This window comes from Anolis sagrei, chromosome 7 (genome assembly GCF_037176765.1).
Source record: "Anolis sagrei isolate rAnoSag1 chromosome 7, rAnoSag1.mat, whole genome shotgun sequence".
Classification (NCBI taxonomy): Eukaryota; Metazoa; Chordata; class Lepidosauria; order Squamata; family Dactyloidae; genus Anolis; species Anolis sagrei.
This window is the reverse complement of record NC_090027.1, coordinates 19,774,661-19,846,749: the sequence shown is the minus strand read 5'-3', so window position 1 is coordinate 19,846,749 and position 72,089 is coordinate 19,774,661. Positions and strand designations below refer to the sequence as shown.

The 72,089-nt window shown below is 43.0% G+C and overlaps 1 protein-coding gene across 1 annotated transcript; it reads left to right on the top strand.

Annotated features, from left to right (window-relative positions):
• Positions 1 to 31,670: 31,670 nt before the first annotated feature.
• LOC137097525 (BPTI/Kunitz domain-containing protein-like) lies at positions 31,671 to 43,530 on the top strand. Its single transcript, XM_067470853.1, has 5 exons — positions 31,671 to 31,734; positions 33,737 to 33,922; positions 37,451 to 37,630; positions 42,146 to 42,319; positions 43,514 to 43,530. The coding sequence occupies exons 1-5, from the start codon at positions 31,671 to 31,673 to the stop codon at positions 43,528 to 43,530; spliced, it is 621 nt and encodes a 206-aa protein (XP_067326954.1).
• The last annotated feature ends 28,559 nt before the right edge of the window (positions 43,531 to 72,089 follow it).

Below are 72,089 nucleotides of genomic sequence, written 5' to 3'. Positions count from 1 at the left end.
TAGGAGACAAATGTTGTATAGAATGTTAATCTATAAGGTTCATCTCAAAAAGGATTAATATGTAAAAGAAAACAATCCTCATGGTGGTGGGAAGATGGATGGATGGCATCCTTGAAGTGACTGGACTGACCTTGAAGGAGCTGGGGGTGGTGACGGCCGACAGGGAGCTCTGGCGTGGGCTGGTCCATGAGGTCACGAAGAGTCAGAGACGACTGAACGAATGAACAACAACAACATGTATTAAACTAAATATATATAATAAAAAAATAAGCAAAAAAAAATCTTCCAGTCTGAAGAAGGCCATTGCTGTTCATTCGTTCAGTCGCTTCCAACTGAACAAATGAACCAACCCACGCCAGAGCTCCCTGTCAGCCGTCACCAGCCCCAGCTCCTTCAGGGTCAATCCAGTCACTTCAAGGATGCCATCCATCCATCTTGCCCTTGGTCGGCCCCTCTTCCCTTTTCCTTCCATTTCCCCCAGCATCATTGTCTTCTCTAACCGTTCCTGTCTTTTCATGATGTGGCCAAAGTACTTCATCTTTGCTTCTAATATCCTTCCCTCCAATGAGCAGTAGTGCATGGTAATTTATTTGGAAAAAAATATATTTAGACTTGAAGGTGCCGTCCTATTCCTTTCCCCTTCCCTCTTCTCATGAGATGTACTTTTATAGTGCTGTAATCCACAGTTGAACTTGTACAAGTTGTTGCTTTCCTTTCTCTCCTTTCTAGACAAGTCCGCTGATTCTTTCATCTGCACACTTCCAGAAAAAGTTGGATTTTGTCGAGCAGCCCTTCGTCGTTTTTACTTTAACTTCGAAAGTGGCCAATGTGAGCATTTCATTTACAGTGGCTGCGGAGGCAATGCAAATAACTTTTTATCACTGGATGAATGCCTTTCAAAGTGTGGAGGTAAGGCAAAAAGAAATCATCCACAGGTTTCATTGTTAATGGCTAAAGGTCTTTATCATGGCCTACGTTGCATAATATTACTCTTCTTCTTCTTCTCAGGCTCTCCCTCGTTGTACGAATAAGATTGTCTTCCAAGATCAGTGTACTGGCGGTGGGTCCGTAGATGACTGTGGAGCCGTATTCTTGATCTGCATCTTCTCCCGCAGTGAGGGCATCGGTTTCCAGGTGGAAGGCGGTCCCGGTTTGGGTTGGCTTGACACGCCTTCCTCTTGGCACATTTCTCTCTTTCACCCTCCATTCATGCCTCTTCAAATTCAACAGCACTGCTGGTCACAGCTGACTTCCAGCTGGAGCACTAAAGGATCAGGGTTTCCCAGTTCTCAGTCTCTATGCCAGAGTTTTTAAGGTTGGCTTTGAGCCTATTTTTAAATCTCTTTTCCTGCCCATCAACATTCTGTTTTCTGTTCTTGAGTTCGGAGTAGAGCCACTGCTTTGGGAGACGGTGATTGGGCATCCAGACAGAGTTTAATAATAGTAATAAAACATATAAAAACATAGAAGAGAGTTTGTGTGGTGTCTGGTATAGACTCATGGAGAAGATGTTCTGGTACAGCGGTACCAGGGGTTCCAACTTTATTTGCCTTGTTTAAATGTTTGTTTGCAATCCCAGGCTTGGGATTTTGCAGCAGGGTGGCTTCCTGTTATAGTCTGCAGACATAGGGCAAGCCCCCTGTCCATCTTTATTTAGCTTTGGTTCCGCCCCTTAGTCTGGGCTTTGGAAAAATAGAGGAACCATTTTGGTCAGTCACGCACAAGGAAGCCAGTCTATAGGACGCAGATCAGCTTGTCCCATAGGAAAGGCTTCATTCCTCAAAGCCATCCGGGGATCATCCAGAGGTGATCGGGGGTCCATCCAGTGACCATCCAGTTCCAGGGAAACAGAAGGAAAAGGTCCCAGAGGCTCTGGCTGAGAGCTCACAGCCTCTCAGCCTCATAGCACCAGAGGGGAAAACATCCCTGAAGTTCCCACAAGACAGCACTACAGAACCACAGAATCTAGTACAGTGTTTCTCAACCTGGGGGTCGGGACCCCTGGAGGGGTCGTGAGGGGGTGTCAGAGGGGTCACTAAAGACCACCAGAAAACACAGTATTTTCTGTTGGTCATGGGGGTTCTGTGTGGGAAGTTTGGCCCAATTCAATCGTTGGTAGGTTTCAGAATGCTCTTTGATTGTAGGCGAACTATAAATCCCAGCAACTATAACTCCCAAATATCAAAGTCTATTTTCCCCAAACTCCACCAGTGTTTACATTTAGGCATATTGAGAATTCGTGCCAAGTTTGGTCCAGATCCATCATTGTTTGAGTCCACAATTCTCTCTTGATGTAGGTGAACTACAACTCCCAAAACTCAATGTCAATGCCCACCAAACCCTTCCAGTATTTTCTGTTGGTCATGGGAGAACTGTGTGCCAAGTCTGGTTGAATTCCATCGTTGGTGGAGTTCAGAATACTCTTTGATTGTAGGTGAACTATAAATCCCAGCAACTGCAACTCCCAAATGACAAATTTGGGTGTATTGGGTATTTGTGCCAAATTTGGTCCAGTGTATGAAAATACATCTTGCATATTCAATATTTACATTACTATTCATAACCACAGCAAAATGACAGTTACGAAGTAGCAATGGAACAAATTTTATGGTTGGGGGTCCCCATAACATGAGGAAGCATATTAAGGGGTCGTGGCATTAGGAAGGTTGAGAACCACTGATCTAGTAGGTTACTCGGTTTCCAGACGCATTTGGGGATCGGCAGTTATACCCAGACCAGCGAGGCCTAGGCGATGGACGGCTTGGGAGAGATTATAAAAGGTTCTTCCTAGGGCTGGTCAATTCGTTTCGTTAATTCGTAATTCGTTAAAAAATTCGTTAATTTTTGAATTACGAAACGATTACAAAACTTTTTTTTTAACCTGGAAGTGTTTTTAAATATCGAAACGGCAGGCGCCAAAAATTTTTGTATTTCCGTCCATTTCGGAAATACGTAAGATGGCCGCCTGCCGATGCTTGCTGGGAGCTCTCCTCTCTCGGCGCCGGCTGAGCAAGCGAGCGAGAGGGCGAGCGAGAGGGGCGAGCGAGCGGCGAGCGAGAGGGGCGAGCGAGGCATTCTCTCCTGACGTTTTGCCTGCATCTATGGCAAGCATCCTCAGAGGTAGTGAGGTCTGTTGGAAGTAGGAAAAAGGATTTATATTTATGTGGAATAATGACCAGGGTGGGACAAAGGACTCTTGTCTGCTGGAGCGAGGTGTGAATGTTTCAACTGACCACCTTGATTAGCGTTTGATGGCTTGGCAGTGCCTGGAGCAATCTTTTGTTGAGAGGTGATTAGATGTCCCTGATTGGGTTGTTGTAGGTTTTTTCAGGCTATATGGCCATGGCCTAGAGGCATTTTCTCCTGACTTTTTGCCTGCATCTATGGCGAGCGAGAGGGGCGAGCGAGCGGCGAGCGAGAGGGGCGAGCGAGGCATTCTCTCCTGACGTTTTGCCTGCACCTATGGCAAGCATCCTCAGAGGTAGTGAGGTCTGTTGGAAGTAGGAAAAAGGGTTTATATTTATGTGGAATAATGACCAGGGTGGGACAAAGGACTCTTGTCTGCTGGAGCGAGGTGTGAATGTTTCAACTGACCACCTTGATTAGCATTTGATGGCTTGGCAGTGCCTGGAGCAATCTTTTGTTGAGAGGTGATTAGATGTCCCTGATTGGGTTGTTGTAGGTTTTTTCAGGCTATATGGCCATGGCCTAGAGGCATTTTCTCCTGACTTTTCGCCTGCATCTATGGCGAGCGAGAGGGGCGAGCGAGCGGCGAGCGAGCGGCGAGCGAGAGGGCCCGCCAGAGTGAGTGCCTGCCTTCCCTCCTTAATAATAATTTTAATTTCTCCTCCCTATTCTACTAAATTAATAATTAAATTTAAAAAATATTTTAAAAATATTGAAAAAAAAGGCGCCATCTTTACAAAATGTTTTGTAAATATTTACAAAATTTCGTAAATACCGAACTTTTTTGGGGGAAAATTTTGTAATTATTTTAAATATCGAAACAAAAAAAACCCCCAATTACAAATTGATTTTAGAAACAAATTTTTGCGTTGTTACCCAGGCCTAGTTCTTCCTCATGTTGAGATAGTATAGTTAAACCAAGTCAGTGCCAGTCTCTTAAAGACTAGTATAAGAAAGCCGTGAAGCGTTGTTTGAAGATTTGTTCCTTAATAAAGACCTTTTTGTACCTTTAAAGAACTCTAAAGCCCATTACTTCTGGAAGTCTCTAATAATCTCTCTTCAGGCACCCCGGCTTCCCACTGGGTTTAAAGTGTGCGTTCTATAGAATAAAGACATTTTGTTTGGACCCAGTGGCGACAGAACAGAAGGGGGTGAATACATCGCAGCAACTACAACTCCCAAATGTCAAGTCTATTTTCCCCAAACTCCACCAGTGTTCAGATTTGGGGATATTGAGTATTTGTGCCAAGTTTGGTCCAGATCCATCATTGTTTGCGTCCACAGTACTCTTTGGCTATAGGTGAACTACAACTCCAAAACACAAGGTCAATGCCCACCAAACCCTTCCAGTATTTTCTATTGGTCATGGGAGTTCTGTGTGCCAAGCTTGGTCGAACTCCATCGTTGGTGGAGTTCAGAATTCTCTTTGAATTCTCTTTGAATTCTCTTTGATTGAAAGTGAACTATAAATCCCGGCAACTACAACTCCCAAATGACAAAATCAATCTCCTGCCCCAACCCTACCACATTGGGTTGTATCGGGTATTTGTGCCAAATTTGGTCCAGTGAATGAAAATACACCCTGCATTTCGGATATTTACATTATAATTCAGAACAGTACCAAAATTACAGTTATGAAGTAGAAACGAAAATCATTTTATGGTTGGGGGTCACCACAACATGAGGAACTGTATTAGGGGGTCGTGGCATTAGGAAGGTCGAGAAACTCTGATATACATGACACTGTATTGTCGAACGCTTTCATGGCCAGAATCACTGGGTTATTGTAAGTTTTTTCGAGCTATATGGCCATGTTCTAGAGGCATTCTCTCCTGACATTTCGCCTGCAGAATGCCTCTAGAACATGGCCATATAGCTCGAAAAAACCTACAAGAACCCAGCCACATGACACTATTTTTCAATGAGAGAGTTGCATATGAATATGAAAACATGGAAAAGTTTATTAAACTGCAAAAAAAGTTTTGCAGGACACCTTGCAGTACATTTTGCTATAGATTTTCAATGAATATATCATAGGACCTCTTCACACTACCCCCCCCCCCCCCAAGCTGTTTTGTTTCACCAGCAATTGCCAGCAAAATGGCAGGCACATGGGGCAACATCAGATGGGGAAAATGGGTAAAAAATGTAGGTAGCTCTGTTGGAACTGCCCAAAAAATACTCAATCATAGTGGCCGAGGAAGTGTCTTGTGACATTTCCTCAGCACTTTGGCCATCAATGAGGCGGGACCTGCCGAGTGTCATGGGATAACCCTGTCCACAAAGTGTTAAAAGTGGCAAAAAACCTGAGTGTAAATTCAACATAGTTTGTGGCAGCAACATCAACAAAGTTTCTGGCACATAAAAACTAGGTTCTTGTGGGTTTTTTCGGGCTATAGAGCCATGTTCTAGAGGCATTTCTCCTGACATTTCGCTTGCATCTATGGCAAGCATCCTCAGAGGTGTGAGGTCTGTTGGAATTAGGACAATGGGTTTATATATCTGTGGAATGGATGGGGTGGGGCAAAGAGCTCTTCTCTGCTGGAGCTAGGTGTGAATGTTTCAACTGACCACCTTCATTAGCATTTGAAGGCCTGCCTGAGCCTGGGAAAATCTCTTGTTGAGAGGTGTTAATATGTGCCTGGTTGTTTCCTCTCTGTTGTTTTGCTGTTGTAATTTTGGAGTTTTTTTAATACTGGTAGCCAGATTTTGTTCATTTTCATGGTCTCTTCCTTTCTGTTGAAATTGCCCGCATGCTTGTGGATTTCAATGGCTTCTCTGTGTAGTCTGACATGGTGGTTGTTGGAGTGGTCCAGCATTTCTGTGTTCTCAAATAATATGCTGTGTCCAGGCTGGTTCATCAGGTGCTCTGCTATGGCTGACTTCTCTGGTTGAAGTAGTCTGCAGTGCCTTTCATGTTCCTTGATGCCTTTCTGGGTGCTGCGTTTGGTGGTCCCAACTACTTTCAAAGTAACTACAAGAAAGGAGATTCCATCTGAACATTAGCAAGCTTGTTTTTCTGCTGCCCTGGAGACTAGGACGTGGAACAATGGCTTCAAACTACAAGAAAGGAGATTCCATCTGAACATGAGGAAGAACTTCCTGACTGTGAGAGCCGTTCAGCAGTGGAACTCTCTGCCCCAGAATGTGGTGGAGGTTCCTTATTTGGAGGCTTTTAAACAGAGGCTGGATGGCCATCTGTCGGGGGTGCTTTGAATGCGATTTTCCTGCTTCTTGGCAGGGGGTTGGACTGGATGGCCCATGAGGTCCCTTCCTATTCTATGATTCTATGATTTTACCGCACAGTTAAATGATAAATAATACTTTCAAATCAGGAACAGAAAATTATTCAAATTTTGTTACATAGCATAACAGGTACTAGGGCTGGGCAACCACAGAAAAATTTGTTTCTAAACTCGATTCGTTTTTAGGGGGCTTTTTCTTTAAAAAAGTTCGAAATTTACGAAATTTCGGAAATTACGAAACAATAACGAAACAATTACGAATCGATTCGTTAATGGCGGGCAGCAGCCAGGATGTTAACTGGGGCCCATTACAGAGGGAGGTCAACCCTCCTGTTTAAGGAGCTCCACTGGCTGCCGTTTATTTTCCGAGCCCAATTTAAGGTGCAGGTGCTTACCTACAAAGCCCTGAACGGTTTGGGACCACCCTACCTGCGTGACCGCATCGCTGTCTACGAACCCACACGCTCACTCCGGTCATCTGGAGAGGCCCTGCTCGTGATCCCGCCCGCGTCACAAGCGCGCTTGGTGGGGATGTGAGACAGGGCCTTCTCCGTGGTGGCCCCCCGCCTCTGGAACGCCCTCCCGAAAGATCTCAGACAAGCCCCTACACTGGCAGTCTTCAGAAAGAATTTGAAAACCTGGCTGTTCCAATGTGCCATTTCAGATTAGGAATCTCCCACTACTAAATCCCAGAAGCACTTTAGTACCAAATCACCTCACACTGCAAACCGCACTTATATCATAATCCCACACCCCTCTGATACATCAGCACTTTTAACCTTGTACCCCTACTCCGGCCGACTCAGTTTTTAATAATGTCTTGTCGTATTGCTATTGTTATTGTTTTTCTGCTTAACTGTTTTTATTTGCTAGATATTGTATTGTTGTATTGTGTTGGGCTTCGGCCTATTGTGAGCCGCATCGAATCCTTCGGGAGATGCTAGCGGGGTACAAATAAAGTAATAATAATAATAATAATAATAATAATAATAATAATATGATAAAAAAACCTCCAGGGGGAACTTCTGAAGCTTCCCTCTCCCTCTGTTGTTGACTGTTGGTGTGATAATTATATATTTTTTTTCACTGATAAGACAACCAACAACTATAAAACTTGCACCAGACATGTGGAAATAATAACGAAACAATTTTGAAACGATTTCAAAACAATTACAAAACAATTACGAAACAATTACGAAACGAATTGAAAAATTCGTTTCGATTTTTAGTTGCTCCTGAATGGTTCAATATCACTTCGTTATAAAAAAAATAATAACGAATTAATAACTAATTACGAAATTAACGAAAGAAACCGCCCAGCCCCAACAGGTACACACAATCCAATGAATACCTAACTAAGGGTACTATAGGATTGCATCATGTCATTATTCTGATTACCTGGAAGCCCTGTTCCATTTCCTCTTGTGCGTGTTATCTTGGAATGGTGCCCCAAGGCGCCTGCTGACCTGGGAAAGCCCCTTGTGTGTCGCCCCTGTGACCCAGGCCAGCATCAGCCAATTTGGCTGTTTTTATGAATTTGACTCTTTTTAAAATGATAACCACTTGACACAAATGACATTTTCCCAACCAAGAGGTAAAGGGGATTGTCACTGTTTTCCCCCACAAATTTATTTATTTATTTATTTACTTTGCTTATATACCGCTGTATCTCAAGCCCGAAGGCGACTCACAGCGGTTCACAAACAGTAAAAACAGTAGAAACAGCAGTGGTTCCATACAACATATAACAATTGACTTAACACATTATCCATAAATTACCAATAAGCAATTACAATGCACAATTATTACAAAAAACAACCGTACCCAATCTTCTCATCATCCAAGCGTAGTCCAGGTTCGTCGTCCATTGTTCCATTCCTATGTTCCATTACCAGATTGCACTAAATTACTCAAACGCCTGCACAAACATCCAGGTCTTCACCTTTTTGCGGAATACCATTAGAGATGGTGCTAGTCTAATGTCCGTAGGAAGGGCGTTCCACAGCCGAGGAGCCACCACCGAGAAGGCCCTATCTCTCGTCCCCGCCAACCGAGCTTGAGAAGCAGGCGGGATCGAGAGCAGGGTCTCCCCGGAAGATCTCAAAGTCCTGGTGGGTTCATAGGCAGAGATGCAATCAGATAGGTAGCTTGGGCCGGAACCGTTTAGGGCTTTAAAGGCCAACGCCAGCACTTTGAATTCAGCCCGGTAGCAGATCGGTAGCCAGTGGAGTTGGCGCTGCGCTCCGCTCCTGTTAAAATCATGGCTGCCGAGCGTTGGACTAGTTGGAGCTTCCGAGCTGTCTTCAAAGGCAACCCCACGTAGAGAGCGTTGCAGTAGTCTAAACGGGATGTAACCAGAGCGTGGACTACCGTGGCCAAGTCAGACTTCCCAAGGTACGGGCGCAGCTGGCGCACAAGCTTTAGCTGTGCAAATGCTCCCCTGGTCACCGCCGAAACCTGGGGTTCCAGGCTCAGCGATGAGTCCTGGGTGACACCCAAGCTGCGAACCTGCGTCTTCAGGGGGAGTGCGGCCCCATCCAACACAGGCTGTAACCCTATGCCCTGTTCGGCCTTGCGACTGACCAGGACAAAGCCATTTCTCTCATCCCAGGAAAAGGATTCAAGATCTTTTCAAAAAGTCAATATTGCTGGACTTTATGACAATGGGCTGGCTCTTTGGGGCCAGGCAGGAATGTTGTTTCAAACTCAGGACAATAGTCAGGATCGAGATTGGAAGGCTTAGAGACATCTAGCTTGATCACTTATCGTATTGTCGAAGGCTTTCATGGCCGGAATCACTGGGTTGTTGTAGGTTTTTCCGGGCTATATGGCCATGTTCTGGAGGCAATTTTTCTCCTGACGTTTCGCCTGCATCTATGGCAAGCATCCTCAGAGGTAGTGAGGTCTGTTGGAAGTAGGAAAAATGGGTTTATATATCTGTGGAATGACCAGGGTGAGACAAAGGACTTTTGTCTGCTTGGGCTAGCTGTGAATGTTTCAGCTGATCACCTTTATTAGCATTCAATGACTTGGAAGTGCCTGGGGGGAATCCTTTGAGAACACAGAAGTGCTGGACCACTCTCACAACCACCATGTCGGACTACGCAGAGAAGCCATTGAAATCCACAAGCATGTGGACAATTTCAACAGAAAGGAAGAAACCATGAAAATGAACAAAATCTGGCTACCAGTATTAAAAAACTCAAAAATTACAACAGCAAAACAACAGAGGGGAAACAAACAGGCACAAAAATCACTCTCAACAAAAGATTCCCCCCAGGCACTTCCAAACCATTGAATGCATATCATGGTGATCAGCTGAAACATTCACAGCTAGCCCCAGCAGACAAAAGTCCTTTGTCTCACTCTGGTCATTCCACAGATATGTAAACCCATTTTTCCTACTTCCAACAGACCTCACTACCTCTGAGGATGCTTGCCATAGATGCAGGCAAAACGTCAGGAGAAAAATTGCCTCCAGAACATGGCCATACAGCCCGGAAAAACCTACAACAACCCATTGATCACTTATCATCAGGGTCTGGGAAGGACCATTCAAAATCCAATCATTCACGTATTTCTTCATTCTTTCCTCTTCTGCCTTCCTCCCTCCTGCTCATTGGCTGAGCGGCCGAAGCAAGGCTTGCGCTGATTGGAAGAGGTGCATCCTCCCTCAGCCGCTCCTCCTGGCTCGCTGACGTCATGACCAATCATAACGAAGCTGGCTCTGGGGGTTGGCACGGGAAATTTGAATTTGACAGCTCTATGGAGCCCCCGGTGGCGCAGTGGGTTAAAGCACTGAGCTGCTGAGCTTGTTGATCGAAAGGTCGCAAGTTCGATTCCGGGGAGTGGCGTGAGCTTCCGCTGTCAGCCCTATCTTCTGCCAACCTAGCAGTTCAAAAACATGCAAATGTGAGTAGATCAATAGGTACCGCTCCGGTGGGGAGGTAACAGCGCTCCATGCAGTCATGCCAGCCACATGACCTTGGAGGTGTCTATGGACAACGCTGGCTCTTCGGCTTAGAAATGGAGATGAGCACCACACCCCAGAGTCAGACATGACTGGACTTAATGTCAGGGGACTACCTTTACCTTTACCTATATAAACTGTATTTATCTGCCTAGCAAGCATGTCAGCTTGTTGGGCAGGTTACTGCGTTCATCATCCTTTCCAGCTGGAATAGAAAATAAACTTCGGTGGCCTTGCTTCAACTTGGTGAGATTTATTGGGAAAAAGGGAAAATCTTTGCTGGTGCTTACTGTGTCGCCAGGTGTTTCGGATCCTCTTTTTTGGTCTCGCCGGCCTCTGCCTTGGCAGGGCCCCCTAAATTCGTGTTCGACATCAACCCCTTAGTTACTTCTGCAGAAAATAAACTACTGTAATCTCAATAATCTCCTTGATTTGTAGTTTTAATTGGAAACAGACTTGGAATATTAAAATCACAATACTCCAACAGAACAACATCAGAATTATTATTATTATTATTATTATTGTTAAACTTTATTTGTACCCCACTAGCATCTCCCGAAGGACTCGATGCGGCTTACAAAGGCCAAGGCCTCAACACACAATATAACAATACAAAACCTAAGGCAAATTAAAAACAATTAAAGCAATATAAACAACAAGCAATAAACAATACACCAAGACACAATAAAACTGGGCCGGGCCAGAGTAATGGGTACAGGATTAAAAGTGCTGATGTGACAGGTGGTATATAAGGCTTATAGGGCAAGTGCAGTGTGCGATGTGCAGCAATCTTAGTTCTAATAAAGTGCTTATGGGACTTGGTATTGGAGATTTCCTATTCTGGGAAGGCACATCGGAACAGCCAGGTCTTCAAGTTCTTTCTGAAGACTGCCAGGGTAGGGGCCTGTCTAAGATCTTTGGGGAGGGTGTTCCAGAGTCGGGGGGCCACCACAGAAAAGGCCCTGTCTCGTGTCCCCACCAACCGCGCTTGCGACGCAGGCGGGATCACGAGCAGGGCCTCTCCAGATGACCGAAGTGAATGCGTGGGTTCGTAGACAGAGATGCGGTCACGCAGGTAGGTTGGTCCCAAACCGAAGTCACTTTAGACCAGGCTAGACCATTGGCCTATCCTTTTTCTCAGTGTGGACTACTTTAGAGTGAGAAAATTTGAATATCCACATATTTTTTGCCTCATCTCTCCTCATCTTGCACAGTTGTTGTGTGGACTACAGATGATGGGATTTGTAGCACATCAAGATCCACAAGATTCCTATTGTCCATTTCTGATATTCATCAGCTATTACATGCAACCACCAAAAACAATAAGTTGGAACGTTGGGAGTTGCAGTCAGGCATAATTTCTGGAGGGCCCATGAATTCCATTACGGAATTACAAAAGAGAAGCCACAAATGGACATTTGGCCCACTAAATATTTGATTTAGTTTATGTCAGCAGAATAAACCTGCAACAGTAAAAGCATGAGATGACATTCAATGAGCAAAGTACACTAGTAGCTAAAGTTTAACATAGTCTTTATTAAGAGATCTGCATTAATTGGAGAAAAAAGGGATTGCTGATTCTAGATAGCCTAAATACTAGGCCTGTGGGATCAATTAAAAATTGTTTACTACTCATTACTAAATTGGGAGTGGGGGGAATCTTTTCTAAAGTGTTTCAAAAAGGAAGGGACTGTGGGTATGTCTATGAAAAACCAGCAGGTTTGTATCATCATCATAGTACCTGTCTATGCTGATCATATGCAGGGGCGGCTCATCCATTACGCGAAGTAAGCGGTCGCAGAACACTTTTTTTTGCCAGGGCGCAGAGGCGCCTCTGTAAATGCCCCTCGACCGCCACTTGAGGAGCGCCCCCTCAGCTCACAACAGCCCTAGCAGTCCGGAGGGAGCCTTGGCTTTCTTGCCTCGCTGCCAGGCGATCCTCTTCCCAAAGGGCCGGGCTCTTGAGCTTCGCCTAGCACCTCTCGTTCCTGCTCCACCCGGCCACCGGGTGTGCGGGCAGAGCCGGCGCTCAATCATTCTCCGCGTTCGATCCCTTCCCCATGACCGGCTCCCTTTCCCGATCCCCCGGCGCTCCACCCGCCTCCTCTCCTCTCCCCAATCCGCGGGTGGGCCAAGGGGCGGAGCTGCCACGCCTGGCCCAAAATACAAACAGTATTTTGCCCCCCCCCCCAACCAATCATTGATATATATTTTCTGTTTGTCGTGGGAGTTCTGTGTGCCATATTTGGTTCAATTCCATCATTGGTGGAGTTCAGAATGCTCTTTGATTGTAGGTGAACTATACATCCCAGTAACTACACTTGCCGCACTTGCTCCCTTGCCTGGCCCGCTTTGGGTCCGGAGGCGTGTCTGAAGACCCCAGCGTGCGCACCAAAAGTCGCCTCTTCTCCTGACTTTCTCTTCAGCCATTGGGACCAAGAGAGAGAGAGAGAGAGAGACCCTCCGTCTGGAGGTATCTCCCACCTCCACTTCCTCCTTTGTTTTTGTGCCTACCTTCAGGAAAGGTGGGCATCTCCACCTCTGTCTCTCTCTCTCGGTCCCAATGGCTGAGGAGAAAGTTAGGACAAGAGGTGACTTTTGGTGCACACGCCGGGGTCTTCAGGCATGCCTCCGGACCCAAAGCGGGCCAGGCAAGGGAGCAAGTGCGGCAAGTGTAGTTACTGGGATGTATAGTTCACCTACAATCAAAGAGCATTCTGAACTCCACCAATGATGGAATTGAACCAAATATGGCACACAGAACTCCCACGACAAACAGAAAATATATATCAATGATTGGTTGGGGGGGGGGGGGGGCAAAATACTGTTTGCTTACTGTTGAAAATTACCTAGGGCCGCCTAGGTAATTTTCATATGTCACTAAAAATAACATTCCAGCATTCAATGAGAAGCTTTAATAGGAACAGGAACCTCTTTCAAAGAACAAGAGTCCCAAAATGTTCCTGTTAATGGATTCATTGTTCATGCACCCCTCTTCCATTTCCTCCTAGAGCACCTCATAACATGGTTTTAGTGAAGTACAGGGCATACACATTAAGCATCCATGGGTGCACCATGGAAATAATATAGATCAGTGTTTCTCAACCTTCCTAATGCCACGGCCCCTTAATACAGTTCCTCAGGTTGTGGTGACACCCCAACCATAAAATTATTTTTGTTGCTACTTCATAACTGTAATTTTGCTACTGTTCTGAATTGTAATGTAAATATCTGATATGCAGGATGTATTTTCATTCACTGGACCAAATTTGGCATAAATATCCAATATGCCCAAATTTGAATACTGGCAGGATGTGTGTGTTTGGTGGGGGCGGGGTTGATTTTATCATTTGGGAGTTGTAGTTGCTGGGATTTATACTTCACCTACAATCAAAGAGCATTCTGAACTCCACCAATTATAGAATTGAACCAAACCTGGCACACAGAACTCCCACAGGCAACGGAAAATCCTGGAAGGGTTTGGTGGGCATTGACCTTAAGTTTTGAAGTTGTAGTTCACCTACATCCAGAGAGAACTGTGGACTCAAACAATGATGGATCTGGACCAAACTTGGCACAGACATTCAGTATGCCCAAACATGAACACTGGTGGAATTTGGGGAAAATAGACCTTGACATTTAGTTGTAGTTACTGGGATTTATAGTTCACCTACAATCAAAGAGAATTCTGAACCCCATCAACGATAGAATTGGGCCAAACTTATCACACAGAACCCCCATGACCAAAATACTGTGTTTTCTGATGGTCTTTGGCGATCCCTCTGACACCACCTCACGACCCCCCCAGGGGTCCCAACCCCCAGTTTGAGATATGCTGATATAGATTAACACCACTTTAAGTGCCTTGTCTAAATGCTATGGAATTCTAGGATTGGTAGGTTGGTGAGATATCAGCACTCTTTGGTAGAGCAGCTCATAAGACTATACCATTGATGCATGGCAGTGAGTGTCAAATTACATTCAGCTGCCCCTGCATTTCCCCAGCACAGTGTCCTGTTATTCCATGCCAATGCATGTGCTTTTCCCCAGGATAATGTATTAGGTTGAGCATTGGACTATGGCTCCAGAGTCTAGGGTTCAATTCCCTGTTCAGTCATGGAATATTGGGTGAACCACACATTCTTGGCCCCAGAAAACCAGGTTCTAGGGTTGCTATGAGTTGGAAATGATTGCATTTCATTGTAAAATTTGGGAAAACATATTCAAAACATTTATACCTGAAATGGAAATGTGAACACAATATTCAGTCACTTCAATTTAAAAAGGCTTTTCAAATCCACTTCATGGCTCTCCCAATGTTAGGCAATGTTGAAGAAGACAATTATTGTGTTTTATTAAATGTTTTGATCTGGATTGGTCTTGTAATGAGCCACCAGTCACATATGGCACAGTTGTATATGGCAACTGTGGCATTTGCATAAAAGACAGCAAGTTTGCATCAACTAATGCATTTGCTTCTCTTGATATTATGCTGCTAAGTATAAAGGTGATGGAGAAGAGTTCCATGAGTTCCATTAGTATTATACACTGACATAATAAACAATCCAAGAAGCAAAAGAAAACAAACAAGAAGTCCCAAAACCAGGCAAGAAACACCACCAAATCTGTGGTGACTACATTAGACAATATTGGTGAAGAAAGTTGAAGGAACGGGACGCCATCATACAAAAGGTGGATTGGTTCTGTAAAGGAAATCAAGGCCCCAAATGTCCAAGACCCAGAAGGAGGAGGAGAAATGATGTATTTATTTATTTATTGACTGCATTTGTATACCACCTGTGCAGAAGTAATTGTTATTATGTTTGTGTTTAACTGTTAGAGTATGTATTTGTGTTTTTAACAGTAGCTAAAACTGGAGTCACCTGGTTTGAATCCACAGTGAGCGTTGCCAAGGATACGAGGCTGGCTAGCTCATGAGAGGAAGAAGTGGGCAGAGCCAAGCAGGAAAAGTTATCTGCGTTTTTAAAAAGCAGGAGAGGAGGCTTGGAAAGGCCAGAGAGAGAGAGGCTTGTGTGTGAGCGGCTGGTGTTTTTTCAGTCTAGGAGGGCTGAAGAAAGAAACCTGGCCAGATTCTTTAGTCAAAGAAGACTAAAGGAAGCCTGGTTAAGATCCCTGGTTAAGGAAGGACTAGAGATCAGAGATTTGATCGAGGGAAGATCAAATTGAAAGGCTATTTATAGTAGTGAAACATTGTTCACTAGAGAGCTTTACCTCAGTGAAAGTTAGCCACAAGCTGTGTTATCTGGAAGAGTGGACTGTATTATAAACCACATGATATTCAAAGTTCCATAAGTTATTTAACAGCCTGCAACCATAAGCTTTGTACACAATAAACTTGTTATCTTTTGTTGAAAACTGTCTCATCTCAACTAATCTGCATCTGTAGAGCCAGATCGCATCGGTGGTACCTCAAATACCTCACGTTGGTGGCAGTTACCTTTATTTACAAATAATAATTGGCCTCCTCCATAATATTCACTTCTACACAATTGAGGCCTGAGGTAAATTCCCTCCATAACATCCACATCTGTACAATTGGTGGCAGCGGTGGGCTTAAAAAGTGCCTGAGGTAAAATACCTCCTTTATTAGGGCCTGCTGTTGCCAACCTCAGCAACACATTAACACCTCCTCACAATGGGTGATAGCGGTGGGGATCTTCAAAGATAAAATCCCTATACCCTGTCCATCGTTGCGTTGACCTTTATTTACAAATAATAATTGGCCTCCTCCATAATATTCTCTTCTACACAATTGAGGCCTGAGGTAAATTCCCTCCACCACCTTTCTCAGCCTATCAGCGACTCAAGGCAGTTTCCAATAAAACAGTACGCATAATATCATATTACAGATTAAAACATTAAAACAGTATAAAACACAACAAAAGCAATAAAAGCAACATCATTAGTGTCTCCTTATTATCAAGCATTGTCCTTTTCCATTGTCAAGTCATTTGATTTCCTACATCGGTTATTCTGCATTTGTAAATGCTTCTTTGGAGGTCCTAGCAGGGGAGTGCAGCTATCGTATACCTGGGATCAAAGACTGGAGACCTCAGTACACTCCTTCGATACCTGGGACGTCATCCTCTTCCATCGAGCGTGCAATTTCGGGAGGGTCGCACATGGAGCGGTGAGGGAGGAAGGGGACACCTGCCTAGCCAGCCAGATCAGCCGAATCAACCTTGGCAATCAATGGGGTAACAGGTGTCGCAGCCATCTAAGAGGACTAAATGTGTGTTGTATGTTGTGTCTGCACTGTCTGTTTTGATAAGGCCAACTGGCTAATCAATAATTGTTGTTGCATTTGTAAACGCTTGCTCAAACTGAAATGACAGGGAGAAGCTTTGAGGAAAAGAGACAAAGAGAGTTCCAGAGGTCTGAAAAAAAAAGCACGGATTTATTTCCAGCTGGGGCTCTGGAGTGGAGCTATGTCCAAAAGCATCCAGAGTCCATGATAAAGGCGTTGACTATGGCTTTTATACCCTTCAGTTGCAGGCAAACAAAGAACATCCCAAACAACTACCGTCCGGTCAGCCTCACGTCGATACCAGGCAAGATTCTGGAAAAGATTGTTAAGGAAGCGGTCTGCAAACACTTAGAAACAAATGCAGTCATCGCTAATAGTCAAGATGGATTTATCAAAAACAAGTCATGCCAGACTAATCTGATCTCTTTCTTCGATAGAGCTACAAGCTGGGTAGATGCTGGGAATGCTGTGGATGTAGCGTACCTGGATGTCAGTAAGGCCTTCGACAAGGTCCTCCATGACCTTCTGGCAAGGAAACTAGTCCAATGTGGGCTAGGCAAAACCATGGTGAGGTGGATCTGTAATTGGTTAAGTGGACGAACACAGAGAGTGCTCACTAATGCTTCCTCTTCATCTTGGAAAGAAGTGACAAGTGGAGTGCCGCAGGGTTCCGTCCTGGGCCCGGTCCTGTTCAACATCTTTATTAATGACTTAGATGAAGGGCTAGAAGGCATGATCATCAAGTTTGCAGACGACACCAAATTGGGAGGGATAGCCAATAGTCCAGAGAACAGGAGCAGAATTCAAAACGATCTTGACAGATTAGAGAGATGGGCCAAAACTAACAAAATGAAGTTCAACAGTGACAAATGCAAGATACTCCACTTTGGCAGAAAAAATGAAATGCAAAGATACAGAATGGGTGACGCCTGACTCGAGAGCAGTACGTGTGAAAAAGATCTTGGAGTTCTCGTGGACAACAAGTTAAACATGAGCCAACAATGTGATGTGGCGGCAAAAAAAGCCAATGGGAATTTGGCCTGCATCAATAGGAGCATAGTGTCTAGATCTAAGGAAGTAATGCTACCCCTCTATTCTGCTTTGGTTAGACCACATCTGGAATATTGTGTCCAATTCTGGGCACCACAATTCAAGAGAGATATTGACTCTAAGCTGGAATGTGTCCAGAGGAGGGCAACTAAAATGATGAAGGGTCTGGAGAACAAGCCCTATGAGGAGCGGCTTAGGGAACTGGGCATGTTTAGCCTGAAGAAGAGAAGGCTGAGAGGAGATATGATAGCCATGTATAAATATGTGAGAGGAAGCCACAGGGAGGAGGGAGCAAGCTTGTTTTCTGCTTCCTTGGAGACTAGGACGCGGAACAATGGCTTCAAACTACAAGAGAGGAGATTCCATCTGAACATTAGGAAGAACTTCCTGACTGTGAGAGCCGTTCAGCAGTAGAACTCTCTGCCCCGGAGTGTGGTGGAGGCTCCTTCTTTGGAAGCTTTTAAGCAGGGACTGGATGGCCATTTGTCAGGGGTGATTTGAATGCAATATTCCTGCTTCTTGGCAGAATGGGGTTGGACTGGATGGCCCATGAGGTCTCTTCCAACTCTTTGATTCTATAATTCTATGATTCTATAGGAATAACAAATTCTATCTTCCAACATACAACAGGCATGTTCTGTATTTCTTTCTAGGAGCAGCATACAGCTTACAGCTTACATTCATCAATCAAGTGGCCTACTTTGACCTGTCATGAGGCTCCTTACTTAGAAGTTAGACACTGGGCTCGGTACCAGTCTCTGTATAGATAACATGCCCCCTTCCTGGAATGTTCAGCCCCACTCTTGCTGTGCCTGGACAGCAGCTTGCTTGTCCTGTCAGCTTGGATTTCTGATACAGAGAGAGCCTGATTTTTCTATACATTTCAGTGCTTGTAAAGTACATACAATTTATACATAAATCAATATCTATATTTCCAATATCTCCTCATCAATCCAACCATGTTTTATAAGGCCAACTGGCTAATCAATAATTGTTGCATTTGTAAACACTTGCTCAAACAACCATGTTGTCTCTGAAACTTTAATAGGGAATGAGCTGATCTGATCTCCCTAGGGAGTTCAGATCGGGCGTTCTATAGCTGAGGGGGCACCACTGAGAAGGCCCTGTCTCTCGTCCCCGCCAGACGTATTTATTTATTACTTATTTCTGGTACTTTTACCCCGCCCTTCTCAACCCCAGAAGGGGGACTCAGGGCAGCTTACAGAAAAGGCAGAATTCAATGCCTATACAAATTACACATAATATACAAAAACATAATTAAAACAGTTATCACAATTAAAACAGTCAACAGCCAGTACATAACACATCATATAAAACATCATATAAAAGTCATTCTTATAATCAGCGTTTCGTTATTCCAGAGTTCCATAGATCCAATCCGTTAATCATTTCCTAGTCATCATCGAAGTTCTTTCTTTATCTGCCCGCTTGTCCAAATGCCTGGTCCCAGATCCATGTTTTTAGTTTTTTCCTAAAAGAAAGGAGCGATGTTGCAGATCTAATTTCCCTGGGGAGTGAATTCCACAGGTGGGGGGGCCACCACCGAGAAGGCCCTGCTCCTCGTCCCCGCCAATCTCACTTGTGATAGAGGTGGTGTCGAGAGCAGGACCTCCCCAGAGGATCTTAGGCTCCGGGGTGGGACGTAGAGGGAGATCCGTTCGGACAGATACACTGGGCCGGAACCGTATAGGGTTTTGTAGGTCAAAATCAGCACCTTGAATTGTGCTCGGAACTGGATCGGCAGCCAGTGGAGCTGACACAACAGGGGGGTGGTATGCTCCCTGTATGACGCCCCGGTGAGTAGTCTGGCTGCCTCCCGCTGGACTAGATGAAGTTTCCGAGCAGTCTTCAAAGGCAACCCCACGTAGAGTGCGTTGCAGTAATCTAATTGGGATGTAACAAGAGCATGAACCACCGTGGCCAGATCTGACTTCCCAAGGTACGGGCACAGCTGGCGCACTTGTGACGAAGGCGGGACCGAGAGTAGGGCTTCCCCAGATAATCTCAAAGTCCTCAATGGCTCATAAGGGGAGATACGTTCAGACAGGTAAGTTGGGCCATAACCGTTTAGGGCTTTATAGGCCATTTTGAATTGGGCCCGGTAGCAAACCAGCAGCCAGTGTTGCTGGCACAAAAAGGGGGGTGGTATGCTCCCTGAGAGCCACTCCTGTTAGCAACCTGGCTGCTGTTCATTGGACTAGTTGAAGCTTCCAGACCGTCTTCAAAGGCAACCCCACGTAGAGTGCGTTGCAGTAGTCTATACGGGATGTAACCAGAGTGTGGACTATCGTGGCCAAGTAAGGCTTCCCAAGGTATGGGCACAGCTGGCGCACAAGTTTTAACTGTGCAAATGCTCTCCAGGTCATAAGACATTTTATTAGCCACTGATAATGTAGGGCTGCATGTAAAAAAGGATGAACGTGATTTTCCTGCTTCTTGGTAGGAGTTGGACTGGATGGCCCACAAGGTCTCTTCCAACTCTATGATTCTATGATTCTAGGGTTGTTGTTGTTCATTCGTTCAGTTGTCTCCGACTCTTCGTGACCTCATGGACCAGCCCACACCAGAGCTTCCTGTTGGCCATCACCACCCCAGCTCCTTCAAGGTCAGTCCAGTCACTTCAAGGATGCCATCCATCCATCTTGCCCTTGGTCGCCCCCTCTTCCTTTTACCTTCCACTTTCCCCAGCATAATTGTCTTCTCTAGGCTTTGCTGTCTCCTCATGATGTGGCCAAAGTACTTCAGCTTTGCCTCTAGTATCCTTCCCTCCAATGAGCAGTCGGGCTTTATTTCCTGGAGGATGGACTGGTTGGATCTTCTTGCAGTCCAAGGCACTCTCAGAACTTTCCTCCAACACCACAGTTCAAAAGCATCTATCTTCCTTCGCTCAGCCTTCCCTAAGGTCCAGCTCTCACATCCGTAGGGTTGTCATACATCAATATTAACCCCAGGGCACCTAATAGGTACACAATCTAATGACATCTTTGAATAACTAACTTAGAGCAGGATGTTCAGTTGATTTATAGGATTCCAGTGTGTCTTTGCCAATGAACTCATTGTTCTGGTTTTCATTTCCTCTTGAAACAATTTATAAAGGGCTTAGGTTCGCACCAAGGACTCAAATCCAGCAACCATGGTGAAAGCTGGTTCCTTCGTCTTCTCCATCCTCATTGTAGGAGTCTTCCTCACATTATTGTCCGATCTGCTGGGCATTCCTGGACAGGCTGAGGGCGGTAAGAGCTTCATTCTTGATCCTTGTTTATAATTATGGGTTTTGTCATTGTGGTAGTAATTAATTAATTAATATCTCGCCAATAGGACGACCTTCGAAATGTTTACTCTCTAAGGATCCTGGAACTGGCAACAAAAAAATAAATGTCTTCTACTTCAATCCAAAGACCAATCACTGTGAGCCATTCATCTATCGTGGTTCTGGAGGCAATGGAAATAGATTCCTGAATAAAAAAGCTTGCAAAACTGAATGTCAAGTCAAAGTAAGTAGAAAGAAATTGTACTGATTGCCAAAACTTTTATATCTGCAGCCATATAATAGCTTATTTCCAATTGGGACGAGAGTTATCCTGTTGGCAGAAGTGAGATGCAATAATGTTGGAAGCCAACGTAGACCAACCTCGAACATTGATCTATCCTTCAGCTCAGTAGGGACTACCTTAGACTGAGAAACTGTAAATATCCAGATCCTTTTTGTTATCTCCCTATATGTTTCACAGTTGTCCATGATGGTTGCAGGATTTGTAGGCCCTAAACATTCTTGGAGCTCCTGTTGTCCATTGCGGAAATATGCTGGCTGACCTCTCAAGCCCTACTAGATGTAACCAGTAGAGACAAGGAGAAAGGGTTGCAGTCAGACACAATATTTGGAGGGATCATGAATTCCTTTGCTTTGATGGATAAATGATATTTCATTTCATTTGGAGGACTCATGGATTCCTTTGTTTCGATGGGTTAGATCAGGGGTCCTCAAACTTTATAAACAGAGGGCCAGGTCACAGTCCCTCAAACTGTTGGAGGGTCAGATTATAATTTGAAAAAAACATGAATGAATTCCTATGCACACTGCATATATCTTATTTGTAGTGCAAAAAACACTTAAAACATTACAATAATTAAAATGAAGAGCAATTTTAACAAATATAAAGTTATTAGTATTTCAATGGGAAGTGTGGGCCTGCTTTTGGCTGATGAGATGGGATTGTAGTTGTTGTTGTTGTTGTGTGCTTTCAAGTCATTTCAGACTTAGGTTGACCTGAGTGAGGGCCGGGTAAATAACCTCGGAGGGACGAGAGAGAGGGCCTTTTCGGTGGTGGCCCCTCGACTCTGGAACTCACTCCCTAAAGACATCAGACAGGCTCCAACTCTGGCAGTCTTCAGGAGGAGCTTGAAGACATGGCTGTTCCAGTGTGCCTTCCCGGAATAATGATCCCATAGCACTTTGTCCTCCAAAGCACTTTACATTTCTTTAGGTCTGCTCGTATGCCCTTCCACAAACACCAGTATCACCTTTTCGTCCATGTCCCAGCATTATTTCCAATTTTAACTCTACATTTGGCCTTCCCACTGTTTTTAATTATGTGTTGTTTTACTGATAATGTTGTATATTTTATTGTCTATGTTTTTATTTTAATTGATTGTACTGTTATTATTGCTTGTATTGTTGTGTTTGGGTTCGGCCTCATATAAGCCGCACCGAGTCCCTTGGGGAGATGGTAGCGGGGTACAAATAAAGTGTTGTTATTATTATTTATTATTATCTGTCCCCCGGGCCTTAGTTTGAGGACCCCTGGGTTAGATAATATTTCATTTCATTTGGAGGACTCATGAATTCCTTTGCTTTAATGGGTTAGATGATATTTCATTCCAGTAGCTAATATTCATTAAGAAAAATGAATATTAGCTACTGGAATGAAATATCATCTGACCCATGAAAGAATTGACTGAGGGCGCTTCCAGAATGCCCAGAAATGGAGGTGAAAATGAGTTAAAATAACGTGTTTTTGCCCGCATTGGAGTCTCCACCTCCCATCCCAAACCTCGGATTTTCCTCCTCAGTGGGCTAGATGTTATCCCAATTGTAATCCGGATAGCAGTCAGCCATCTCTCAGCCCCAAATTTGGCCCTAAAACTTACCTGAAGCAGCTGCCAGAAACGGAGTCTGCATGTAAAGTTATCCTGGCACGCGAATCCCTACCCCTCTTCTCCTCATGTGCCATTTTAGCATGCAAGCAAGCGGTGTTCCTGGCGGACACTTTCAGGTAAGTTTTAGGGCCTAAATTTGGAGTTTGAGGGGAGGGGTGGGATTGGGCCCATGAATCGTGTGACACGTTTCATGGGACCAATCCACATAGGACCCACACTTGGTAAGACCCGGATTTTACCCTAAAATCCAGATCTTACCAGGTGTTTAATGAATTTGGAACCCTAGTTTGTTCCAAATTAATTTGTTTTTTCTGCAGACATCATTTGGATGCCTCCAGCAAAAACCTAGATCCATCCCACTTTTTGGACCTGTCTGGATGACCCTTAGTTTAGCACTGGGATAGCAGAATCCCATACATGTTGTTGTTCATTCGTTCAGTCGCTTCCGACTCTCCATGACCTCGTGGACCAGCCCACGCCAGAGCTCCCTGACAGCTGTCATCATACCCAGCTCATTCAAGGTCAATCCAGTCACTTCAAGGATGCCATCCATCCATCTTGCCCTTGGTCGGCCCCTCTTCCTTTTTCCTTCCATTTTACCCAGCATCATTGTCTTCTCTAAGCTTTCCTGTCTCCTCATGATGTGGCCAAAGTACTTCAACTTCGTCTCTAATATCCTTCCCTCCAATGAGCAGTTGGGCTTTATTTCCTGAAGTATGGACTGGTTGGATCTTCTTACAGTCCAAGACACATCCCATACAATCAATCAATCAATCAATCAATCAATGATTTATTACGGTCAATGACCAACACAACATAGAATGCGGCACAGGTGCCCATGGAAAGGGAATCGCAGTTCCTTCACATTTTCATTACATCCCATACATATTTTCCCCAAAATAAGTCCCAGTGAGTTTAATGGAGATTACTATCAGGTAAATCAATTCGGGATTGCAGGGTTTTTTCTTTTTCTTTTTACAGTTGAGGAGAAAGTTGTTTTTCTTATCTTGGTTTCTTTCTTTAACGGCTACAGGAGTTTAGAACATTGTAATACCATTGTTCCCATGTGACAGTGTCTCTCTCTATTCTTTCCACAGTAGGACAACTAGACCTATCATGCAGAAGAGAGGCTGGAACATTTACAGATCTCTTAACATGTCACTGGTTCTTACAAAATAAAGGCACTTGGATAAAAATCTGATACTTTCCAGACTACTATGCAAATCTTGGTGAAAATCTTTGCATGCTCTTCAATAAACTCTTCTCTTCTTCCTGCATATGATGTTTTTTTAATTTCCTGAGCTGTATTTACCTAAATAACTAATGAGAGAATTAAATATGAACAGAAAAAACAAAACAAAACAAATTGCCATAGGAGTCCCCTGTAGCAATCTCAGTGAAGTTTCTCAAACACTCTGCAATAAACTGGGGGTTATTCTTCTGCATTTTGCACGATTTCTTGCAAAAAGAAGTCAAGAAAACACTTGAAAAAGACAATTCATTAAACTTAGCAAGGAGGTCTGAGGGCTTTTGGGTAATACCAGAAAACTTCAGCCAAAGCGTTCGGACCAAGAACCAATTTCTCTCCTAAGGAGTAGACTCAGATTGGAACAGTGAATTTGGCAATAACCAATAAACTTCAGTCCATCACTTCCAGAATCATTTTCTAAAAATGTATTGTCAAAGACTTTCATGGCTGGAATCACTGGGTTGTTGTAGGTTTTTCGGGCTATATGGCCATGTTCTAGAAGCATTTTCTCCTGACGTTTCACCTGCATCTATGGCAAGCATCCTCAGAGGTTGTGAGGTCTCACAACCTCTGAGGATGCTTGTCATAGATGCAGGCGGAATGTCAGGAGAGAATGCCTCTAGAACATGGCCATATAGCTTGAAAAACCCACAACCCATTTTTAAAAAAAAATTAGAATATTTTAAAAAATATCCAACCAGACACCTGCTCAGTGCAGTTCTAGGGGAGATACAGTGCATTTCCAGGCAACAATAAGGAAATTTAACTACTACTATAATACAAATATTATCTTAGCTGATATAAAATGTGACCACTAACAACAGTTATGATGGAATGAAGAACACCCTTATGTCACCTGGGAGATATACTCAGTTGTGTATTATTCACTAACTGCATATGGTCTGAATGTGTTTGTGTGGATCTTCTGTGTGGAGAAGGATTATGTGGCTGGGAAGTCATACTCAAGAAGAGCAAAGTGGCCAGACCACCTCACATAAATACAGTCTAGTGATATCATCATCATCATCATCATCATCATCATCATCATCACTTTATTTCTTAATTAGTCGCTCTCCATCAAAGTGCTCCGAGCGACTTACAATTTAAAATAGCTTATACACAATATAAAACATTCAATATAAAAACATTCAACATAAAAACATTCAGCAGTGACTATGGCAAAATTTGATCCGATTACTTAAATGCACAACCAAACAGCCAAGTCTTGAGCGCCTTTACAAAAGGTCGCAACTCCAACATTGCTCTAATATATGGAGGCAATGAGTTCCACAGAATTGGAGCATAGATCGAAAAAGCTCTACGCCTTGTAGCTTCCAAATGTGCCTCCCTGGGACCCGGTATGTATAGGAGATTTTCCTGGGTGGATCGAGGTGACCACTGATGGGGAAAAGGAATGAGGCGGTCCCTAAGATATAAAGGTCCTTGGCCATTTTGAGCTCTAAATGTCAGGATCAGTATCTTGTAAGAGATCCGATGTTCTATTGGTAGCCAATGCAGTTGTTGCAGAATCAGTGTAATATGGGATCTTATAGATGATCCCGCTAGCAGCCTGGCTGCTGCATTTTGGACCATCCGAATCTTCTGGGTCGTTGACTTCGGAAGGCCGGCATATAAGGCGTTGCAATAGTCCAACCTCGTGGTGACTGTTGCGTGGATTACCGTTGCCAATGCTTCTACCGAAAGGTAGGATGCCAATTTCCTTGCCGGTCGAAGATGAAAAAAGACCTTCTTACTTATGGCAGTGATCTGGGCCTCTATCGTCAGCGATGAGTCCAACACAACCCCAAGGCTTTTAACAGTGGCAGACTGAACCAGAGCTTCCCCATCGAAATCAGGCAGAGACTGGGTTAATTCTGGCCGCTGGCCAGGCCAGAGTATCTGAGTTTTTGCAGGATTGACTTTTAGTCTGCTTGCTCGTAGTCAAGTCATCACTGCTTCCAAGCACAGCTTAAAGTTCTCAGCAGGCATGTAGCCGGGGGGGGGGGGGGCTTGAGGGGCTTCATCCCCCCCTCCCGAAATTCTCATGGTGGTTCGCGAAAAGGCCTTACTGGTGCATTATTTAAACTGTTATGTTTATTCATATCATGATCTGATCACCATACTCAATATATCCCATATGCATGGGGGTATTGGGGTAATGATACAAAAGGTTTGCTAGGCTAGACCCTCTTTCACTCAGACTCAGCCCTCCCCGAAACTCAGCCCCCCCGAAACCCCCCTGAAAAAAATTCAGCCCCCCCCCCCCCCGAAATGAAATCCTGGCTACGGGCCTGGTTCTCAGGAATCACGATTGTCCCAGGTTCGAGACACAAGAGTAGCTGGGTATCATCTGCATACTGGTAGCACTCTATGCCAAAGCTCTGCACAGTCCAGCAAGTGGTCGGATGTAGATGTTAAATAACAGGGGCGAGAGGATAGCACCCTGGGGAACTCCACAGCAAAGGCAGGAGCTCTCAGAGCTTTGGCCTGACCACTCCACCCTCTGTCTCCGGTCCTGGAGGAATGAATTGAACCATTTCAGGGCTAAACCTAGGTGAACTACATCCAATATAAGGCAAAGGGTCTCAGGTTGTCCTCAAATTTTCAGTCCAGATAGCACAAAGGAAGAAGTTCGAAAAACACAATGAGCAGTTATGTTGATGAAATAGTTCAATGGGTGATATTTCCTTGCAACAAAAAGATCTGTAAGGCTAAAGAACAAAATGAGTTCAGACTTGCCAGAGAGATTAAAAACAATAAAAAGGGTTTTTTTTAATTATGTCCATAAAAAAGGGTGAACAAGAAAATTGTAGGACCTTTGAATGGAGAAAATGGTGAAATGCCTTCTCACAAAAATAAGTTTTCATCCTGAGCAATACAGAATGGATGAAGTAATGGGGGAAGAGCAACCCAAAATAGGGAAAGAAGTAGTTCAGGTATACCTGGCCAATTTAAATGAATTCTCTAGGGACAGGTGAACTACATCGAAGAGTATTGAAGGAACCAGCAGAAGGGATTTTAGAACCACTGACAATATTCTTTGAGAATTTTTTGAGAAGTTCCAGGAAACTGGAGGAGGGCAAATGTTGTCCCTATCTTCAAGAAGGGAAAAAAGGAGGACACAAACAATTACTGTCCAGTCAGCCTAACATCAATAATAGGCTTGGGCGATCCAGTTCGTTAATTTCGTAATTCGTTATTAATTCGTATTTAAATTAGCTTACGATCCAATATCGAACCATGCAGGAATAGTGCGAGGAGTAATTAAGAATCGAAACATTTTTTCCAATTTTCGTAATTATTTCGTAATTATTTCATAATTATTTTCATATGTCTGGTGCAAGTTTTACAATCTCGCATTTACCCCACTTTGCTCTGCTGCTTTCCTCCTCTTTCCTCATGCTTCTTCTTGCCTCACTCTAATATACAATACTATAATATAATATATAATATAATAATATTATAATAATATATATTATATTATATTATATTATATTATATTATATTATTATATTATATTATAATAATACTATTATATTATAGTATTGTATATATTATATTATAATTGTATAATATAATATAATATATATTATATTATAATATAATAATAATAATATAATAATGTAATATAATATAATATAATATAAGAATATAATATACAATAATATATAAGAATATTATAATAATATTATAATATATATATATATATATATATATATATATATAATATAATAATAATATAATATAATATACAATAATATAATATACAATAATATAATATAATATAATAATATAATAATAATATAATATAATATAGTTGTTGTTTGTTTTATCACACCAACAGTCAACAACAGAGGGAGAGGGAAGCTTCAGAAGTTCCCCCTGTCCCATTTGGAGGTTTTTTTTAGCATATTTTGCAATCGCGTCTGCCATTAACGAATCAATTCGTAATTTACGAAATTTTGGAAATGTTGAAATTTTGAAATCTTAAATTTCGGAAGTCCTCAGAATTTAGAAACGCTAGCGCACCCTAGAAACGAAACGAGTTTAGAACCAATTTTTTTCTTGATCGCCCAAGCCTAATCAATAATACTAGGGAAGATTCTGGAAAAGATCATTTTGGAAGCAGTCATCAATCACTTAGAAAGGGATGGTGTCATCACTAAAAGTCAACATGGATTTCTCAAAAACAAGTCATACCAGACTAATCTTATATCTTTTTTTTTTTTTGATAGAGTTGCAAGCTTGGTAGATGCAGAGAATGCTGTGGTTGTAGCATATCTTGATTTCAGGAAGACTTCTGAAAAGGTCCTCCATGACCTTCTTGCAAATAAACTAGTCAAATGTGGGCTAGGCAATGCTATTATTAGGTGGATTTGTAATTGGTAAAGCAACCAGACCCAAAGAGTGCTGCTCATCTGGAAAGAAGTGACTAGTGCGGCAGGATTTGGTCCTGTGTCCAGGACTATTCAACATCTTTATTAGGTTCTTGTGGGTTTTTTCGGGCTATAGGGCCATGTTCTAGAGGCATTTCTCCTGACGTTTCACCTACATCTATGGCAAGCATCCTCAGAGGTAGTGAGGTCTGTTGGAATTAGGACAATGGGTTTATATATCTGTGGAATGGCTGGGGTGGGGCAAAGAGCTCTTCTCTGCGAGAGCTAGGTGTGAATGTTTCAACTGACCACCTTCATTAGCATTTGAAGGCCTGGCTGAGCCTGTGAAGATCTTTTGTTGAGAGGTGTTAAGATGTGCCTGGTTGTTTCCTCTCTGCTGTTTTGCTGTTGTAATTTTAGAGTTTTTTAATACTGGTAGCCAGATTTTGTTCATTTTCATGGTCTCTTCCTTTCTGTTGAAATTGTCCACATGCTTGTGGATTTCAATGGCTTCTCTGTGTAGTCTGACATGGTGGTTGTTGGTGTGGTCCAACATTTCTGTGTTCTCAAATAATATGCTGTGTCCAGGCTGGTTCATCAGGTGCTCTGCTATGGCTGACTTCTCTGGTTGAAGTAATCTTCAAGTAGAGGAATTTGCATCACAAATTATGATGCCTGCATCAATGCCTGATCATAGGAAATAATCTCTTCCTACTTGCATCCAGGTGGTACTGGAGCTTTATGGCTACAATTTAGCCCTAGTTTGAGTGGAATAGATCTTATTTTTGAACAGGAGTTACTCTGAAGTAACCTGTAAGGGATCATGGTCTTAGGGTGCGGGATCCCTTTTCGAAGAAATCCACAGAGTCCTATAGGTTCATGTAATACCCCATTTATTCATAGACAGCACTTCTGCAAGTGCTTGCACGACTGCCGCACTTCTCCTCGGCTTTTTGCAAACCTTTATACTCGGGTAATACAAGGGGTTTTGGGTCATAGAAAGTACTCTCTTTCCAGACCCCCTCCCTTGACCTTTTGATGGAAAGTACCTTCTTGCACCTGCAGACTTTGCGCTTAACCACAAGCTAACTTCCTATGTAAGCTCGAACTTTGTATGACCTCTACATGTCACCTCTTGTTTTTAAAACATTTTCCTCGGCACTGCTCCTTTTCTACAGGGAGGGGGTACATTTCTTATGTTTCTTTACTAAAGGCTTTAGCTATTGCTAATTTCACTCAAATCCCCTTGCTTAGCTATTGCTAATTTCACTCAAAGACTCTTTCAAACCCACCAATTCGAGGGAGGGGGAGCAAAAAAAAGGGGGCAAAAATGTAATGGTTTATGGATGTATATAAAGTAAGTTTATTTCGATGGATTAGATCAGTAGTTCTCAACCTTCCTAATGCCGCGACCCCTTAATACAGTTCCTCATGTTGTGGTGACCCCCAACTATAACCCTAACATTATGAATCGCCATGTAAATAATGATCTGCAGGATGTATTTACATTTACTGGAGCAAATTTGGCACAAATACTCGGTACGCCCAAATTTGAATACTGGTGGGGTGGGTGGGGGATTTATTTTGTCATTTGGGAGTTGTAGTTGCTGGGATTTATAGTTAACATGTAAACAAAGAGCATTCTGAACCCCACCAACAATGGAATTGAACCAAAGTTGGCACAGAGAACTCCCATGATCAACAGAAAATACTGGAAGGATTTGGTGGGCATTGACCTTGAGTTTGGGAGTTGTAGTTCGCCTACATCCAGAAAGCACTGTGGGCTCAAACAATGATGGATCTGGACCAAACTTGGAACGGATACTCAATATGTTCAAATGCGAACACTGGTGGGGTTTGTGGAAAATAGACGTTGACATTTGGGAGTTGTCAGTACTGGGATTTATAGTTCACCTACAATCAAGGAGCGTTCTGAACCCCACCAATGATAGAATTGGGCCAAACTTCCCACACAGAACCCCCATGACCAACAGAAAATACTGTGTTTTCTGGTGGTCTTTGGCGACCCCTCTGACACCCCTTCGTGACCCCCTCAGGGGTCCCAACCCCCAGGTTGAGAAACACTGGATTAGATGGATACCATTACAATAAAAACATTTAAGAAAAAGTAAAGCCAACAATTCCAGAATGTCCTTACTTGTTGACTAATTGTTCTGCCTGGATGAATGCCCTTCTGTATTTCCCTTTCTCTATATTAAAATAATTTTGTTCCATGCTGGACATTCTCATAAAACAGCTAGCATGCTGTACAATCATATTGTTTTCCCCATCCTCCTTATGGGATTGCTTGTCCCCTGGTTTGGACCACTGTATGCTGATTGCCACAGTCCAGGTAAGAGCACCATCTTTGTTAGCTTGAGAGCCCTTGTCTCCCATTTGCCCCATTGCAAAATAGGTGGGAATGGAAGGGAAAGGGGAAAACTGGATATTGTGTCTGGTTCGTGACAAAAATTTGTTGCCATGTGTCATTCAGGTCTGACCAAATCCTCTTACCCCGTTTTTTCCCCATGTTTCTTGTTGACATCTATCAAAATGTACAATGGATATTTTGCCTGACCAAAGCCACAAATACAAAGCAGCTAAGATTTAACTTGCAATACTTTGGCTAAGGACACAAAGTTCTGGAAGTGTCCATCAATCTGAGAGAAAAAAGCTGTAGTTTCATAGGGTCTTTTTGGAAAATGTATTCCTCTTGGTTGCATTTGGTGCATTTTGCTTGGCCGAAGATGATTTTGTAGATTTTGCAGTATGGCCAACTGCCTCTGAATATGTTTCCTATTCTTTAATAGATTAACAACACAAATATGTCCTTGTCCACCTTCCGAAAAGAACTAAAAACGTGGATGTTCCACTGTGCCTTCGACTAGATCAGTGTTTCTCAACCTGGGGGTCAGGACCCCTGGAGGGGTCACAAGGGGGTGTCAGAGGGGTCACCAAAGACCATCAGAAAACACAGTATTTTATGTTGGTCATGGGGTTTCTGTGTTGGAAGTTTGGCCCAATTCAATCATTGGTAGGGTTCAGAATGATCTTTGATTGTAGGTGAACTATAAGTCCTAGCAACTACAACTCCCAAAGGTCAAGGTCTATTTCCTCCCAACTCCATCAGTGTTCACATTTGGACATAATGAGAATTAGAGCCAAGTTTAGTCCAGATCCATCATTGTTTGAGTCCGCAGTGCTCTCTGGATGTAGGTGAACTACAACTCCAAAATTCAAGGTCAATGCCCACCAAAACCTTCCAGTATTTTCTATTGGTCATGGCAGTTCTGTGTGCCAGTTTGGTGCAATTCCATTGTTTGTGGAGTGCAGAATGCTCTTTGAGTGCAGGCGAACTATAAATCCCAGCAACTACAACCCCCAAAGGATAAAATCAATACTCTCCTCCAATCCCACCAGTATTCAAATTTGGGTGTATTGTGCCAAATTTGGTCCAGTGAATGAAAATACATCCTGCATATCAGATATTTACATGACGATTCATAACAGTAGCAAAATTAGAGTTATGAAGTAGCAACAAAACTAATTTTATAACATGAGGAAGTGTATTAAAAGGTCGTGGCATTAGGAAGGTTGAGAACCACTGGACTACATAGTTCCCCCAAAAATTCTGGCTCCCAGTTTGATCCATAATTAGATCTTGCACATTACCACTGTTCCCTTTTAGAGACAGAGTGCTCTCCTTACTCGACGCTCCCAGGTCCTAATCTTGTCATATGCCTTTAGGACTTATCAACCTATCCTTGACAAGTGATTTGCACCAGTCACCCATTCAAACTCAGAACTGTGCAATACTCACACCATTGAAAGTCGTTAGATGTTTGCTATGTATTGTATTCTGTGGTTGTTTTATATTGTTGAAATGTTTTTATTAATTTTGTTTTTATATTTTAACTATGTTGAACCTCAGGTTTGCCTTTGGGGAGATGGAGGCGGGGTACAAAAACAAAGTTATTGTTGTTGTTATTATTATTGTTGTTGTTGTTGTTGTTGTTGTTGTTATTTGAAATACACCAAAATGAGTCCACAGCAGACAAGATCACTCTGCTGGTTGTTGTATTGGCTCACACGTTGGACCCAAGTATCTAGGACTGTGTAATGTATCAGCGAATAATGCGTGCAGATCCCAGTAGGGTGGCCTTCTGCAGCTGGCAGATGGTAATTTTGTCAGTGCCGATTGTGTTTAAGTGCAGGCCAAGGTCTTTAGGCACTGCACTGGACCACCTTGACTGGCTTGTGCCAGAGTCTTTGCAGTTTGATCTTTAAATCCTCATATCATGCCAGCTTTTCCAGTTGTTTCTCTTCAATCCTGCTCTCACCTGGGATTGCAACATCGACAATCCATACTTTGTTTTTTAACACGAGCGTGAGGTCAGGAGTATTGTGCTCCAAAACTCTGTCTGTCTGAATTTGGAAGTCCCAGAGTAGCTTGGCATGTTCATTCTCTTTAACTTTTTCTGGCTTGTGATCCCACCAGTTCTTTGTCACAGGCAAATGGTATTTGTGGTACAAGTTCCAGTGAATCATCTGAGCAACGGTGTTGTGTCTTTGCTTGTAGTCTGTCTGCACGATCTTCTTGCAGCAGCTCAGTATGTGATCTATTGTTTCATCTGCTTCCTTGCAGAGTATTATGATTATTATGATTATTATATTATATTAAAGTTAAGCCCATGTCTGGGGCCTCAGCTGGAAATTTTGGTTTATAACGTCGATCCTTTGTAAATATGATCCCTAGAACATTGACCAGATGCTAGCATTGAGCAGCTGGAAAAGAGCATCCCAAGGGTGCATCTGGATTGTAAAATTAACGTAGTTTGGCACCATTTTCCTTTTTCTCCTTTCTAGAGGAGTTTGCTTATTCTTTGAAACTTCAAAAGAAGTTGGGCATTGCAGAGCATCAGTTCAGCTTTTAAAAATAAGCAACACCAGCTTTTCATTTCCAACATATACTTGGAATCAAATACTATCTATACATGATTTTACCTATTTTTTTTGAAGATCAGCACTAAAAGGGTCTCTTAACTTTTTGGCCAAATACTCCCTCATCTCTGTAATCCAACACTGTGTTCATTATTCTGAGCCCATTTATTCATACCCCACAGCCTTCCTTTTTCCTTCCCGTTTGTCATAATATTCTTGGATATTTTTTTCCGGACAAAATCGATGTAAATTTTTTTTCTCCCTTCTTTCTAGGTCCTGTTTCTTACCCTCCAAAGTGCAAACTGAGCCAAGAAAGTGGACCTTGCATGGCAAAATTTGAACAGTTTTACTTTGACACAAGAAGTAAGCGATGCCAGTCTTTCACTTATTCTGGCTGCGGAGGCAATGAGAATAGGTTCGTAACCATGCTGGACTGTCTTCTCAGCTGTGAAAACATGGGTAAGAAAAATAACTGACTTTTCTGCAACCTGGGTGACCAATTTTGTAGTGTTGATCTTTTTTTCACATAATTCATACTCTACTCCAGCTCTAGCAATGCTAGCCCTACCCATGTAATAGAAAAAGACATCGGTTTGTATTGGGATGGGCAGTCTTTTTGATGAGGGAAGAAATTGAGGTAAGATTTCCCTTTATCATAAGTACTTTTTAAAACATTAAATAGGTTCTTTTATTCTGCTTTTAGTGAGACTGGTTGCATTAGGCACTTTCAGAGAAATAAGTAGACACAGACTCCAGTACTGAGTTTTATAATAATTATATTGGTTGCATAGACAAAGGGGGATATTGAATCAACATTTACACATACACTCTAACATGCAATCATTCATTCATCATTAAGCATTCTTACCATTCTTTTTGCTGAAGATGATCAGCTTCTTGAGAGCAGGCAGCTGTTCATGATGGTGTTCAGAAATAGTGTTCAGTGACACCAGGCCCGTAGCCAGGATTTCGTTTGGGGGGGGGGGGGGGGCTAAAAAATTTTCAGGGGGGGTTTCGGGGGGGGGGCTGAGTTTCGGGGGGGGCTGAGTCTGAGCGAAAGAGGGTCTAGCCTAGCAAACCTTTTGTATCATTACCCGAATACCCCCATGCATATGGGATATATTGAGTATAGTGATCAGATCATGATATGACTAAACATAACAGTTTAAACAATGCACCAGTAAGGCCTTTTCGCGAACCACCATGAGAATTTCGGGGGGGGGGGGGGGTGAAGCCCCCCGAGCCCCCCCCCCCCCGGCTACATGCCTGTCTGACACACTCTTTCTGAGAGAGAGGGGTCCTTTTATGTAGTATTTTCTGTTCATGTGGTTCTGAAGTTGTAAATTACTGACAGACATATCTCATCAGTTACTGGACAGATGTTGATTTTGTTTAATTGGTTTTCATAGAATCATAGAATCAAAGAGTTGGAAGAGACCTCATGGGCCATCCAGTCCAACCCCTTGCCAAGAAGCAGGAATATTGCATTCAAATCACCCCTGACAGATGGCCATCCAGCCTCTGTTTAAAAGCTTCCAAAGAAGGAGCCTCCACCACACTCCAGGGCAGAGAGTTCCACTGCTGAACTGCTCTCACAGTCAGGAAGTTCTTCCTCATGTTTAGATGGAATCTCCTTTCTTGTAGTTTGAAGCCATTGTTCCGCGTCCTAGTCTCCAGGGAAGCAGAAAACAAGCTTGCTCCCTCCTCCCTGTGGCTTCCTCTCACATATTTATACATGGCTATCATATCAGGAGAAGGACTTAGTCTTCTTTTCTTCAGGCTAAACATGCCCAGCTCCTTGAGCCGTTCCTCATAGGGCTTGTTCTCCAGACCCTTGATCATTTTAGTCGCCCTCCTCTGGACACATTCCAGCTTGTCAATATCTCTCTTGAATTGTGGTGCCCAGAATTGGACACAATATTCCAGGTGTGGTCTAACCAAAGAGGGGTAGCATGACTTCCCTAGATCTAGACACTATGCTCCTACTGAGGCAGGCCAAAATCCCATTGGCTTTTTTGCCGCCACATCACATTGTTGGCTCATGTTTAACTTGCTGTCCACGAGGACTCCAAGATCTTTTTCACACGTACTGCTCTCAAGCCAGGCGTCCCCCATTCTGTATCTTTGCATTTTGTTTTTCTTCCTAAGTGGAGTATTTCCTTATCAAGGAGCCTTGTAAACATTTCTGTAAGGAGCCACGGTGTTGATTTCCTTACTTAAAAGAACCATTGTCTTTGGCAATGTAAACAAGTTGTTTTTCCACCCAGAGTTCATCAGGTCAGCAATGTCAACAGTTAATCATTTCTCTCAAGTCTCATCAGCAGTTTTTAATTACAGTCCATGTGTTCTTCATCTTTTTCTTGTAGTTTTCCAGGCCTCATTCCTTAGAATGGTATCTTCAGCCCAATTGGGCCATATTTGTATGCCTTTCATACAATGACATTCAAACTATACAGCATATTTTATCATGACACCTTCACTACTTTTAAGAAAGTCTCACAGGGTTATTGCCTGTGCTTGGGTCCAGAGCTGCTCGTGTTCAAACTGTTGTCCTGAAAAGAGGTCTTCTCTCAGTGTGCCATCTCTGATGTTTCCCAGTCAAGGCACACAGATATAAGGGATCGATTTTATTGCTTCTTTGATCAAGGAAGGATGTCAGGGGAGAAAGGGAATTGCAGATCTGACATTCTTTTCCTATCATGGCTATCAGTATTTAATGGTCTTAGGAACAAAGCAAGGCTTTGTTCCTATTTTCTCATTGGTTTGGTGTACATTCATGGTTGTCATGTTTTACAGTTGTGATTTGTGGGTGGGTATGATGGGAAGCAGTAATCTGCAAATCCCAAACCCAATGCGGAACACTGAACAGGCAGCAACAAGTCTAGACAGTACCTAATGCACGAACGTATACCAACACCTTGCCTTCTGCAAAGATTCCCCATTTCAGAGCCCACTTTTATTACACATCATCATCATCAGAAGATGAGCTGACCACCACCCCATGATTATCCCTCACAGCTGCTCCCAACTCTTCACATGAAGTCCCATGCCCATCCCTCCATCTTCTCAATTTCCTGTCAAGACTTAGATCCCCCCAAGACTCAGCTGGATTCCCCGATTGCCACTCTTCACTTCCAGAGAATCCCATAAATGTATCACAAACAGCTTGCACTTCCTTTACCTTAGTCCAATCCACAGTGTCATCCCCGTTTTCTCCACTCTGTGACCCACCATCCCCAGAAAAACCCTCAAATGATTCCTTTTCTGTAGGTGTTGTAAGTATATCCCGGATCATCTTCCTTTGTCGCTCCTCATCTGATTCCTGCTCCCGAGTAACCCCTTTTGTTCCCCTATTCCCATCCATTGTATCTCCCTCCTCTCCTTCACTCATTGACCCTTCATCCCCAGAGAACCCCTCAAATGAGTCCTCATCTGTAGGTGCCATAAGTATATCCCGGATCCTTTTCCTCTGTTGTTCCTCATCAGACTCCTGCTCACGAGTAACCCTTTTCCCCCTTCTGGCACCCATACTACTGCTTGCAATGTTACTTACAGGCTCTACTACAACACCTTAATACAGTTCCTCATGTTGTGGTGACCCTCAACCATCACACATATACATATACACATATATACACATATATACACACACATGCATATACACAAGCACATACATACCCACACATAAACACAGAAAAACATAAATATATACACATGTATACACACACACACACATATATATACACACAAAACACACATATATACACATATACAGAAATATATATATACACACATAAACACACACATATATACACAAAACACATATACACAGACTAGGCCGTAGCAATGCATGGCAGGGGATGGCTAGTTTACTGGAAAATGGTACAAGCCCTTGCAACGTGACATTACGTATAATGCGTTCATATCTTGTATCAGTCTTGACTTTTCTTTTTCTTTTTCCCTTTTCCTGCCCCTGCACTCCTCCAGACCGTTTGCCAAGAATATGTTCGCTGCCTAAATCTGACGGATTGTGCTATGAATTAGTTCTTCGGTATTACTACAACACTGAAAGAAGGCGGTGTTTGCCATTTGTTTATAAAGGCTGCCTAGGCAATATGAATAACTTTAAGACTCTGGAAGAATGCAAGCAGAAATGTCATCAATATGGTAAGAATGAAGTGATTTTCCATATTCTTTCCAGAACAAGAAAATAACTCTTCCTTTTCTCTTGAAAAAAGAGCTTTTCCAGGTGAAGCAAATGGTTCATGAGGTTGTAGTAGTCCTTGAAAACCCCCAAAACAACATTCTTTTATCTTGGATGGGCAGTTCCTTTTGAAGTGTTGTGTTTCTCTCATCCAGTTAAGTTCTTTTTTCAAAAAAACAAACAAAATCCAAGACATACTGGAACTTATCCTTCAGTCTGTAGGGTTTGAGTATGTTTTGAGTATTTTTATTTGAAATTGGGTGGCCGGGAAGGATTGGGGATTCTGTTAGTGTATTGCACCTACTGCTGCTCAACAGTCTCCCTTTTTGAGTTGGGGTGGTTCCACACAGACAACGAAACCCAGTTTGAAGCCATCTTGGGGGTATTTACAAAACATTGGGGCATCTACAAACTGTACACCCCCAATGGGCACTGCAACTTACATCCAGCCAGAAACACCATAGTAAAAAAAAAACTCACCAAAATTCTGAAATGAGCCATAAAATCCACTGTGACTGGTCAGTGGCTGAACCCAAGACCAAAATCCGGAGTGCTTGTGAGGACAGGGCGAGCACTGAGACATTTGGGAGTAGAAGCTGGTTGCTGAAAGATAAATAAACAACTCCCCCCTGGAGAGAAAACTACAGTGTTCCCACGGAAACATTTGCTTTCTGCCCCTTTGTTGCTTTACTCTATCTTGCTCTAGTTCTGATTCCTATTGTACAGGTTACTTCCTATCAGTGCATGTTGCCAGAAGAGGTAAAGTGGGGGACGACGACTGCTTTTGGATTGATCCACACTATGTACATCTTTATGATCATTCCTCCAACCTTCAACTGATTTATGGGGTGCCTGTGTAGGCACTCCACCGGAAACCAATTATCTTTAATCCACATCCTAACTTGGTTGAAATGGCCCTGTATGACCAGCCTTAGCTTGAGTTCGTGATCTTGGGGATGGTAGAGGATGCTCTGTGGCTTGTAATGTTTGATGGAATTTGCAATCTGTGATGCTGAGACTAACATATCAAGACTGATTCCAGACTTCATGTCCACCATATCAACCATGGGTCTCTTCCAACTGGCAACTAGCACTGCTCATGTTACTGGGTATGATCTAGTCCTTGTTTTGTGTACAACACATAGTGATCATTATCTGGGAATGGGGGAGCTTCTTGTTGTTCTGCTGTGATGGAGAAAACACTTTTTGGTCAGATTTAGCCCTGTTTTGACTGAGTACTTCTGGGTGTTAGCAATTCATTACAATGGTCTACACCATGGAGCTTATAGATCTAGATTAATATTATTATTATTTGAATAACAAAAAGATTAGTACACAGCAAACAAGGTGACCTAGATCTATAAGCTCCATCAACTGGCTATTGTATAGACTACTGCAACGCTCTCTACGTGGGGTTGCCTTTGAAGACGGCTCGGAAGCTCCAATTGGTCCAACGTGCGGCAGCCATGATTCTAACAGGAGCAGCATGCAGGGAGCATACAACCCCCCTGTCGCACCAGCTCCACTGGCTACCAATTTGCTACCGGGCACAATTCAAAGTGCTGGCGTTGGCCTATAAAGCCCTAAACGGTTCCGGCCCAAGTTACCTATCCGATTGCATTTCTGCCTATGAACCCACTAGGACTTTGAGATTGTCCGGGGAGGCCCTGCTCTCGATCCCACCTGCAACACAGGCACGGTTGGCAGGGACGAGAGATAGGGCCTTCTCGGTGGTGGCCCCTCGGCTGTGGAACACCTTTCCCATGGACATCAGATCGGCCCCATTACTAATGGTATTCCGGAGGAAAGTGAAAACCTGGTTATTTGAACAGGCGTTTGAATAGATAGTGCAATGAATATAGGAATGGAACAATGGATGACGAATTTGGATCATGTTTTTAGTTATGAGACGCCATTGAATGGTTATTGTTGTTAACTGTATAATGTGTTTATGATGTTAATTGTTTTAAATATCGTGTTGTTGTTGCACTGAATTTTTGCTGTTCCTGTTGTTAACCGCTGTGAGTCTCCTAAGGGCTGAGAACAGCGATATGCAAATAAAGTAAATAAATAAATAAATAAATAAATATTTGATCAGACACTTCCCAAGTGTCTAGGTCTGTGTGATGTATCAGCTAATTATGTGTGCAGATCCCAGTAGGGTGGCCTTTTGCAGCTGACAGATGATAATTTTGTCAGCGCCAACTGTGTTTAAGTGCAGGCCAAGGTCTTTAGGCACTGCACCCAGTGTGCTGATCACCACTGGGACCACCTTTACTGGCTTGCGCGAATCTTTGCAGTTCAGTCTTTAAATCCTCGTATTGTGTCAGCTTTTCTAGTTGATTCTCTTCAATCCTGCTGTCGCCTGGGAGTGCAACATCAATTATCCATACTTGGATGATGATGATGATGACCCCATTTTATCTCCCCAAAGGGAACTCAAAGTGGCTTGACATAAAAGCATTAGCACAGAATTTAAAATATACATATAAACAAAAATGAAAAGAGACTGAAACACAAACAGCACAAAAAATTCAGTTGAAATCCATCAAAACATATCCAAAGTTAAAGCCACAGCCTCCCCTGACTAGCTCTTAAACACTTTTTTCTTTAAAAGCCTGCCGGGATAAAAAGGTTTTAGCCTGCCGCTGGAAGGACAGCAGGGAGGGGGCCTGTTCTGACTTCCCTGGGAAGAAGGGAGTTCCAAAAGTCAAGGGGGAGCCACTGAGAAGGATGGCCCATTCTCTCATTCCCACCAACCAAGCTTGAGATGGAGGTGGGACCGAGAGAAGGGCCTCTCCTGATGATCTCAGGGCCAGGGAAAGTTCATACAAGGGGAGACATATAGGGCTTTAAAGGTCATGAATTTTGCCTGGTATTCATGATGGAATTTCTTGCTTCTTGGCAGGTTACCATGTCAAGGCCTTGGTTAATCTCTGGAGTGATGAGATCAACCTGGACCTTCCTAGTCAATTAAAATGGCCAGAGAAGACCTGGCTGAATGGGGAGATAAAGTGCTTAATGCCTCACTACAAAAAGGCAGGCTCCCAACATGCCTGGAAGTGGCCGTAGTAAGAATTTGTTTGAAAAACCTTATCCTGGGTAGTCCAATTTTTGGGAAAGTTACTAGAGCTTCTCAACTCCAGGGGTTCCTGCATAAGTTAAATTGCTTAGATCCATTTCAGTCTGGTTTCAAACATGTTTATGGGACAGAGAAAGTTTTAATTGCCTCACTGAATGACCTATATAAAGAGAACTGAACAGGGAAGTTTATCCATGTTGGTTCTCCTGGACCTCTCAGCAGTTTTTCATACTATGGTTGTCTTCTTGTCAACTCTCTGGGATGGGTTTGGCGGTACAGTGGCTCCATTCTTCCTTAGAGGTGGTCCCAGGTCTTCCTGTCTGGCTCCTTGACCATTACCCTGTGGAGTCCTTTGGGGTTGGCAGAACCAACAACTACAAAGGGAGCTATTTGTTATTTACAAAATTTTGTACAGCTGGCCTTTGTAATATATTTTTGCTGTTACACATCTCTATGTATGAAGAATGCTGTATTATGGTGTTTACAATATTCTAGACTACTGCAACGCTCTCTACGTAGGGTTGCTTTTGAAGACGGCTCGGAAGCTTCAACTAGTCCAACGCTCGGCAGCCATGATTCTAACAGGAGCGGAACGCAGGGAGCATACAACCCCCCTGTTGCGCCAACTCCACTGGCTACCGATTTGCTACCGGGCTCAATTCAAAGTGCTGGTGTTGGCCTTTAAAGCCCTAAACGGTTCCGGCCCAAGCTACCTATTCGACCGCATCTCTGCCTATGAACCCATTAGGACTTTGAGATCTTCCAACGAGGCCCTGCTCTCGATCCCGCTTGACTCACAGGCATGGCTGGCAGGGACGAGAGATAGGGCCTTCTCGGTGGTGGCCCCTCGGCTGTGTAACGCCCTTCCCACGGATATTAGACTAGCTCCATCATTAATGGTATTCCGCAAAAAAGTGAAAACCTGGTTGTTTGAGCAGGCGTTCGAATAGTCAGTGCAATGAGTGTAATGAACATAGGAATGGAGCAATGGATAACGGATCTGGATCATGTTTTTTAGTGACGAGACGCTAGTGAATGGCTATTGTTGTTAATTGTATATTATTGTATAATGTGTTATGATGTTAACTGTTTTTTATACCGTTTTATTGTAGCATTGAATTTTTGCTGTTCTTGTTAACCGCTGTGAGTCGCCTAAGGGCTGAGAACAGCGGTATACAAATAAAGTAAATAAAGTAAATAAATAAATATACTAAACTGTTATCTCCTTGGGTGACAGGTAACACACTCATTCCACCATCAATGTTCTCTGCTAATTGCATTTAAATATAAATTATAGTGATACAGGTAACTGAGCCTGTCCCTGTTATGTGTTGTCATATCTAATAGAAATATTTTCATTTGTTTTTCCTCTGTCTTCAAACACTATCTACCCAAGCAACTTGGCCCGAAGCATGTACGTTGCAAAAAGACAACGGCTCGTGCACTGGGTCCATTACACGTTTTTACTTCGACGTAAACAGCAAGAAGTGTATGCCGTTCATATATGGTGGTTGTCAGGGCAACAAAAACAACTTTGAAAGTGAGAATGAATGCAATTATATATGCACAGGTAAAACTCTTCTTTAGGTCCTTCCCCAAAGATTAGAATACAGATGTCTTTCTCTTTTCCATAACCCACTTTTTGACAACCCTCTCTCTTGTCCTTTTTCAATTATACTCAGAACCCATTTCTCCAACGCATGGTATCTTCTTTCACCAGAGTTGAATCTCTGCCCTCTCCTTTGCCTCCTGTTTTGTTCATTGAGTAAACTACTTGTACAGCTTGAACTAGGCAATTGAAAGAAGCCAAAGACTCAGAGGAAAGTGGGAGAAGAGGGAGAAACTGGGACATGTTAAATGCAGTTGAGAAAGCGGGACAGCAGTAGACTAACCGGAATTGTTCTTGATAAACCTGGGAAAGCTGGAAGGTATGCTCTTCCAGGGAGAGTAGCTTTCTCTTGCATTTTGCACAATTTCCCTCCTGAGATTTCATGTCAACAATCCTGCAATTGGCTCGGTCAATGCTCAGAATTTAAATTAAATCAAAACAAAACAAGCAAAGCGGGACTCAGTATGATAGAATGGCACAGGAATTTGTCAATGTTTCCATTTTTGGTTTTTATGCCCAATTCCACAATGCAATCCCTGTAATTTACAAAGGTAATACTTCTAAAATCCAATTTCATTGATCTGGACTTTATTTCTTTTGGACCAAAAAAATAGTCAGTTTCTCCTGTACTGATCTCCTATGGGTGTCTTCTAAAAGAGATTTCTAATATGTAAAATTGAGGAATATATTCTATGCTCTTTACAGTAATACCCCTAGGAGCCACAGTGGCGCAATGGGTTAAACCCTTGTGCTGGCTGCACTGCTAACTTGAAGGTTGGCGGTTTAAATCCATGAGACAGGGTGAGCTCACATCTGTCAACTCCAGTTTCCCATGTGGGGACATGAGAGAAGCCTCCCACAGGATGGTAAAACATCTGGGTGTCCCTGGGCAACGTCCTTGCAGATAGCCAGTTCTCTCACACCAGAAGCCACTTGCAGTTTCTTCAAAAAAATCTGAAGAAAACAGCACTCTCTAACTTGACGCCTTCCAAAAGTTTTGGGCAAATTACAAAAAAAGTAATATCCCTCAAAAATAATTCCTTCATTATATAAAAACAAGAGCTGATAATTAATAACTTGTAACTAGTTACTGCTAAACTGAGTCTTTGTTCCATCTTCTCATATTGTGATCAATTCTCTCATTTTTTTTTTCAGATTTTAAGAAGTTCTGAGCCACTTCCACTTCCAGTGCATAAAGAGGCCTTTGGGAACTTTAGTAGATTGAGTTGGAGTATCCATCATGCTTTTCGCTTCGAATTCAGAAATACGTTCTCCAATAAACATGTCTGTTCTGCAGAATCTGTGGAGTCTTCTTCCTGAGTATAACTGATCCTTAACTGTTTAATTTCTAAAGTTGATAAATGGTAGACCATGCATAGGGTGCATTGTTGCGAAGAATCCTTCATCTAGCCACATCTGGACAGAATAGCATTATAACAAATGTTAGTGATATCACTAGTTCCAAGAGAAGAAGACAAAGAAACCCTCCAAATGTAAGCAATCAACCATAGCATTTATTCTTACTTTCTGCAGAAAGGAGTCAAAGCTGGGAGATAATAAGCCCAGTTTGTCTAAAGCATGGAAACCTGAGCAGGAATGTATAACCTTCTGTATTATGATAAAAGCTTCAGAACTGTCTTTAAAAACAGTGTTACATCACCTAGTTTTAACCACTAGGCATGCTTGTCTGAAAAATTTCAGACACCAAGAAATTTACATAAAATTATACAAAAAAGGGGTATGAAAATTTCACCTATATATTGTGGGGTTTTTCCCCTGCTCCTTGGATGCTAAGAGGCTGTCAAGCCATTGTCTTGGTTCGGAAAGGCAGCTTTAGGCACAGCACCCAGTGTGCTGATCACCACTGGGACCACCTTGACTCGCTTGTGCCAGAGTCTTTGCAGTTTGATCACGGTGGTCCACGCTCTTGTTACATCCCAAATAGATTACTGCAACGCGCTCTACGTGGGGTTGCCTTTGAAGACTGTTCGGAAACTTCAATTAGTCCAACTCGCGGCAGCCAGATTGCTCACCGGAGTGTCATACAGGGAGCATACCACCCCCCTGCTATGTCAGCTCCACTGGCTGCCGATCCAGTTCCGAGCACAATTCAAAGTGCTGGTTTTGACTTACAAAACCCTTTACGATTCCGGCCCAGCATACCTGTCCGAATGTATCTCCTTCTACGTCCCACCTCGGAGTTTAAGATCTGCTGAGGAGGCCCTGCTCTCAGCCCCACCTTTATCACAAGCGAGACTGGTGGGGACGAGGGACAGGGCCTTCTCGGTGGTGGCCCCTTGCCTGTGGAATGCACTCCCTGGGGATATTAGGACATCAACATCCCTCCTCTCCCTCAGAAAGAAGCTAAAAACCTGGATGTGGGACCAGGCCTTCGGGTAGGCTGGCAGATGGACAAAGACAACCAATAATGACCAGAGTAGGAAAGGACAACGACAATGCTAAATGGTTTATGGACTTGGATTTGGTGAACACTGACCACAAGATGTTTTTATTGCTGCTAGTTTATTGTCTGATTGATTTAATTAGTTATAACTGTGATATTATGTGTTAAATTTGTGTATTGCATATTGCATTGTATGTTGCAATTGTTAGGCACCGAATTGTGCCTTTTGTAAGCCGCCCTGAGTCCCCCCTAGCGGGTTGAGAAGGGCGGGGTAGAAGCACCCCAAATAATAAATAAATAAATCTTTAAATCCTCATATCATGTCAGCATTATTATTATTATTATTATTATTATTATTATTATTATTATTATTATCTGCAGAGATAATTATCTGATCCAGTACCTGTTTCAGCAGAAACATATATTACTGAGTCTTACAAAACAGGGGTGAAACTCTACCAACTTCCATTCTGCTATACCACTCTTAACTGAAAAAAGTTGCATGCTAATGACTCCATGCATATTGTATACATTCGTCATTAAATTCACAATTCTTTGACAACTGTTGATCCTATGTCTTGCACTTTACTCTAAATCTAAGAAGAAGGGAAAGAGATACGATCTTTTCGTGATCACTGATTTGTAGGGCTGCCATACATCAAAATAACTTAAGGGTACCTAATAGATGCACACCATCTAATGACTTCCTTGAATTCATAACGAAGGGCAGGATGTTCAGCCAGATTATAGGATTCCACAATGTCCTTGCCAATGAACTCATTGTTCTGGCTGCCGAAGGTTTTTTTCCATTTCCTCTTTTAGGAACTTATAAAGGGCTTAGCTCAGCACCAGAGACTCACATCCAGCAACCATGATGGAGGTTGGTTGCTTTGCCTGCTTCATCCTTACTATAGGGGTGCTCCTCACGTTATGGTCTGATCTGCTGGGCATTTCTGGACAGACTGAGGGTGGTAAGAGCTTCATTCTTGGCCCCTGTTTACATATGGGTTCTGATGTTGTTGTATTTATTTACTTATATCCCACGTTCCTTCCAAAATCAGGAGTCAAGGTGCCTTACAGTTTTAAAAATCACTACAGTTCAAAACCCACAATATGAGTACAGTAAAACAGAAGGCATTGAATTAGCTTTACTTTTTTGTCTACTATGTCCTTCATCTTAACACATATTCTGTGTTTTCTTGTCTAGTGCATAGTTGCCAAATCACTTTTAGGTTTTTTAAAAGCCTTTCTACGCTTATTTACAAATAGACAAAGGTAAAGGTAAAGATTTTCCCCTGGATTAAGTCTAGTTGTGTCCGACTCTGGAGGTTGGTGCTCATCTCCATTTCTAAGCTAAAGAGCCGGCGTTGTCCCTAGACACCTCTAAGGTCATGTGGCCAGCATGACTACATGGAGTGCCGCTACCTTCCTGCTGGGGCAGTACCTATTTATCTACTCACATTTGCATGTTTTCGAACTGCTAGGTTGGCAGAAGCTGGGGCTGACAGCTTCTGGCCCAGCTTACTTGTCTGAACGTATCTCCCCCTACATCCCACCTCGAAGCTTACGATCTTCTGGGGAGGCCCTGCTCTTGATCCCACCTTTGTCGCAAATGCGTTTGGTGGGGATGAGGCACAGGGTCTTCTCAGGGGTGGCCCCCTGACTGTGGCACTCACTCCCCAGTGAAATTAGGTCAATGGCTCCCCTCCTTTCCTTCAGGAAAAAGTTGAAGACGTGGCTATGGGACCAGGCATTTGGATAGCAGGCTGACAAAAATAACAACAATGCTATGGAAAATGGACTAAGTTGTTGATTGTAGAACTTGGACTTGGCATGCCAACTAATTCAATTTGCACTATTTTAAATGGCTTTTAATCTCATTTTAATGTTTTACTTATTATGTAACTGTTGTTTTATCTGTTGTATATATGGGACATTGAATTGTTGCTGACTGTAAGCCGCCCTGAGTCGCCCTTCGGGGGTAGAGAAGGGCGAGGTACAAATATTTGGAATATATAAATAAAAAAAATAAGAAGCCCATGCCACTCCTTGGATTCAAACCTGCGACCTTTCGGGCAACAAGTTCGGTAGCTCAGCAGTTTAACCCATTGCGTGACCGAGGGCTCCTAGACATGTAGAGCAATTGGAAAATAAGTGGCAAAGCAATAGGAGGAGAGCAGAAGACTCTATCCTTTTTTTAGATGTGCAGGGAAAGATTGCTGACCTCAACATAAGATCAAAGCATACTTCTGTGTATTTTTGTCCCAAATTCTCATTTCCTTTATTCCTTTTAGTATTGACTTGGATACACAATGTATTTCAAGCTCAACCTCGGTTGGGAAGTATAGAGAATAAGTTCTTTCCCACATTTTCAGGGGGATATTCCACCTTCCAAACATTATTGAATGTTAAGGTAAAGGTAGTCCCCTGACATTAAGTCCAGTCATGTCTGACTCTGGGGTGTGGTGCTCATCTCCATTTCTAAGCCGAAGAGCCAGCGTTGTCCGTAGACACCTCCAAGGTCATGTGGCTGGCATGACTGCATGGAGCGCCGTTACCTTCCCGTCAGAGTGGTACCTATTGATCTACTCACATTTGCATGTTTTCGAACTGCTAGGTTGTCAGAAGCTAGGGCTGACAGCGGAAGCTCACGTCGCTCCCCGAACCTGTGACCTTTCGATCAACAAGCTCAGCAGCTCAGTGCTTTAACCCACTGCACCACTGGGGGGCCCTCTATTGAATGTTACCAATGTTAAAAAGATGAGAGTTGAGAGAGAGTGGCTCTCTAGATACGATTGACCTACAACCTACATAGGTGTCGCAGCTCAGAATAGAGTCACCTTGCTCCAAACACCACACCACACAAAGGCTGAAGATTTTGTAGTTGATTGGAGAAAAGAAAAGTCTTAAATGCAAAAGTAAGTTTCAAAAGTTCAATAGCAAACAGCATGAAGCATAATCCAAAGAACATTGATCAAAGAAGATTCCATGACAGCAAGACAGAGTCCCAGGAAGCCAAGAACATTGCCCAAAAGTCAAGGCAATCCAAAGAAGTTACCAAGTTGTTCGCAGAAGTTGCAGTGACAAAGATTTGCCTTCAAACACCCCATTTAATATACTTTCCCAGCATGAACGCATTCTGTTGACCCCTAACCTCTCTCTTGTTAGCAAGCCTCGCACTGTGGCGAACTTTGAATTGTAAACGATCCTCCCTATCTAAATCTTCATAGCTCTCAAGGTTGGATAACTCGTTAGGCGCCTGAGAATTGTCAGGCTGGGAGCCATCCTCCTCAATCTGCACCTGGCTAGTTTCACTAACATCAGAAACATCATCTGAAACATTCCTTGCCATGGGAAACTGAACCTCCTCAGATTCTTCTTCAAAAACAACAGGAACATCTTCATGAATCTGAATCCCATCATCTTCTGCCTGAGGCTACAACTGAGCCACAACAATAGGCTCAAGCCAGCATGGCCAATGGTGAGTTTTCAATGCACTGCCTGAACATCAAGCAAAAAGTGGGCGCTAGAAACAACATCATACGAAAGCTGACTGGCACAACCTGGGGATCACAACCAGACACAGTGAAGACATCTGCCCTTGCGCTATGCTACTCTGCTGCTGAGTATGCATGCCCAGTGTGGAACACATCTCACCACACTAAAACAGTAGATGTGGCTCTTAATGAGACATGCCGCATTATCACAGGGTGTCTGCGCCCCACACCACTGGAGAAATTACACTGCTTAGCCGGTATTGCACCACCTGACATCCGCCAGGAAGTAGCAGCCAATAGTGAAAGGACCAAGGCAGAGACATCTCCAGCTCATCCCCTGTTTGGGTATCAGCCAGCACGTCAATGACTTAAATCAAGACATAGTTTTCTTAGATCTACAGAGACACTTGCTGGAACACCCCAGCAAGCGAGAGTCCAAAAGTGGCAGGCCCAAACCCAGCACCTCAATCCATGGGTGATACCAGATGAGAGACTCCCCCCTGGGCACACAGAAGACTGGGCGACTTGGAAGGCGCTGAACAGACTGCGCTCTGGCACCACGAGATGCAGAGCCAATCTTAAGAAATGGGGCTACAGGGTGGAATCCTCGGCATGCGAGTGCGGAGAAGAGCAAACCACTGACCACCTGCTGCAATGCAACCTGAGCCCTGCCACATGCACAATGGAGGACCTTCTTGCGGCAACACCAGAGGCACTCCAAGTGGCCAGATACTGGTCAAAGGACATTTAACCAACTACCAAGTTTGCAAAATCTGTGTTTTGCTTTTCTTTCTTTCTTAATTTGTGTGTTTGTTTTGTTCTGTTAGAATTGTAACAAAATGGTATGGTTGCTGATGACACAATAAATAAATATGGGAAATTTTGTCTAAAACCAACAGGAAAATCATATTCCCTGTAATAATAACACTTTATTTATATCCTCCAATGAAGTCAACAATCATCTTTCCTTTTGGCCCATGAACAGGCTTTAGGAACTAGCATAACTTCAAGACAGATCAGAAAAATATCTATGACTATTTGTTTCTTTTTCTTTTTCTTTTACTTTCCAACAGCACTACCTCAAAAATGCACATTTCCCATGGATCCTGGAATCGGCAATGCAAAAATAATCGCCTACTACTATAACCAAAACAGCAAGCAGTGTGAATTGTTCACTTATCATGGTTCTGGAGGCAATAAAAATAGATTCACACATAAAAAAGATTGCATCCTCGAATGTCGATTCTCAAGTAAGTCAAAAGACCCTTCTGTAGTCAATTGAGAGCAATTGTTGTCTTAACCTGTCACACCTGCAGCCATGAAATATCATGTCTTCCACTAAGAAAAGAGAGTTGTCCTGTTAGTGGAAATGGGGTACGATAACAAAGGAAGCTTTGTCTTCTCCATCTTTACAGTAGGAGACCTCCTCAAATTATGGTGTGATCCGCTGGCTATTCCTGGACAGGCTGATGGTAAGAGCATCATTCTTGGTCCCTATTTAACTATGTGTTTTTGTGCTGTCACACCCAGACCCTATACAAATAAAACTAAGATGTGCTTCTCTCTTTGTCTGGGCGGACCGCGGGGGTCTTTCTTTAGAAGCTTGAGATTCCCAGCAACTGAGGCTTTGAACATCAAAACAGAATATTTATTTCTCAAAGTCCTTGAAGACTTGGCACAGCTTGTTAAAGTTACAAACAAAACAGTCAATTGGTGAAACCACAGAGATGATCTTTCTTTCTCTTTCCTTCAGTTACTGAGGTGCCTTCATCCAAATGGTAGAAAAAATCCTGAGATCTTTTTACTCCAACCCTGAGCCACTATCTTTTAGAAAGTGTAGGCCTTCCCTACCCCAGCCCAAGGTTAGTTTTGGAGATAAAGCAAATAGTGCTCAATAACTATTTCTCAATAACTCAATATCTATCTATAACTCAATAGCTTCTTTAATCTATATAACTCAACAAGACTGTAGCCAGGATTTCGTTTCGGGGGGGGGGGGGGGGATCGTTTCAGGGGGGGTTTCAGGGAGGGTGAGTTTTGGGGGGGGGGCTGAGTCTGAGTGAAAGAGGGTCTAGCCTAGCAAACCTTTTGTATCGTTACCCCAATACCCCCATGCATATGGGATATATTGAGTATGGTGATCAGATAATGATATGAATAAACATAAGAGTTTAAATAATGCACCAGTAAGGCCTTTTCGCGAACCACCATGAGAATTTCGGGGGGGGGGGGTGAAGCCCCTCAAGCCCCCCCAGCTACATGCCTGTAACTCAATAAGCTTCTTTCTATCTGTAACACAATTATTATCTGTATCTCAATCTCAATCTATAGTATCTCAATCACTAAATTTATCTTTCTATCTAAATAACTCAATCAGCTTCTCTATCACTCAATCGTTCTTACAAGAGTTTTCTCAGAGTACCTGCCTGACCAACAGCACATCTGAAGTTTTCTTCTCAACGAGGCAGGGGAGATTTCAAAATGGAGATCTCAACCCAGGAAAAAGGGCGGTCTCTAAACCCAAAGAGATACTTTCTGAACCAATAGCTGCAAAGGGGTCCTGCAGGCTGGCTTTCTAGTCTCTAATGCTGTTAACTTTCAGAGTGCAGCTGAGATTGTAGCAACCCTGGGTACTAGGGCTGGGCGGTTTCGTTTCGTAATTTCGTAATTCGTTAAAAATTCGGTTCTTTTTATAACGAAGCGATAACGAACCATTCAGGAGCAACTAAAAAACGAAACGAATTTTTAAATTCGTTTTGTAATTGTTTCGAATTCATTTTGTATTCGTTTTGTTATCGTTTTGAAATTGTTTCGTTATTATTTCCGCATGTCTGGGGCAAGTTTTATAGTTGTTGTTTGTTTAATCAGTGAAAATTTTTTTATAAATATCACACCAACAGTCAACAACAGAGGGAGAGGGAAGCTTCAGAAGTTCCCCCTGTCCCATTTGGAGGTTTTTTAGCGTATTGCGCGGTCGCGTCCGCCATTAACGAATCGATTCGTAATTGTTTTGTATTGTTTTGTAATTTACGAAATTTCGTAAATATCGAACTTTTTAAAAGAAAAATTTCGGAATTCTTTTAAAAATCAAAACGCAAAAACCTCCCAAAAACGAATCGATTTTAGAAACAAATTTTTCCGTGGTTGCCCAGCCCTATTGGGTACATACAAAGGAACACTATCCCATGTGTGCCGACGCGCCTGGGGGCTATTATGCTCAATAAAGGAGGGATGGACGTGGCATCTTTCCCCCAGGGGATTGCTTCTTGCCCTCCTATAGGAAACTGGAACTCCCAAAAACCCAAAACGCTGTAAATAGCTCAAAATAAGTTTTATTTATCACAAAGTCATTTCTTCAAAGCAATGAGCTGAAAACTTTAGAGGGGTGAAGGAAAACATACATTATAGTCTCAATCAGTCCTGGGTCCAAGGGGTTTGAAGCTGAGAAGCCTCACCAAGTTTCCTCTTTCCTCAATGGCTGTGAACCACAACCCCAGTTCAGATGGCCTATGTTTTGAAGATTCAGGATCTTCCTTTGGTGCCAAAAGAACCGGCTTGAAGGCGCCTGGGTCTCCTCAATAATTGTCCAGGACAATCTGGACACAAAGCATGAGTCCCAAGGGTAAAAAACCTCAGAACTGGTGCTAAGAGGTAACTTAAATCAGGGTCCTTTAGAGTCAGGTCTCTTACTCACGTCCATCTGGTACGAACTCTGAAGGCAGAATGAAAAAGGAAGTTCTCCCCTCTTGCAGGAAGAGGTGGAGCCAAACAGTACTGATTGACAGCTACAAGCAACCAATCCATACAACTATACATAAGCAGTGTAAAAAGGGGCAGGATTAAGCATGATACAACAGTTTAAGTCTTACAACTAACAGTTCTATACATAGGTGGCGCCACTTGAGTCGTCACACCATGCAATTAAAAGGCAATGCAAACTATGCTCCTGGAAGATGGAACAGTTTTGTTTCTCTAGTAGTCTTTTTTATATCCTGCATTCCTTCCAAAAGTAGGACTCAAGGTGCCTTACAGTATAAAAGAACAATATCAGTGGCACGGCATCTAAAAATCTCATTCCGTAGGGATCCTGGAATTGGCTGTGAAAAAATACCTGTCCAATAGTACAGCATAAAGAGCAAGCAGTGGTTCTAAAGGCAATAAAAATAGATTCTTGAATTAAAAAAAAAAAAGATTGCCTCATCTGATGTAAGTATGAACTATCTAAAGGTGAAAAAATATGAATTCCCAGATCGTTTTTGCTACATCTCCCCTCATCTTTCACAGTTGTTCTTGTGGGTTACAGATGATGGGATTTGTAGCTACTCCTCCAAGATTTATGGGGTCCCTGTTGCCTATTTCTGTTATATGTTGGGCACTTTTCTAACTATAACGCCCTAAATGGTTCCGGCCCAGCTTATCTATCCGAACGCATCTCTCCTTGTGAACCGTCCAGGAAGTTGAGATCATCTGAGGAGACCCTGGTCTCAATCCTGGTGTGTTTGGTAAGGATGAGAGACAGGGCCTTCTCTGTGGTGGCCCCTTGGCTGTGGAACCCCCTAACTAGGGATATTAGATCAGCCCCCTCCCTCCTGACCTTTCGGAGAAGAGTGAAAACCTGGCTCTTTGAGCAAGCGTTTGGAACTTCAGATAATCTCAAATTGGAATATGAACTAGGAACGGCCAAGACGATGGAACGGTTGAGGAAATGAACAAGATGACATAGTTTTTATGATTTTTATTGTTTCTTGCTTTTATGGCTTTAAATGTATTATGATGTGATTTTTTGTTTTTGACCAATGTATGTATTTATATATGGCATCTAATTGTGCCGATTTGTATGCTGCCCTGAGTCACCTTTGGGCTGATATGGGTGGGATAAAAATAACATAAATAAATACATAAATAAATAATAAAGATAGGACCAGCAGAAACAATGAGTAAGACATTTGGAACTGCAGTCAGACACAGCTTCAGGAGAGACCATGAATTCTATTGTTGTGACTTAATTACAAAAATAACTAAATATTAGCTATAGTAACCAAAGGGCATTTGGCCTACTAAATATTTAATAATAAACTTATGATAAACTTTATTTATACCCCGCCATCATCTCCCCAAAGGGACTCGAAGCGGCTAACATGAGGCCAAGCCTGAAGATACAATACAGCAAAATAAAATACAAAGCAACAAAAAATTACATCACAATAAAATACATAAAGTAACAAGATAAAATAAACAGTGCAAAATAACATAAAAGAAAATTGAAAACAATGGGCGGGCCAAGTGCACAAAATAAAATGATAAAACCTTGGAAGAGAAAGGAGTATTATTATTATTATTATTATTATTATTATTATTATTAGGACCTATATGCCGCCACTCCCCTGGGGCTCGGAGCAGCTTACAAGAATGGCTAAAATCTAACAAAATTTAAAAGCAATTTAAAACAATGTAAAAACGGCAATATCAAACATTAAAAGCCTGTCAAAACAGGTATGTCTTACATGCCCTGCGGAAAGCTGGTAAGTCCCTCAAGGCACGGACTTCAGGTGGCAGAGTATTCCAGAGTGATGGTGCCACTGCTGTGAAGGCTCTGCGTCTGGTTGCTGTTAGACGCAAGGTCTTGACACTGGGGACTTCCAATAGATCTTGGTCCTCAGAACGGAGGGATCTCTGGGGTTGGTAGGGGGTGAGGTGGTCCCTCAGGTACATCGGCCCCAGACCATGCAAGGCCTTAAAGGTGAGTACCATCACTTTGAAAGTGATCCGGTGCTCAATTGATAACCAATGCAGCTGCAGTAAGATTGGTGCTATGTGGCATCTCATTGGAATTCCCGCAAGAAGCTGAGCAGCTGCATTTTGTACCAACTTGAGCTTCTGGATCACCGACAGAGGAAGGTCAATGTAGAGGGCGTTACAGTAGTCCAGTCTTGAGATGACCGTGGCCTGGATCACTGTGGCTAGGTCATCCTTGGACAGGGAGGGGGCCAGCCGTCTAGCCTGCCTCAGATGAAAAAAGGCGGTTCTGCTAACGGCGGAGACCTGGGCCTCCATCGTCAGCAGAGGGTCCAAAAGGACTCCCAGATACTTTACCAATGATGACGGGCATAGCGCCTCGCCATCCAGGGTAGGCAGCTGGATGTCCCCACTGCCCGGTTGACCCAGTCATAGGATCTCCGTCTTTGCTGGATTCACCCTCAACGTGCTGGCACGCAGCTATCCAGTAACGGCCTCGAGGCACTGATGGAAACAATCGGGTACAGAGTCCGGTCGGCCTTCCATCTTCAGCACCAGCTGAGTGTCATCGGCATACTGATAACACTCAAGCCCAAACCCTCGAACCAGCTGAGCAAGTGGTCGCATATAGATGTTAAACAACAGAGGGGAGAGAATGGCCGCCCGAGGAACCCCACAAGACAGAGGGGACCTCTCAGAGACCAGGCCTCCCCTCTCCACTCGCTGTCCACGGTTGTGAAGAAAGGAGGACAGCCAGTTTAAAGCTCTCCCCCTGACTCCAGCAACAGCAAGGCGGTGGGTCAAAAGATTGTGGTCGACTGTGTCAAATGCTGCTGTGAGATCCAATAACACAAGCAACGCTGACCCGCCCTGGTCAAGCTGGCATCGAAGGTGATCCGTGATGGAGACCAGCACAGTCTCTGTCCCGTGCCTCGTGTTTTATTTTCCATTATGTTATTTTGTATTGTTTATTTTACTTGATTAGTTTATTTATTTTATTGTGATGTTATTTTGTTGTTTATATTGTATGTTGCTGTAATGTATCGCTGGGCTTGGCCTCATGTAAGCTGCTTCGAGTCCCCTTTGGGGAGATGGTGGCGGGGTATAAATAAAGATTATTATTATTATTATTATTATTATTATTGGAGTATAAAAAGTGTATTTGTGAGGGAGGAGCCCAAAAAGGACAATCAGTGGGGTTAGGCCTTCATTAAGGACGGGGGAAAGTGCATCAGGAAGACAACACTGTAGATGGAACAAACAGAAATGGGATGTATAGTCACTCTCCAAAGGCACATTGGAAAAGCCAAGTTTTCAGATTTTTCTTAAAGGCTGCTAGGGAGGGGGCTTGCCTAATCTCACCAGGTAGTGAGTTCCAAAGCCGGGGGGGCCACAGCAGAAAAGGTTCTCTCCCTCATTCCCACAAGTCGTACCTGTGATAGAGGAAGGCAAAAGGAGCCTCCCCCCCCCCCCAAGACGATCGTACCTAGTTCAGGACTAGGATAGCAGAATTCCATGCAGATTTATGTCAAAAGAAGCCTCAGAGTGTGCAATGGGACTTAGGACATCATCACACTGAGGTCCTGAAGCTGAGTGAATGTGGGGGGGATTCAACATGCGGCATGGTGAATCTCGTAGGCAGCAGGGAAATAGTTGGCCTGTGCCTCACATCATGTTCTCTCTGAAGCATCCTAACACACTGCCGGGTAGCTTCCTTTATGGAACCCTTATGTCATATGATGGGCTCCGTTGGGCTTTTAGAATCATAGAATCAAAGAGTTGGAAGAGAGCTCATGGGCCATCCAGTCCAACCCCCTGCCAAGAAGCAGGAATATTGCATTCAAATCACCCCTGACAGATGGCCATCCAGCCTCTGTTTAAAAGCTTCCAAAGAAGGAGCCTCCACCACACTCCGGGGCAGAGAGTTCCACTGCTGAATGGCTCTCACAGTCAGGAAGTTCTTCCTCATGTTCAGATGGAATCTCCTCTCTTGTAGTTTGAAGCCATTGTTCCGTGTCCTAGTCTCCAAGGAAGCAGAAAACAAGCTTGCTCCCTCACTCCCTGTGGCTTCCTCTCACATATTTATACATGGCTATCATATCTCCTCTCAGCCTTCTCTTCTTCAGGCTAAACATGCCCAGCTCCTTAAGTCGCTCCTCATAGGGCTTGTTCTCCAGACCCTTGATCATTTTAGTCGCCCTCTTCTGGACACATTCCAGCTTGTCAATATCTCTCTTGAATTGTGGTGCCCAGAATTGGACACAATATTCCAGATGTGGTCTAACCAAAGCGGAATAGAGAGGTAGCATGACTTCCCTAGATCTAGACACTAGGCTCCTATTGATGCAGGCCAAAATCCCACTGGCCTTTTTTGCCGCCACATCACATTGTTGGCTCATGTTTAACTTGTTGTCCATGAGGACTCCAAGATCTTTTTCACATGTACTGCTCTCGAGCCAGGCATCCCCCATTTTGTATCTTTGCATTTCGTTTTTCCTGCCAAAGTGGAGTATCTTCCATTTGTCACTTTTGAACTTCATTTTGTTAGTTTTGGCCCATCTCTCTAAGTTTTGGCCCATTTCCTTTTCAAGGAAGCATCCTGGAAGTGTCCTAAAACATGTTCCCAAAGTCAATGTGATGAGATGAACTCAGGATTGCAGTTTTTGTTTACAGTTGAGAAAAAAAGTTCTGTGTCTAATCGCAGTGTCTTTCTTTGATGGCTATTGGACTTCAAATAATTGGAATATAATTCCATGTGACTTTCTCTTTTCTTCCACAGTAGAACCAATGGGCCCATAAAGCAAACCACAGACTGGACCATTTACAGATTTCTTATAAAATAAAGGCACTTGGAAAAACACTGAGGATTCTCTCATGTCCTTGCATGGGGAGCTGAAGCTAACAGAGGGAGCTCCCAGTCTCCTATATCAAGCTTAGTGAAGACCTTCGCATCCTCTGTAATTTTGTGTTTGTGTGTGTGTCAGGAGCGACTTGAGAAACTGCAAATTGCTTCTGGTGTGAGAGAATTGGCCGTCTGCAAGCACGTTGCCCAGGGGACACCCAAATGTTTTGATATTTTACCATCCTTGTGAGAGGCTTCTCTCATGTCCTTGCATGGGGAGCTGGAGCTAACAGAGGGAGCTCATCCGCGTTCTCTCCGGATTCTAACCTCTGACTTGTCGGTCTTCCACCATGTCATCACATTGTGTGACCGGGGGCTCCTATGCCCTGTAACGAACTCAGCTCTTCTACCTACATGACATTATTATTTAAATGAGAGAATTGCATATTAATTTGAAAAATCTAAACTAGGAGACAAAGCTCCACGTGTCAATGGATGATAACGCTTTGTTTAAAAGTACTGTAAGGCAAATAAAGCAAAGGAAGGATTGTCTCCTAACTGATTGTCTCCTACTTGACTTGGACTTTATTAAACACCAGGTATCTTCATCTCAATATGGAACAGTTTGCTTTGGCACAAGAACGAAATGGTGCATCACTCTCTTTCCTGTTCTCCACCTCTGTACTGAATTTCACAACTCTGATGGTTAATCCCTACCCAATGAAGCTCCCTAACTCAATCAGATTTACCTATGGCTAGACTCTCATTCTTGAACAGTTGATTGAGTGACTTCCCTAGTTGAGGATAACCAACAAGGTTGAGTTTATCATTTGCAGAATATTTTTTAACTTGTATAATACTTTTTAAATGTCAATGCCCAACAACACCACAAAACATTTAAAAACATTGACTTATAATGTCACGTTGCCAGGGCTCTGGCTTATTCAGAGGCAGAGATGAACCAAACAAAAACCCAGTTTGTATAAAACAATTTGATTAAAACAGCACTTACTCTCTGGCTGTTTCAATAGTCCAAAACATAAAACATAAAGATAGCACTCAGCTACAGAATAAACAAAAACGGATAGTAAATGCTACACCGTCGTCAAAGGGTCCAGTCCAGTGGTTAAACGTCGAGAGTTCAACAAACAAAGTCCAAGGATCAAGAGTCTATACCGTAGTCCAGTGGTTCTCAACCTTGCTGATGCCGTGACCCCTTTATGCCGTTCCATATGTTGTGGTGACCCCCAACCATAATATTGTTTTTGTTGCTACTTGATACCTGTCATTTTACTACTGTTATAAATCGTAATGTAAATATCCGATATGCAGGATGCATTTTCATTCACTGGACTAAAGTAAGCACAAATACCCAATATGCCCAAATGTGAGTGCTAGTGGGGTTGAGGGGAGGATTGATTTTGTAATTTGGGAGTTGTAGTTGCTGGGATTTATAGTTCACCTATAATCAAAGAGCATTCCGGATGCCACCAGCAATGGATTTAAACCGACCTTGGCACACAGAACTCCCATGACCAACAGGAAACACTGGAAGGGTTTTGTGAGCATTGACCTTGAGTTTGGGAGTTGTAGTTCACCTATGCCCAGAGGAGTGCTGTGGGTTCATGCAATGATGGATCTGGACCAAACTTGGCACGAATACTCAGTATGCCCAAATGTGAACACTGGTGGAGTTTGGGGAAAATAGACCTCGACATATGGGAGTTGTAGTTGTTGGGATTTATAGTTCACCTACAATCAAAGAGCATTCTGAACTCGACCAACAATAGAATTGGGTCAAACTTCCCACAGAATCCCAATGACCAACAGAAAATACTATGTTTTCTGATGTTCTTTGGCGACCCCCTTGACACCCCCTCGCGACCCCCTCAAGGGTCCCGACCCCCAGGTTGAGAAACACTGCCGTAGTCCAAAGCCAGTCCAGAGGTTCAAGGTTCCAGGTTCCAAGATTACAGGACATGGGTCAGGATACCAAAAATCCAACAAACCTGGGGGAAAACCAGCAGAATATACCACCAAAATAAGACAATACTTTTCTCCCGAAAATCAGTTCCAAGGCTTGCTCCCCAGCTGCAACCTATCTCTTACATACCTCCACCCTTAATTGCTTTCATCCATGAACTCTTACTTACAGATTACTAAACCCTTTAGAACAGTGTTTCTCAACCTGAGGGTCGGGACCCCTGGGGGGGTCACGAAGGGGTGTCAGAGGGGTCACCAAAGACTATCAGAAAACACAGTATTTTCTGTTGCTCATGAGTGTTCTGTGTGGAAAGTTTGGTACAATTCTATCGTTGCTGGGGTTCAGAATGCTCTCTGATTGTAGGTGAACTAGAAATCCCAGCAACTACAACTTCCAAATGTCAAGGTCTAGTTTCCCCAAACTCCACCAGTATTCACATTTCAGCATATTGAATATTCCTGCCAAGTTTGGTCTAGGTCTGTCATTGTTTGAGTCCACAGTGCTCTCTGGATATAGATGAACTACAACTCCCAAACTCAAGGTTAATGCCCACCAACATCTTCCAGTATTTTCTGTTAGTCCTGGGAGTTCTGTGAGCCAAGTTTGGTTCAATTCCATTGTTGGTGGAGTTCAGAATGCTCTTTGATTGTAGGTGAACTATAAATTCCCACAAATAAAACTCCCAAATGAGAAAAATCAACTCCCTCATCAACCCCAACAACATTCAAATTTGGCCATATTGGGTATTTGTGCCAAATTTGGTCCAATGAATGAAAACACATGCTGCATGTCAGATATTTACATGATGATTCATAACAATAGCAACATTACAGTTGTGAAGTAGCAACGAAAATAATTTGATGGTTGGGGGTCACCACAACATGAGGAAATGTATTAAGGGGTCACGGCATTATTGGGGTTGAGAACCACTGCTTTAGAACTAATACTTACATTAACCCTTCCATCACCAACCACCATCAATAGCAGAACATATGACATAGAATATAAAACCATAACAAGATCAATAAAACACAAATCATTTGTGTCACTTCATTAAAAATGTTGTCCAAACTCATCATCCAGTCGTTCAATATTCCTATGTCTGTTACACTGCATTTTCAAAAGCTTGCTCAAACAGCCAAGTCTTGATTTTTACCTGGAATGTTAAAAGTGAGGGGGCCAATCTAATGTCCCTAGGAAGTGTGTTCCATAGCTGAGGGGCCACCACTGAGAAGGCTCTGTCTCTCGTCCCTGCCAAACGTATTTGTGACGCCGACAGGATCCAGAGCAGGGCCTTCCTAGACGATCTTAAAGTCTTAGCTGGTTCATAAGGGGAAAATATATTTAAAAACCTAACAGATTGACATAACAGTAAACACAAAGGAAATGACACAAATTTAAAATGTTTGCTAGATTAAAACATGTTTTCCATCAGAGGCAAAACCAGTTCAAGTCAGTTGACATTAAAGCAGCTAAAAACACAATGACATTGTATTGGTGCCCATTGTAAGCCATCCTGAGTCCCTCTTCGGGAGTAGAGAAGTGACGGGTTAGAAACACCATAAATAAATAAATAAATAACCACCATCACAGTAGACATTGTAATCAACCATTTGTAATCAAGCTGGAAAGAAGTGACAAGTGGAGTGCCGCAGGGTTCCGTCCTGGTCCCGGTCCTGTTCAACATATTTATTAATGACTTAGATGAAGGGCTAGAAGGCAGGATCATCAAGTTTGCAGACGACACCAAATTGGGAGGGATAGCCAATACTCCAGAGGACAGGAGCAGGATTCAAAACGATCTTGACAGATTAGAGAGATGAATGGCCAAAACTAACAAAATGAAGTTCAACAGGGACAAATGCAAGATACTCCAGTTTGGCAGGAAATACGAAATGCAAAGATACAGAATGGGGGATAATGCCTGGCTCAAGAGCAGTACGTGTGAAAAAGATCTCGGAGTCCACATGGACAACAAGTTAAACATGAGCCAACAATGTGATGTGGCGGCAAAAAAAGCCAATGGGATTTTGGCCTGCATCAATAGGAGCATAGTGTCTAGATCTAGGGAAGTAATGCTTCCCCTCTATTCTGTTTTGGTTAGACCACATCTGGAATATTGTGTCCAATTCTGGGCACCACAATTCAAGAGAGATATTGACAAGCTGGAATGTGTCCAGAGGAAAGCGACTAAAATGATAAAAGGTCTGGAGAACAAGACCTATGAGGAGCGGCTTAGGGAGCTGGGCATGTTTAGCCTGAAGAAGAGAAGGCTGAGAGGTGATATGATAGCCATGTATAGATATGTGAGAGGAAGCCACGGGGAGAAGGGAGCAGGCTTGTTTTCTGCTTCCCTGGAGACTAGGACGCGGAACAATGGCTTCAGACTGCAGGAGAGGAGATTCTATCTGAACATTAGGAAGAACTTCCTGACTGTGAGAGCCGTTCAGCAGTGGAACTCTCTGCCCCGGAGTGTGGTGGAGGCTCCTTCTTTGGAGGCTTTTAAACAGAGGCTAGATGGCCATCTGTCAGGGGTGATTTGAATACAATGTTCCTGCTTCTTGGCGGGGGGTTGGACTGGATGGCCCATGAGGTCTCTTCCAACTCTTTGATTCTATGATTTTCAAATGCCTGCTTCCATGTTTCCTTTTTAATTCTTTCCTAAAGGAAACTAAGGAAGACACCTGTCTAATTTCTTTGGGGAGGGCATTCCAGAGCTGGGGCACCACCACCAAGAAAGCCCTTTCCCATATTCCTACCAACTGTGCTTGTGAGGATGGTTGGACCATGAGAAGGGTCTCCCCGGAAGATCTTAAGACTCGAGCAAGTTCATAGGGGAAGATATGATCACGCAATTAGGCTGGACCCAAACCATAAAGAGCTTTATAGGTGATGACCTGCACTTTGAATTGGGCCTGGAAACTCACAGGCAGTCAGTGGAACTGCTTTATCCGAGGAGGGATGTGTTCCCTTATAGTCAGCTCCCATTAGAAACCTGGCTGCTGCTCTCTGCACTAATTGCAGTTTCTGAATCGTCTCCATAGGCAGCCTCATACAGAATGCATTGCAATAATCCATCCGAGATGTACCTAAGGCATGGACCACCATGGCCAGATCAGACTTCTCAAGGTACATGTGCAACTGGCACACAAGTTTTAATTGTGCTGAGCCCAGGAGGACCCCCAGACTGCGGATCTGTGTCCTCATGGGGAATGTAACCCCATCGAGCACAAGTTGCCACACTATACCCCAATTGGTCCCACAACTGACCAAGAGGACTTCTGGCTTATCTGGATTGAGTTTCAGATAATCTGGGATAAGCAGATAATCTGAGATCAGATCCTGGGTTATAGGGCAGTGTGGAAGGGAACTCATTGAAATAGTGGCAGGCTACTGACTCCACCCACAACGCATATATTCTTCATTAAATTCACAATTTTTTATCAACCGTGGAAATGTAAGGGATCCCGGGTTTAGGGTGTGGGGTCCCTTTTCGGAGAAATCCACAGAGTCCAATTGGTTCATGTAAGACCCTGTTTATTCAAGCTGATCAGCATGAGACAGACAGACAGCACTTCTGTTTGTGCTTTCACAGACTCCCCCCCCCCCCCAACTTGGCTTTTGTACACCTGTGGCACCTCAGAATAAGTTTCACCTTGCTCTCAAACACCACCAGACCACGGCTGTAGGATTTATAGTTTATTGTAAAAGTTCCAAAAGAAGGCAAAGGTTAAGTCAATTCAAAGTTCCAGAGTTCAGGTAAAATGCACGGTACAGATCCAGACCAGAAATCCTTCGGAGGCAATCAAAGTAAACAGGAATCAAGAAGCACACCCTTGTGCCCAGCAGCTTAACCCAAAAGCCACACGAAGGAATCCAATGCAGAAGCATAAAACAGCTAGCAGATAGCCATGTTGAAATTGACAGCTAAGAATTGCCTGAGGCAGCCCTAAATACATTTTGCACATCAAAACAATTTGGCTTCCCACAGACTGCTTTCCCATTGCTCCCTTGACCTGTGGCTGACCTAACTTGGCTGCGATCCGAGAGCTCCGTCTCATGGTTTCGCTATCCCTTTGAAGGAGCACCTGGTCCTCCTCCTTATCAGCAACATTCCTGTCCTGTGAGAACTGCTTCTCCAGCTCAACTGCAGGCTGAGAAAACTGTGAAAACTGAAAACCATCAGACTCAGGGGCCTGTTGAACCACGACAACACCGTTATATACCCTCAAGTAAACAAGAATATTTTTGTCATGGAAATTACTTTGACCTTTATTTTTCCTGCCCCATCAACCACTTGATGGAAAGTACCTTCTTGTACCTGCAGACTTTGTGCTTAACCACAACCTTTGGCTTAACCACAACCCAACTTCCTATGTAAGCTCGAATTTTGTATGACCTCTACATGTCACTTCTTGTTTTTAAAACATTTTCTTCCATGCTGCTTATTTCATTCAAAGCCCTTGCTTAGCATTTGCTAATTTCACTCAAAAACCCTTTCAGATGTATTACATTTTGTCCTAAATCTGATAAGGATGGAAGAGATAAGACCTTTTAGTGAACATTGGTTTGTAAAGCTGCCATATATCAAAATTACCGCAATTTGAGGGCACATAATAGGTACATACATTCCAATGACATCCTTGAATACCTAACTAAGGGCACACTATAGGATTGTGTTGTGTAATCAACAAGAACTCATTGTTCTGATTGTCCGGAAGCTCCATTCCATTTCCTCTTGAAGCAACTTATAAAGGGCTTAGTTCAGTACTGGGGACTCACATCCCGCAACCATGATGCAGTCTGGTTCCTTTGTCTTCTACATCCTCATTGTAGGAGTCTTCCTCACATTATGGTCTGATCTGCTGGGCATTCCTGGACAGGCTGAGGGTGCCAAAGGTAAGTATGGGTTTTGTTGTTGCTGTTAAGTTTACTTACTTATATCCTTCATTCCTTCCAAAATTAGGACTCATGATGCCTTACAGTTTAAAAGAGGAATACAGTTTAAAACACTGAATATGCACACAGTAAAACTGAAGGCATTTAATTATTTTGGCTTTCCTTAAAAACTGTCATCTTCAACACGGCACATGTTTGTCTAGTGGCATGATTGTCAAATCATTTTAGAGGTCTTTAAAGCTTTTGTTAAGTTAGAAATAGGCAAATAAACGTTTGGGAAATAGGTTAGTAGACTGAGCGAAGGAAGATAGATGTTTTTGAACTGTGGTGTTGGAGGAAAGTTCTGAGAGTGCCTTGGACTGCCAGAAGATCCAACCAGTCTATAATTCAGGTAATAAAGCCCGACTGCTCACTGGAGGAAAGGATAGTAGAGGCAAAGATGAAGTACTTTGGCCACATCATGAGAAGAAAGGAAAGCTTAGAGAAGAGAAGGAGGCTGGGGAAAATGGAAGGAAAAAGGAAGAGGGGCCAACCAAGGGCAAGATGGATGGATGGCATCCTTAGAATCATAGAATCATAGAATCAAAGAGTTGGAAGAGACCTCATGGGCCATCCAGTCCAACCCCCTGCCAAGAAGCAGGAATATTGCATTCAAATCACCCCTGACAGATGGCCATCCAGCCTCTGTTTAAAAGCTTCCAAAGAAGGAGCCTCCACCACACTCCAGGGCAGAGAGTTCCACTGCTGAACGGCTCTCACAGTCAGGAAGTTCTTCCTCATGTTCAGATGGAATCTCCTCTCTTGTAGTTTGAAGCCATTGTTCCGCGTCCTAGTCTCCAGGGAAGCAGAAAACAAGCTTTCTCCCTCCTCCCTGTGGCTTCCTCTCACATATTTATACATGGCTATCATATCCCCTCTCAGCCTTCTCTTCTTCAGGCTAAACATGCCCAGCTCCTTAAGCCGCTCCTCATAGGGCTTGTTCTCCAGACCTTGAAGTGACTCGATTGACCTTGAAGGAGCTGGGGGTGGTGACGGCCGACAGGGAACTCTGGCGTGGGCTGGTCCATGAGGTCACGAAGAGTCGGAAATAACTGAACGAATGAACAACAACAAGTGGTTCTCAGCCTGAGGGTCCCCAGGTGTTTTGGCCTACAACTCCCAAATATCCCAGCCAGTTTACCAGCTGTTAGGATTTCTGGGAGTAGAGGAACAAAACATCTGGGGACCCAGAGTTTGAGAACCACTGGGTTAGTGGCATAACAATATGAGGCAAGCAGATGAGTCTATCTCTTATTCAGATGTGCAGATTTCAGTGTGTCTCAACATCAGTTCTGTGTATGTATGTCCTATGCTCCTTTTCTGTTTGCATTTCGACACACAATACATTTCAAGATCCACCCAGTTAGAGGATCTTCCACATTCAAAACATTATTGAATGTTTTCTATAATTTGATAGATGAGAATAGAGAAAGAGCCGCTCTTTGGATATGATTGAACTAAAACAAACAGTCATACACCAGCATGGCCAGCGGTGAGTTTTCATATATATAAATAAAAATGTAATGTTTGTTTGTGGGATTAACATAACTCAAAAACCACTGGACAAATTGATACCAAATTTGGACACAATACATCCATCAGGCCAACGAGTGACCATCACTAAAAAAAATTGTTTTGTCATTTGGAAGTTATAATTGCTGGGATTTATAGTTCACCTACACTCAAAGAGCATTCTGAACTCCACCAATGATGGAATTGAACTAAACGTGACACACAGAACTCCCATGACCAACTGAAAATACTGGAAGGGTTTGGTGGGCATTGACCTTGAGTTTGGGAGTTATAGTTTACCTACACCCAGAGAGTGCTGTGGACTCAAACAAAGATGGATCTGGACCAAACTTGGTACGAATATTCCATATGCCCAAATATGAACACAGATGGAGTTTGGGGGAAATAGATCTTGACATTTGGGAGTTGTAGTTGCTGGGCTTTATAGTTCACCAGGCCCGTAGCCAGGATTTCGTTTTGGGGGGGGGGCTGAACTTTTTTCAGGGGGGGTTGGGGGGCTGAGTTTCGGGGAGGGCTGAATCTGTGTGAAAGAGGGTCTAGCCTAGCAAACCTTTTGTATCATTACCCCAATACCCTCATGCATATGGGATATATTGAGTATGGTGATCAGATCATGATATGAATAAACATAACAGTTTAAATAATGCACCAGAAAGGCCTTTTCGCGAACCACCATGAGAATTTCGGGGGGGGGGGGGGGCTGAAGCCCCTCAAGCCCCCCCCCCGGATACATGCCTGTAGTTCACCTATAATCAAAGAGCATTTTGAACCCCACAAACGAGAGAACCCCATGACTAACAGAAATTACTTAAGGCCATCGAGTCCAACTCCCTTCACCAGGGCAAGAAAACGTAATCAAAGCCCTCCTGACAAAGAGCCATCCAGCCATACATATAGATAGATATTAGGGCTGGGCGGTTTCGTTTCGTTAATTCGTTAATAATTCGTTAATTTTCTTGATTACGAAGCGATAACAAACCATTCTGGAGCAATTTTTTTAAAAAACGAATTTTTAAATACGTTTTGTAAATGCTTCGTAATTCGTTATGTATTCGTTTCGTTATCGTTTTGAGGTCGTTTCGTTATTATTTCCGCATGTCTGGGGCATGTTTTATAGTTGTTTTTTGTTTAATTAGTGAAAAAAATTTATAATATCACACCAACAGTCAACAACAGAGGGAGAGGGAAGCTTCAGAATTTCCCCCTGTCCCATTTGGAGGTTTTTTAGCGCATTTCGCGGTCGCGTCCGCCATTAACGAATCGATTCGTTATTGTTTCGGAAATCGTTTCGTTAATGTTTTGTAATTTTTTCACATTTAGGAAATTTCGTAAATATCGAACTTTTTAAGAGGAAAATTTTGTAATTATTTTAAATAACGAAACGCAAAAACCCCCAAAAAACGAATCGATTTTTGTTGTTACCCAGGCCTAATAGATATGTATGATTCACACACACACACACACACACACATAGTATCCTAGATTTGAAAGGGACCCCTAAAGAAGGACAATTATATGTTGCATGTTCCAGAGTAGGCAAACCAGACAATCTCCACATCAACACTGACAAAGAAACAACAAGAAATACTTTTGTTAGTATGAAGACATTACCTATATTAGAAACCAACACTTTCTCATTACTTTATTATCCAGCTCACAATACTGGGCCACAGAACGTGTGGCAGGGGATAGCTAGTAGAATCATAGAATCATTGAGTTGGAGGAGACCTCATGGGCCATCCTGTCCAACCCTCTGCCAAGAAGCAGGAAAATCTGCTTCTGTCATTATGTTTGGTTCCTATGTTCTGTGTATATTGTTTATATGCTTTGATTGAAATGGCAGGGAGAAGGTTTCAGGAAAAGAGACAAAGAGAGGTCCAGAGGTCTAAAAAGCACGGATTTATTTCCAGCTGGGGCCCAGGAGTGGACTAGCATCCCAAAAGCAAACCAGAACAAATGATAGAGGCATTGACTGTGCCTTTTATAGTTTTCAGAATCAAGCAAACAAAGAACATGCTACTACATACATTAACGTCACTCACTACGTCATCTTAGCATCAAATTCTACCTTCCAACATGCAAGAAGGCATGTCTGTGTTTCTAAAGAGCAAGCACGCAGCTTACATTCATCCATCAAAGGGGCCCACTTTGACCTGTCAAGAGGCTCCTTACTTAGTACCAGCCTGTGGCTCCTAGTACAGGCTTATCTCCTGGAATGTATAGATAACATGCCCCCTCTCTTGCTGTGCCTGGACGCAGCTTGCTTCAACATTCTTTCTATACAGAGAGAGCGAGCCTGATTTTTCTATATATTTCAGTGCTTATAAAGTACATACATAAATCAATAAATATCTATTTTTCCAATATCTCCTCATCATGATGTTTTACACTTTATTGTTATGTTGTTTATTTTACTGCAATTTGTATTTTTGTATTGTAATTTGTTGTTCGGGCTTGGCCCCATGTAAGCCGCTCCGAGTCCCCGTTGGGGGAGATGGTGGCGGGGTATAAATAAAGATTGTTATTATTATTATTATCATTATTATTAAAATTGCAGTCAAAGCATCCCCATTTCTCATTTCCCAAAGCATTTCGCATTTTATTATTTATTTATTTATTTATTTATTTATGGTACTTTTACCCCGCCCTTCTCAACCCCCGAAGGGGGACTCAGGGCGGCTTACAAAAAAGGCACAATTCGATGCCTGTACAATTTACACATAATATACAAAAACGTAGTTAAAAACAGTTATCACAATCAAAACAATCAAACAACCAGTACATAACACATCATATAAAACATAATATAAAACCATTCTCATATCCAGCGTTTCGTTTTCCAGAGTTCCATAGATCCAATCCATTAGTCATTTCCTAGTCATCATCAAAGTTCTTTCTTTATCTGCCCGATTGTCCGAATGCCTGGTCCCAAATCCATGTTTTTAGTTTTCTCCTGAAGGAAAGGAGCGATGTTGCAGATCTAATTTCCCCGGGGAGTGAATTCCACAGACAGGGGGCCACCGCTGAGAAGGCCCTGCTCCTCGTCCCCGCCAATCTCACTTGTGATAGAGGCGGGGTCGGGAGCAGGGCCTCCCCAGAGGATCTTAGGCTCCGGGGTGGGACGTAGAGGGAAATTTTATGGCAAATTTTGTCCAAAATTAGAGAGCCACATTCCTGGTTTCCCCAGAGTAAACAATAACCAACGATCCTTTTGGACCATGAATATTGTCTAGCAGCCAGCATTACTTCAAGACAGACCACAAAACATATCTATGAGTCCTTGTTTCTCTTTTACTTCGCAGCAACAGAACCGCCTAAAAAATGCAAACTGCCTGTAGATCCTGGAACTGGCAGTAAAAAAATAACGGCCTACTTCTACAACGCAAAAACGAAGAAGTGCGAGACCTTCACTTATCATGGTTCTGGAGGCAATGGAAACAGATTCCCAAAGAAAAAAAATTGTGTCATCGATTGTCAACTTGGAAGTAAATAGAAATATCCTTCTCTAGTCAATTTTAAAAAGTTGCATTTATTGCTTAATCTTTGACATCTACAGCCGCATAGTAGGCTGTTTTCCACCAAATGAAGGGGGTTGTACCATTCATGGAAGAGAGGTAAAACAGCATTGGAAGCCAGACCATTGATCTATCCTTTTGATCAGTGTGAACTACTCTAGGGTGAGAAATGGTGTAACCACATCTTTTTTGTTACATCTCTCCTCTTTCCTCACAGTTCTTCATGTGGGTTACAGATGATGGGAGTTGTAGCCTCACAAGATCTTTGAGGTTCCTATTATCCATGTATTGGTCCATGATTTGGGCATGAGGTCATGACTCGGTATTTTATATGGTCTTTAATCATATACCTCCGGTGGGAAGGTAAGGACCCTCCATGCAGTCATGCTGGCCACATGACCTTGGAGGTGTCTACGGACAACGCTGGCTCTTCGGCTTAGAAATGGAGAAGAGCACCACACCCCAGAGTCGGACACGACTGGACTTAATGTTATGGGACAACCTTTACCTTACCTTAATCTGTTTGGGAGCCCCCAGTGGCACAGTGGGTTAAACCGCTGAGCTGCTAAACTTGTTGCAGGTTCGGGGAGCAGCGTGAGCTCCTGCTGTCAGCCCCAGCTTCTGCCAACCTAGCAGTTCGAAAACATGCAGATGTGAGTAAATTAATAGGTACTGCTCTGGCAGGTAGGTAACGGCACTCCATGCAGTCATGCTGTCCACATGACCTTGGAGGTGTCTATGGACAACGCCGGCTCTCTGGCTTAGAAATGGAGATGAGCACCACGCCCCAGAGTCGGACACGACTGGACTTAATGTCAGGGAAAACCTTTACCTTTACCTAATCTGTTTGATTGATTGATAGGTGTTTTAATTGCTTATATATTTAGATTGTTTATATTTCGATGAGATGTGTTTTACTGTTTATCTGTGCAGCACTGAATTTTTGCCGGATTTTTAACCCACTTTAATTCCCCTTCGGGGTCGAGAAAGGCGGGGTAGAAATAAAGTAAATAAATAAATAAATAAACACATTTCATGGCTGGCTTCTAAAATAATATATATATATATATATATATATATATATATAAGCTGGGGCTGAGAGCGGGAGCTCACACCGCGCACCGGATACAAATCTGTAACAAGTTTAGCAGCTCAGGGGTTTAACCACTGCACCACTGGGGGCTCCCAAACAGATATTTTGATGGGATGTGTTTTACTGTTTATCTGTGCCGCACTGAATTTTTACTGGATTTGTAAGCCATCTTAAGTCCCCTTCCGGGTCGAGAAAGGCAGGGTAGAAATAAAGTAAATAAATAAATAAACACATTTCTGTTTACACTGGCTGGCTTCTAAAATTATATATATATAAGGCAAAGGTAAAGGTAAAGGTAGTCCCCTGACATTAAGTCCAGTCATGTCTGACTCTGGGGTGTGGTGCTCATCTCCATTTCTAAGCCGAAGAGCCAGCGTTGTCCGTAGACACCTCCAAGGTCATGTGGCCGGCATGACTGCATGGAGCGCTGTTACCTTCCCGTCGGAGCGGTACCTATTGATCTACTCACATTTGCATGTTTTCGAACTGCTAGGTTGGCAGAAGCTAGGGCTGACAGCGGAAGCTCACGCCGCTCCCCGGAATCGAACCTGCGACCTTTCGATCAACAAGCTCAGCAGCTCAGTGCTTTAACCCACTGCGCCATATATATATATATGAATGAATATATTATTATTATTATTATTATAACTTTATTTGTACCCCGCTAGCATCTCCCGAAGGATTCGATGCGGCTCACAATAGGCCGAAGCCCAACACAATACAACAATACAATATCTAGCAAATAAAAACAGTTAAGCAGAACATATATATATATATATATATATATATATATATATATGAATTTTTGCCGGATTTATAAGCCATCTTAAGTCCCCTTCAGGGTCGAGAAAGGTGGGGTAGAAATAAAGTAAATAAATAAATAAACACATTTCTGTTATACGCTGGCTGGCTTCGAAAATGTTATATATACATAGTTTTATATTACATGTAATATTACCAATAATATTACAATATAATGGTATGGTATAATATAGTAGAGCCCCCGATAGTATAATATAGTAGAGTCCACTGTAGTATAATATAGTAGAGTCCACTATAATACATATAGTGGAGCCCCTGGTGGCGCAGTGGGTTAAAGCACTGAGCTGCTGAGCTTGTTGATCGAAAGGCCGCAGGTTCGATCCCGGGGAGCGGCGTGAGCTTCCGCTGTCAGCCCTAGCTTCTGCCAACCTAGCAGTTCGAAAACATGCAAATGTGAGTAGATCAATAGGTACCGCTCCGGCGGGAAGGTAACAGCGCTCCATGCAGTCATGCCGGCCACATGACCTTGGAGGTGTCTACGGACAACACTGGCTCTTCGGCTTAGAAATGGAGATGAGCACCACACCCCAGAGTCAGACACGACTGGACTTAATGTCAGGGGACTACCTTTACCTATAATATAGTAATATATAATACTGATAATGTATTATGCTAATAATTAATATAATATATTGTACGTATTTATACTTTGTAAGCCGCTCTGAGTCCCATTCGGGGTGAGAAGGGCGGCGTATAAATGTCGTAAATAAATAAATAAATAAACTACTAGATGTAACAAGCATAAACAATGAGTAGGAAAGTTGGGAGCTGTAGTCAGACACCCATGAGCTCCATTTAAATTGTTGACCTACCCCGTATCTTTCTTTAATGGCTACTGAAATGCAGAACATTGGATGCCATTTGACAGATTTTCTCTCTTCCTTCCACAGTAAAACCACTAGCATCATAGTGCAGACTACAGACTGGAATATTCACAGATCTCTTACCATACCACTTGCTCTTTTATAATGAAAGCATTGAGAAAAGTCTGATGCTTCCCAGTCTATTGTACCAATCTTGGTGAAGATCTTTGCATACGTTTCAATAAACTCTCATGGGTTTTCTTGCTTGTGCTGTTTACCTAAATGACTTTAGTGTCTATATGAGAGAATTGATGAGTACATATGAAAAATTAAATTAATACGTGCAGTTTTGTCTCCTAATTTGCTTTGACTTTGTGGTCCAAACACCGTCTGGGGCCAAGAATAAAATGGTGCTACTTCACACTGCAACTTACTGGAAACACAAGAGTGTTCTCCAGGACAGCTTTTTTATTTATCGTGTCATCCGCAACCAGAACATTGTATTACATTTCTAACAGAACAAAACAAACAAACAGATAAAGAAAAAAACACACAAATTTTGCA

Excerpts from the sequence above, each read along its gene's own strand:
- LOC137097525 (XM_067470853.1), top strand. The coding sequence starts at position 31,671 with ATGAGAATTAGAGCCAAGTTTAGTCCAGATCCATCATTGTTTGAGTCC. Across the intron at positions 31,735-33,736 it reads GTCCGCAGTGCTCTCTGGAT|GTCCTGTTTCTTACCCTCCA; the intron begins GTAGGTGAACTA and ends CCTTCTTTCTAG. Across the intron at positions 37,631-42,145 it reads GCAGAAATGTCATCAATATG|CAACTTGGCCCGAAGCATGT; the intron begins GTAAGAATGAAG and ends TATCTACCCAAG.